General features: G+C 36.1%; 1 non-coding gene across 1 annotated transcript; it reads right to left on the bottom strand.

The window, feature by feature from the left end:
- Nucleotides 1-37,713: 37,713 nt before the first annotated feature.
- On the bottom strand, nucleotides 37,714-37,787 carry TRNAR-ACG (transfer RNA arginine (anticodon ACG)). Its single transcript has one exon. It is a non-coding gene; the product is annotated as a tRNA-Arg (tRNA).
- Nucleotides 37,788-72,089: the final 34,302 nt, after the last annotated feature.

Here is a 72,089-nt window from a genome sequence, read left to right as displayed (position 1 = left end):
TAAATAATTTGAATGCCTGTTAAGACAAGAAAGGATGGTTATGTAACATAATGGTTTAAATGTTTTAATATTTCACGAATGTTTTTTATTAACTCTGATATTATAAACTGTGTTTATGAATAAATCCAACGTCCAAAGTAGGGCACCGGTAACGGGGCCTTACAGAAAAAGTCGTAAAATAGAAACTATTGTCTAGTCTACGCACAACAACGATCACATCTACACAAGAAAGAATGTGGTAAAAAGGCCTTTAAAAACTAGTTGTAATAAAGTTTTTTGATGTCCAATCTTCACACATTATTTAATTAAAAATCAAATCAAATTTGTAACTGTTGTAATAAAATCACATCATTTAATTAAAATTCACATATACACCAAAAAGAATGTGAAAAAAAGGCCTTTAAAAACTAGTTGTAATAAAGTTTTGATGTCCAATCTTCACATATTATTTAATTATAAATATTAATTCAAATTTGTAATTGTTGTAATAAAATCACATCATTCAATTAAAATTTATATCTACACCAAAAAGAATGTGATAAAAAAGGCCTTTAAAAACTAGTTGTAATAAAGTTTTTTGATGTCCAATCTTCACACATTATTTATTAAAAATCAATTCAAATTTGTAACTATTGTAATAAAATCACATCATTTAATTAAAATTCACATCGGCACTAAAAAGAATGTGATAAAAAAAGGCCTTTAAAAACTAGTATAAAGTTTTTTTGATGTCCAATCTTCACACATTATTTAACTACTAAAAATCAATTCAAATTTGTAACTGTTGTAATAAAATCACATCATTTAATTAAAATTTACATCTACACCAAAAAGAATATGATAAAAAAGGCCTTTAAAAATTAGTTGTAATAAAGTTTTTTAATGTCCAATCTTCACACATTATTTAATTCAAATTTGTAACTGTTGTAATAAAATTACATCATTTAATTAAAATTCACATCTACACAACAAAAAATGTGATAAAAAAGCCTTTAAAAACTAGTTGTAATAAAGTTTTTTAATGTCCAATCTTCACATATTATTTAATTAAAAATCAATTCAAATTTGTAACTGTTATAATAAAATCACATCATATAATTAAAATTCACATCTACACCAAAAAGAATGTGATAAAAAAGGCCTTTAAAAACTAGTTGTAATGAAGTTTTATTGATGTCCAATCTTCACACATTATTTAATTAAAAATCAAATTAGATTTGTAACTGTTGTAATAATAAAATCACATCATTTAATTAAAATCACATCTACACCACAAAAATGTGATAAAAAAAGCCTTTAAAAACTAGTTGTAATAAAGTTTTTGATGTCCAATCTTCACATATTATTTAATTATAAAAATCAAATCAAATCAAATTTGTAACTGTTGTAATAAAATCACATCATTTAATTAAAATTCACATCTACGTCAAAAAGAATGTGATAAAAAGGCCTTTAAAAACTAGTTGTGATAAAGGTTTTTGATGTCCAATCTTCATACATTATTTAATTAAAAATCAATTCAAATTTGTAACTGTTGTAATAAAATCACATCATTTAATTAAAATTCACATCTACACAAGAAAGAATACGGTAAAAAAATCTTTAAAAACTAGTTGTAATAAAGTTTTCTAATGTCCAATCTTCACACGTCATTTAATTAAAAATCAAACCAAATCAAATTTGTAACTGAACCCGTGGGTAGAGGTGCACAATTTGGTTGCTTTGAGTTGAGACCGGCTTGGTTTGGTCAACAAAATTTAAAATCGGGCCATGATTGGTTTCGGTTCCGGTTCAAATCGATTTTTTCACAAATTTATGATCGGTTTCGGTTCGGCTTTTTTGACCGATTTTCGCCCGGTTTCGGTTCGGTTAACTGGCTTGGAAATGGTTTTGAGAAGAAAATTACACACCGGTTCCAAACCTACAGTTTCAATCAGTTTCAAACCGGTTTTTTCATAATTGATTTTAAACCGGTTCGGTTTTTGGGTCAGTTCGGTTAACCGTTTATGTGCCAAACTCTAACCATGGGTATGGATCAATTATATTTCACAATTCAATAACGGTAACCCTAGATCCATACTGCCCACTAGCACAAATCTTCAGGATACAATCAAAAACTTATGTAAAAAAGAAGTAATTAAAAAGGCTGATTCAGATTGAATTGAATTAAATTACTTTTGCCAAATTATTCGATCAAAATTTGAGGGAAGACAACAGCGAGATCAACTGAAACTAAATATTCCAATCATTGAAAAAATAGCAATTAGAAAATGAAAACAATCACCTTTTTTCGGTTGCTCCAAGCCTTTGATTCCTCATGTTTGTGCTTAAAGTTTTAGACAAATGAAGAAAGAATTGTATGTGCCGTTTAAGTTGTGGAAATGGTGCTTTATACTGAAATATATTAGGGCATTCTTGTTTTTTTTTTTTAATTTGGCCTTAATTTAAATATTAATGATGTCTATATGATATGATTCTTCTTTTATGTTTTAGGCCCAACAGTAGCAGCCTAACTTCATTGAAGATGTTGAGTTTTAACTCTTATCAATAATCAATCCGAGTTCTTAGGCAAATGTAAAGTTGTAAACCTCCATCAATAATCAAATATTGATATAAAAACACTTATCTGTAAATTTATAGTTGGTTATGTAAAACTAACGAAATGAAACTTAAATATTATTTGACAAAAAAAATCATGAATGGTTTCCATAAACATATATTACCCAAATCTAGATGATTGGCGTTCCATGACCAAGAGCGAAAAAGTTGCATCACAAGGGAGGAAAGGAGCCTAGGTCAACCGGATCCGCGTATACGTTGTGCTATCCATTTGTCGAAAATTAATAGTTTTGGCGATAAAGTTAACTACCGTAAAGATCAAGCGCTTTAGTCAAAGATGGACATCTGAGAGATACCAGTTAACTATTCACAGGATTTGAAACCAAAAGTATGTGGATTGTTAATCAAGAAAAATTATATAAACCTGAAATTGTAGTCAATCTAATTTCAAATATTTAATACTTGTTTTCCTTTTCTGACACAGAACAATTTATTCTCAGAACATAAAAACCTTTCAAATATTTAAAATGATTTCAATTTCCAATGAATTTAAAATTACTGTAATCAATCTAATTTCGAATTTCAAATTGTAAATGGTGGAACTTGGTTTAACTTTTTGCTTTCTTTATTTGTGAATTCTTCAAAGAACTCGAATCTTTGAGCTTCTTTCAACAACCCTCTTTCAGCTTCTGATGTAAATAACCGAACCCAATCCACAGTAAGTACAGTTCAATTTTCACTTGAAGCGATATCCAAAAACAAACCGCCTTCAAATGGAAAATTGAACTAGAACCTGATCCTCACCATCTGAGGTATATGAATTGTGATGAATAACATTATGCAAATATGCAGATTGGTTTCTGATTAAACAGAACCAAGTTAATCGCAACCACCAGAATTGTTGCTCGGATGTTGATTCAGTTTATAGATGTAAACAAATATGCATATACCAATTCTGATACAAATGATCAGCTGATCAATGGTTTCCCTTCGATCACTTCCTTTTCTTGTTTTCCAGATGTTCTCTGATTGCTTCTTTAACCACCCAGATACCAAATGTTGGTAATCCAAGAGCAAATCAATATTGAATATAAACAAGATCAATACACGAGAAACAAATTTTAATAACAGAATTCTGATAATTACAATTGATCGAGCACATTGTTCCCTATTTACAAATTTGACCTTAAACATATTTACAGTGATTACACTAATAAGACCATATAAGTTTAGTTTAAGTCCAAAATTTTGTGTATCATGAATCACCGCTGTCCGCTGCATATTTGTTCACATTATCCTGGAAATTAAAGTAAAGGGCCTCCTCTTCCTTCCTTCAGCGTGAATCGTTCTTGCTATTAAACGTCTTGCGGATCTCCTCCAGTGTCTTCCCTACCCTTTATCATGTATTATATATCCAGTAAACTCAAACTCTGGGTGTTAAGATAGTTTGCAGCCTGAAATCACAAATCCAACAAAATAAATTAGCAAATTCACCTAATGAAACTTATATCTAAAATTAACTGAGATACAGCAGCAATCGAACCAAAATTGAACTGAATGTGTGCTCTGATCCACTTTCACAAATTCAGTATCAATCGAACCACTATACGGGGGAAGGCTATCTCGATGCTCCCAATATTCTTTAAAGACTTTTTTGGCCGAGGACTTCCATCATCATTGTTCTTCATACATAAAACTTGAGTGGTAAAAGTAAAACTGTGGAGGTCTAACACTCTGTAAAATAGCAATTTCATACCCATCTGAAGAAACACCAGTCGAACCCCGACAGATTACGAGTAACCTGAGGGTTAGATAGACGTTTCCCACGAGGGGTTAATTCCGACAAGATGGTTCTTCCGATAACCTGCAAAACAGACACCGTGAGCTCGTCACTAAGAAAGGGGGGGTTCCTCCTTGTGACCACCCTCCGGCGTGAGAATCAGTCTATATTACTCTTTGAATATAAAAGTATATTATTAATACTAGAGCAGTTATCAGGTAAATTATACAAGATATTAGATGATGAAATGATATTACCATTTGATGTCTTTTATAGCCGAAGGTGGGTTTCCAAGGAGGTTTAGCCGGCCTACTACTCTGCCAACTGTGGCCTATGCACGTGCTCTGCTGGTAATTGGTGGATAGGCAGCGGCTGCCAGTGACCAGGCGTGCTGTTCACTTTTCCTTTTCCACCAACTACAGGCTAGGCACGTGATATGGCAGGAGTTGGTGAGCAGGCGGCGGCTATTGGTCACAGTGCTGTGGCGTGTTGTCTGCCATGCTGCTGTCAGTGAGCTGTCGTATCGTTGGTCAGATCTTTTGTCCATACCTCGTCAGGTATCACACAAAAGATCCTCCATTATTATACGGACTGGCTCATTTAGGCGGGAGTTTTCCCCCTCCCGCCTTTATGCGGGAATGTTCCCGGCTTTGCTCATTCCTTCTTCAGGTGACTACTGAATTATTACGAGTTGGAGCCTTTATGCGTGTAGCCATGCTGCGTGGGTGGCCAGTCCCTAATGGCGGGTATCCGCACCTGCGGGAACAAGGGATACTTGGAAACCATAGGGAGGCATTTCCTGCGAGACCAGCTTGCGTACCGCATGTGAGGTCGTCACAACTCTGAGCGTGGTGGGTCCTGCGGGTTTGGTAGGTCGCGGCGCAGACGTCCCTATGGTGAAGTCTGCGGGTTCAACTGCGCAGACGTCCGTTTAAGGAGTCTTGCGTGTTCAACTGCGCAGACGTCTCCTTTTAAGGAAGTCTTGCGGGTCCTAACCACCTTTGCTGGGACCTACCTCTTCAAGTCCCCCCAGTCCAATGTTCTTCTCATGAATGTTTAATAAAGTGAGGTGAACTTTTGGACTTAAACTAGGGTTTTTGAAAAGGGTTTAGTTTTATGGGTTTTCCGCGGGAAGTCTTACCCACGGGTTTCCCAATGTCACGCAGAATTTCCCAATGTTCTGCTTGATCTCTGGGATGATGCGGATAGGTCTGTAACCTCCCCGCAGGTCAGGAGCGTTTAGAACCTTTTGTGTAGATTCTCCATGCGGTCTTGGTGGTTTTGAACATAGTGATCAATCATGTTATAACCACCAATTCCATCCTGAAGTTTCAAACAATCTAGTTCTTGACGTTCCCGCTATGCGGGGATGTTAATCCCGTTTCTGCAAGCATGGCCCAGAAGATCCTTCTTGGTTTCAATTCCCATGGAGTGCTCGGTATGCGAAGGGTTTTGCCTTGACGCTGTACCCGCACTTCGTCTTATTAGTTACTTTACTCCCAAGGTATCCCTGGCGTTAAATCCCTGCAGGGCTAGGTGCGTGAAGGGTTTTGCCTTAACACTGTACCCGCACCTGACTTATGGTTGCCGAGGTGTTCCTGGCGTTTAATCCCCTGCGGGCGCTAGGTATGTGAAGGGTTTTGCCTTAACACTGTACCCGCGCCCCGACTTACAATTGGGTGCCGAGGTATGACTTTTTACGGGTGTTAGGTATGTGGAGGGTTTTGCCTTAACACTGTACCTGTGCCCGTTTTGTAGTTGGGTGGAATGCCAAGATTTTCTCGGCTTCACTTCCCTGTGGGTGCTAGGTATGTGAAGGGTTTTGCCTTAACACTGTACCCGCACCCGACTTCATAGTTGGGTTTTTCCGGTTTCCGTGCCCTGCGGGTGCTAGGTATGTGAAGGGTTTTGCCTTAACACTGTACCCGCACCCGGCTTCATAATTGGGTTTTTCCGGTTTCCGTTCCCTGCGGGTGCTAGGTATGTGAAGGGTTTTGCCTTAACACTGTACCCGCACCCGGCTTCATAATTGGGTTTTTCCGGTTTCCGTTCCCTGCGGGTGCTAGGTATGTGAAGGGTTTTGCCTTAACACTGTACCCGCACCCGGCTTCATAATTGGGTTTTTCTGGTTTCCGTTCCCTGCGGGTGCTAGGTATGTGAAGGGTTTTGCCTTAACACTGTACCCGCACCCGGCTTCATAATTGGGTTTTTCCGGTTTCCGTTCCATGCGGGTGCTAGGTATGTGAAGGGTTTTGCCTTAACACTGTACCCGCACCCGACTTCATAGTTGGGTATTCTTGGCTTCTGTTCCCCGCGGGTGCTAGGTATGTGAAGGGTTTTGCCTTAACACTGTACCCGCAGCCGACTTACGGTCAACTGGATAGCCGGGGTAAGGGGTTTTTCCCGCTTACTTTTCGAATCTTTGAAATTTGAAATTTGAAAAGTTGGTGAAAGGATAAGAACAGTCATCGTGCGACGGTTTCTTCTGACTGTGTCAGGACGTGCTGGAAGTTATGGCGACGTGACATTATATGGTCATTCCAGACGTTTTTTTCGGCGCGTGGGCGCGATTTTTCGAGGTTGAGGTTCAAGCGCGACTCGAGGCCCGCTCCAAGGCTGCCCAAGCTGTTAACGAACAGCTTCGGGTGGCTAAGGAGACTGCGAGGAACGCAACCGAGAGGGCCACCAAGGCTGAAGCCGTTGCTGAGCCTTTACGCATGGAGAACGAGGAGCTCAAGGCCAAATTAGAGGCTCTCCAACGTGCTCATGATGCCTTGGCGATGGAAGATGCCAAGAAGCTCCAGGAGATCTTGGACCAGAGGGGCGTGCTTGACCATACCGAGCGGAAGCTTAAGGGTGTCGAAGAGGCTGCCGCAAAGGAAGTGCTACTTGCCAACCTTAACAAAAGCGAAGCCGAACGCGCCTGCACCCAAGCTCAAGCCGCCCTTAAAGAAGCTCTGGTTGCCAAGGAATGGCTTCTTCGAGAAGCGTTGTCTCAGGTATGTTTAGCTTTACGTCTTCACGCTTTCCTTTGTACATAGAAAAGGTGTTTGACACTTGTATTTTTCTTTTTTGTAGGTTGTGCATCGGGTCTTCTCAGAGACTACTTACGATGATGCCATGAGCGCAGCCCTCAACGCTTCTCATGAGGATGGGGAAAAGGCCGGCTTCCTGCTTGGTCTAGGGTTCGTTGAGAGAGGCTTCCCGCCTTCCAACTTCCCTTTGTTCGATGTGGACACCGAAGCTGCGTATGACCAAGCGGTGAACCAATATGCCGCCTTCCCGCATCCGGTGGTGGAGAAGGTGAAGGAAGTCGCTGCTGCTGATGATGGACTTGCTATCCTCAAGGCTTTCCTTGAACCGCCACGCTCTACTGGTGGGGCGGGTCCAAGTGGAAGTGGTCCTGAAGCTTGATTCCGAAGATCCCTTCCCGCTGCTAGGATAGACTAGATTTTGTTTTGTAGGCGGGTAGTTACCCGGCCATTCTTGTAATATATCTTTTGAAATACAAATCTTTTTGTGGATAAGACTGTTATTTCCTTTGGGTTCATTGCTTTATGAACCTTATATGACTTGCATACTTAGTTTAAATTAGCGATTTCCCAAGTGTTTATAATAAGTTAACCTTGAATGTGGTTGACAGTAGGTTGAAGTTTTGCTTCCCCCTTTGTGAGTGTGCGGATAGGATCGGCACTTGCACTTGGTAGGATGGCTAAACTTTACCTATGTCTGACCTGCGCGTAGGTTTTTCCTTGTCCTTTCAGAATGACTTTTAACCGTTCGATGCGCGGTTGTTAATGAGTTAGTGTTCAGCTTCCGCTACCAGGATTCATGCGGGTTTACCGGCACTTTCACATAGTGGGATGGCTGAACTCTTCCCCTTTAACTGTCCTGCATGAAGGTCTTGTCATTTTCTGGTTTTATGCGGGTTTTGCCGCCTTCCCCACGCAACGATTCTTCACTTGATGCGGTGAATACCGGCATTAGTGTTCGAATCGACCGTTCAACGCGTGGTTGTTAATAGGTTAGTGTTCAGCTTCCTCTACCAGGATTCATGCGGATATACCGGCACTTTCACATAGTGGGATGGCTGAACCTTTCCCCTTTAACTGACCTGCGTGAAGGTTTGATGCTTTTGGGTTTGTGCGGGTTTTGCCGCCTTCCCTGCGCAACGATCCTTCACTTGATGCGGCGGATACCGGCATCTCCATGTGCAAAGCTCATAAAATATAAATGTAAAATCATCAGCTTCAATTTGAAGGAGAATCGTTTCCATTAGAAGTGGCTCTAGGCCTTTTCTTTACAAATTTGGAATTGATCTACATACAAACTGTGTAATTGAGCTCCCATTAGGCGTGGCTTGGATGGGAGCACCATCGAGCCGACATGTATCTTGTTCGGGATCTCGTTGTTTACGCAGTATGTAGTCTCCGTTGAAGCTGCGATTTTTATTCGTGCGTTTCCCCAGTTGGGGTTCACGCATCAGCTTGCTCGACGCTCACTTCGCCACAAGGTGCGCGAGTGTCCCATCCTTGACAAATGCTTCGACCAAGTCCTTTACGTCTAAGCATTCTTCAGTGTTGTGGCCTTTGGTTTTGTGAAAATCACAATACTTTCTCCGATCGGCGTTGTGGCGATGCCGGATAAACGGAGCCTTTGGCCACGGGAGCTCCTCCGTGGCGAATATCTCGGTCACACTCTTTGTGAGTGGCGTCCACCTGGAGTTCTTCTCCGGTTTCACGTTATCTCTTCCGCCCAACCGATGTTGGAAACCGGACGGGGTGTCAAAGTTTACCCTTGACTGCCAAATGCCCAGCTTCCGCTTTTTGTTTAATCGGGCGTTAAGGACGTTGTTTTCCCTCGTCTTCTGGGTGTAGAGGTTCGTGCTCTGTGGAAGATCTCTACCCAGTTGCCTCTCGGTTTCCGCAAAGCGCTTAGCTACGGTCATGATGGCATCCCATGTGGATGGCATGCCATCTTTGCCCGTCAGGGTGCGGATGAGTTTCGGGTCGTTTGCGCCCTGGATGTAAGCGGCGCGAACGAGATCTTCGCTAACGTTGCCCAGGCTTAGCTTCTTCGAGTTGAAGCGAGTGATGAAGTCAGGCAAAGATTCTTCCTCCTCTCGGACGCACTTGAGAATTGTCCACTGCTCCTCAGTGTATTTTCTTTGCTGACTAAAGTGTTGGCTGAACTTCTGTTGGAAGTCTGCCCAATCGTAGATGTGGTGGACCGGCAGACGGTCGAACCACGCTCTAGCTGCCCCGACCAGCGTCATTTGGAACATATAACACCACGTGGGTTCCGTCCAGTTACTGACGGTCGCCCCCGCGATGAATCTGTTCAAGTGATCGTCAGGGTCAGAGATACCATCGTACGTGCCTATGTTGGACATTTGTTTGGCACTTCTTGGGGCGATTGCTTCCGCAATGTCCCTTGCGAATTTGGACGTTCCCGCCCTTGCCGCAGTTGGCGTGAATGTTTTGGAGAAGTCTCGTGGGCTGTTGCCCACGTTTATTGGACTGAATGCTTCTCCAAAACGCCTTCTCGGTTGGGAATCCGTTTATTTACGCTTCCCTTTCGCCCTATGACGAGGGTTCGCGTCTTCCTCGGATTCCTCCGAATCATCGTCGTATTCGAATTCTTCCACTTGTTGGAGTGAACGTAAACGTTCATCCAACTCAGCTTGGAACTCTTTTTGACGTGCGTCGGCCCACGCTTTAACCTCATCGAGTGTTTGGCAGGGGAGCCTCGTCTTTTGATTTTCTAACTGGGTATCGGTGAATCCCAGTGTCTGATTATTTACTTCACTTGCCCCGGCTTGGATAGCTGGGGTAGTGTTCGTAAAGTTTGTGTACTCGGTATTCCCCCTTATAGCTGGGGTCATAATTACCGGAGTCTCTTGGTTACTCGGTTTTGGGACCGGAGTATCCTTAACCATCTTTCCAGAAGTTTTGAAAAAACTGGAGAAAAATAAAGTTCTAGCTTTATGCACGGATGGCGCCAATGAAGAAACACCAATCGAACCCCGACAGATTACGAGTAACCTGAGGGTTAGATAGACGTTTCCCACGAGGGGTTAATTCCGGCAAGATGGTTCTTCCGATAACCTGCAAAACAGACACCGTGAGCTTGTCACTAAGAAAGGGGGGGGTTCCTCCTTGTGACCACCCTCCGGCGTGAGAATCAGTCTATATTACTCTTTGAATATAAAAGTATATTATTAATACTAGAGCAGTTATCAGGTAAATTATACAAGATATTAGATGATGAAATGATATTACCATTTGATGTCTTTTATAGCCGAAGGTGGGTTTCCAAGGAGGTTTAGCCGGCCTACTACTCTGCCAACTGTGGCCTATGCACGTGCTCTGCTGGTAATTGGTGGATAGGCAGCGGCTGACAGTGACCAGGCGTGCTGTTCACTTTTCCTTTTCCACCAACTACAGGCTAGGCACGTGATATGGCAGGAGTTGGTGAGCAGGCGGCGGCTATTGGTCACAGTGCTGTGGCGTGTTGTCTGCCATGCTGCTGTCAGTGAGCTGTCGTATCGTTGGTCAGATCTTTTGTCCATACCTCGTCAGGTATCACACAAAAGATCCTCCATTATTATACGGACTGGCTCATTTAGGCGGGAGTTTTCCCCCTCCCGCCTTTATGCGGGAATGTTCCCGGCTTTGCTCATTCCTTCTTCAGGTGACTACTGAATTATTACGAGTTGGAGCCTTTATGCGTGTAGCCATGCTGCGCGGGTGGCCAGTCCCTAATGGCGGGTATCCGCACCTGCGGGAACAGGGGATACTTGGAAACCATAGGGAGGCATTTCCTGCGGGGCCAGCTTGCGTACCGCATGTGAGGTCGTCACAACTCTGAGCGTGGTGGGTCCTGCGGGTTTGGTAGGTCGCGGCGCAGACGTCCCTATGGTGAAGTCCGCGGGTTCAACTGCGCAGACGTCCGTTTAAGGAGTCTTGCGTGTTCAACTGCGCAGACGTCTCCTTTTAAGGAAGTCTTGCGGGTCCTAACCACCTTTGCTGGGACTTACCTCTTCACCATCAAACAAAATAATAATTGAAAAAATATATTTCTGTTCTGAAAAGTTTGTTGATGTCCATTCTTAACACATGTATAACTGTACCACACCAAGGATACAGCTCATGTAATTTGCACATATAATCACTGTGAAATCAAAATCATCGCTAACACAATCAAAATCAGTGCTGAAAAGGGCGATTCTGATTGAATTGAATTTCAGTTGCAAAATTATTAGATTATGTTACAGAAATAATATTTTGGGGGACATTCAAAAGCAGAAAATAACAGGTAGCGATCATATCCCAGAAACGAAGTGAAAATGAAATAATAATAATAATAATAATAATAATAATAATCACCTTTTCTTGTTAGGTTGAAGCCTTTGATTCGTCGTGATTTTTGATGCTTAGATGAAAAGAGAAGAGAAGCGCATCCGATCAGAGGGTGGTTTTATCTATACTATATAATCAAATGATACAACACATAATGCATTAAATTATAAGATATTATGGCACTTTTGTCTTTAGTCATATCAATGAACAGTTAGCTTCATGTTTGCTTCAACTATGTTAAAAATAAATTACATGTTTAGTACTTCAACTTCAATTAGTTTTTGTTAATTTATATAATACTTACACTTTTACCCCTTATTCTAAACAAACTATCCCACGAATTTTAAGCTGCCATAACTTTTTCACACGTTAATATTTTTAAAAAAAAACTGCACAATAAAAACAAGCATTTTATTATCTTTAATTTGAGTATCATATTACTATAATTTATTAATTTTAGAAAAATTAGCATGTTACGTGATTATCAATTAGTGCCTGCAAAAGATCGGACATGTTCGGCTCATGGGTCATAACAAATTAAGTTCAGAACATGTCGATACAAAAAAATGGTTTATTTGGTTTGGTTCCCGATGGGTTCATGTTGAAAAAGGCGAGGTCAAAGAAAGCTTTGGGTTAAAACGATATTAGGTTGGAATGAGTTTCGCGTTAAAACGGGTTGGGTTAAAAAGTGGTCTACTTGAAAATACTGTACATTTCATCTTTGCTTTTTGATTTTTGTCCCCGGTTACATGCGTTCAGACATTAGTTACGCAGATGACTTTGTTTATGCGTACCAGATTACTCGCATGTAGGTGTTGCGTGACGCACTTACCAACACCGGTTACGCGTCTAATGTCACATTAAGCACACACCATCATCGGGATATGCACGTATTATTGCGAGGAACGTACTGACGCTGATAACGTTCGTGCGTATCCCGCTACATCGCGCATGTACCTAACTAGTACAAAATATATTTGGGTATTCATTATTTTTATTTTTATTTTTATTTTTTATTAGAATTGGGCTTAATTGCTTAATGTATATTTTTTGGGCCAGTAATTCCTTTCAAGAGGTATTTTTACCTGTTACAAAAACCAAGTCATAAATAAACTCAAGAAGTAAAAACGCAACCCACAAATGTTTAAACACCGCTTAGTTAATACATTTGTGAATTGGCATGTCGATTCACAAAGCACCAGTTCGGTATATATATATATATACTCCATGCAATCAATCACATTCTGTATATTCCCGTGTTATTTCTCGTCTAAAACCAACAACTATTGTATATTTTTTATTCAATTGCAAGAGCCCCTACAAATCCTTCTCGAATTGGATTACATCTATCAGTACATTGTTTATTTACTAATGTCTGTTTGTGAATGGTGTAAAAAAAACTTGTAATTTTACAGTAAATACTTACAATATAGCTTTCTCTCTATAAATGTAAGATATGCACCTGAATGAGTGAATGGAGATGAAACTGTAGCATTGATATGGCAATACCAGAAAGGTTGAACAATAGCTTATAATGTGTAAAAGTGGAGTAGTAGTAGAATGTTGGCATAATCTAGGTCCTGATCCTAAGAGACACAAAGCGAGATCGGATGGATCAGGATAAAAATAGCACGGCACTAATAAATATTAAGAACATTAAGTTGAGCAGATTCAGACGAGGGATAGAAGAAATTGAACAAGATGCATCAAGAAAGGTTATGAGCCCACCACACTTCCGTGCGCTCTAATCCGGACTATCAAAGATCTTCGCTAGGATTTACAAGAATTTTAGGAGTAAATAAAGTTCGATATCACTCTCTCTTGGATATCACGCCGTAATCTTGATCCATCAGAAGGGCCTATCTCGCTTTCTCTATTTGGATCTGGACAATCAACCCATGATCTAGATCTAGACTATCAAGAACTATACTAGGATTTTACATATAGAAAAGTGTTGGAAGTGATTCACAAAGAAAAGTGTTGGAAGTGATTCACAAAGTATATAACGAAAGTATTTCACAAATTTGGTTCTAATGATCAAGAGATAATTGAAAGAACTTGGTGTCATATGCGATCACCGTGATACAATATAAATACAGTACCAAGATGGCAGTTATGTAATGTAAAAGACAGCTACAAATGAACCGACACTGTTTACATATTAGACTAATATGAGTACAGTTAAACAGTCTTAAGTACTAAATGCAAGAAATACATAAATGGTAGAAGTGTTAACAAACTAAATAATTACATAACATAATTATAATGAGAATTTTATCCTCGTCTTATAAATACATCGTATTTCGGTCTCTCCTGATCTCATCTCATCATCCTCAGGCCCGTTTCTGTTTCCTTGCAAAGGATATCTCCCTCACCCTTCTTTTTTCTTCTTCCCCGTCATGCACCAGCACAATAGCGAGGAGAAGTCCACTTTTATATGCCTGCCGATGGCCCAAAAAAGAGATCATTATGCAGGAGAACCTTTCCCAGCATGGACTGAGCAGCTTGATTTTCAGCTCGAGCACATAAGCAAAGAAGGTCCTTCAAATGACCGTGTGCCCAATAACCATCCACGGAGCTTCTCTCAAAATTTACAGCCTTCAACGAGGCAGTGTTTTGAGTTAGACGGCTAAATCTTTGAGATGTGGCTGCAAAGCAGGCGAGATCAGTCACCCCATTGGCTGATGTCGCCAAAAGAGTAATAATAAAGCTCCATATTTCATCACTAAGATGATAAAACACTGCCACATTAACAGGGTACTCATTAACAAACACAGTAGGCCATATTTTATTGGAGTAAAAAAAGTAAAGTGTTGAAAAATGGTCCAATTTGGATTACAATCTAAATATAAAAAAAATACCACAATGCATTTTTAGCATAAAAATCTGGGTTTTTTTTTCATGATTATCTTTTTTAAAACTGTTTTCATGACAAATGCGAAGCAAAACTAAAAAAAATGACAGTAAATGTGTAGCAAATTTTGTGTAACAACCGATCGAAAAAGCGTAGGAACATTGTCCATATACATTTTTCACAAATTCATTCATTAGAATTACATGAATAGAATAAACCACCAGAGTGACGTTATAATATGTGTTATATTCTCACCATTTTCTTTAAAGACTTTATTGGCCATTGATTTCCATCTTCATTCGTGCATGTATTTTGAGGAGTAAAATCGTGGAGGTCGAATTCGCTGTAAACAAAAAACTTCATTCCAATCAAACACAAATAGGTAATTAAGCTCAAATCTGGACATAAAATCATAATTGACACGACATATATATTCCGATTTTGGATCGAATCAACTTTCAGTTGCCAAATTATTCTATCAACATAACAGAAAGATTTTTTGTTTATGGACAATCGACATTGCAGATGAGTTAATTCCAATTGCTGAAAGATATGTCGTGTCGATCATATACCAGAAACGAAAATAAATGAAATAATCATGTACCTTCTTTTGACAGCTCGAACAATTTGATTCCTCATGTTGATAATTAGACGAAGAAATAGCTTGTAGCAGCCGTTGTATAAAATAACTTACTTGTAGCGACCATGATTTTATACAGGAAAATATTAGGGCATTCAGGTGTTTTTGTATGAATTGGGCTTAATTGGTTGTTTTATATATTTTGGGCCATTGATTTCTCTCAAGAGATATTTTTACCTGATACATTGAACCAAGTCAAAAATAAATTCAATGCACCCATAATTAGTTGTACAAAAAATTCGTTATTTACTTTTAACCATTTTTAATATGGAATATAAGCAGATGAAATCGTACATCAATAAAAAATAATGTATGTAAAGTCAATCCACTTTCTTGAGGAGGTTTCCACTCCAAGCGACGTACTAAGCTTAGTCGCATATCAACGGTTCCTTATTGATATTCCTAAGACGAATGTCAACATGCATACTTTGGATTACCCAACAAATATGGGGTGTTCGCTACGTTTAAATTCGCTAGTTCGCAACTCTATTATGAGGATGATGATGCATTCCAAGTTTGAGGTGCGGCTTTCTTCACTATGAAGACTATGATGGAAACCTCGTTCAACAATTTGGAGCGGTCTACTTAAATTGGATGCGGTGCCGTTTCGACCAACTCCTTCTTGATCGGTTCGTTAGATCTCTAAATATACATAACTTTTAAAATTGGCATAATTATTAAGAGTTCAACTTATATTCTATATAAAGTCATGTTTATTACAAACTATCATGCATGACACAAGCTCTTGCATTCATATCTGTATTTTAGGTACAGTTTAGACGATTTATGATCTAGGGATGTGGACCTTTACCATATAAAATTTATATGAGGGTTTGTAATGTTTTAAAATCAAGACACACAATCCAATATTTGACTGCACATATGCAACATGTGTCTCTTAAATTCAACATGATTGGAGGAAATGTTTTCTTTCCAATCTGGAATAGAGCGTTTAGGAAGGAAAGAGAGGTGGTAAAAAAATTTGTTGTGTTCTCAAGTTTCTTTTAAGGAAAATGAAGGGAAAAAAACAATAGGGTGTGCCTGAGTATTATTAAAGAAAAGAAAAGGAGAAAAAGTGAGACAAAACTAAAAGGAAAATAAGGAAATTTATTTCATTTCAAATTGAAAGAATTATAAGAAAGGAAAAGTGGAGATAAAAGAGAAGTGAACAAAAAGAAAATATAAGAATGAAAAAACTTTATTTTCCTCTCATTTCCTTCCTTAATAAATGAACTTAGAACACTGCGTAAGATTCATTAAACCCTATTCAAAACCGAGTCTTCTTTTTCTACGGTTCTTGATTCCTCGCTTCAATAGCTCCTCAAATCGATTCACATATTTTGCAAAGATTCACCTCAAATCAATTCACGCTCAATAACATAATTTCCACAAGTCAATTTATAGTTCATAATTTCCGATTGGGTGTCCTTTGCCAAGTCCGGAACAATTCAGAATAATACTGTTATTGGGTTAAAGCATTAATTAGTAATTGTTGTTAATCTTTTCTTTTTCTTTTTTTGTATATTTATTTATTGATTTATTTTTTCTGTTATAGTTGCTTACTATTGATATATTTTATTATTTTTTTTAAACTTAGTATTATTTTTGACTTTCCTAACATCAAAGAGTCATGCATCTTTTGCCTTAAGTAAAGCTTCAAGAATCTGAACATTCATTTGTTGATCTTGATGAAAGTAAGCAACAAGGTGAGTAAATAATTATAATATGCATTTCCTTCTTTAATCGTTAGTACAATATACCTAGCTATGATGCACGGGGACGGCTTGGAGAGTTGCATACCGGTCCCGAGGACGGCGTGGGGACGGAAACGCGTTAGAAACATTTCCTAAACGACCCCGTTAAATGGGGACGGTCAACCAACGATTCCACACCTTTGGGGACGGTAAAAAACCGTTTCATGGACGTCTCGTATTATTTTTAGGGTTGTATGGGTGAAGAAAACAAGGTCGGAAAAGTTTTCCAGTGGCTTCAGTGTCATTCGGAAACAACTTATTGCTCTAATACAAGAAGGGTAAATGAAGAAGGAGAAACAAATAAATAATATTTAAAAAGAAAGCACAATTCTCAACCTTGAAAAAAGAAGAGCATAGATGTTTATTTAGTTTTTTTATTTCTCTCCTTATTCCATTTAGTATAAAATGAGTTTATATATTTTTATTAAACTTTGATAGATTACTCTATTTAATTCACCATAAATATAAGTTCTTGTAAATCAAAATTTCTTAATAAAGTTGATAAATATAAATGTCGTTCGGGAAAAAAAGTTAAGAAATATAAATATTGGTTTATGAATCAGTACAAATAATAACTTTATAAACTTTCTTTATTATATTTTTATACTTCTATATATATATCGATTTTGGACTTGTTTAATATATTTTTATTTTTTAAAATTTTTTTTGCCGTACATGTATCTTAGTTTTTCAAGTTTTGGCGTTCCCAGTACCCGTACCCTAGTCCTGTACCCGCTCCCATGCTACATAGCAATATACTATAATGATCACATCTTTTAATAAATGCTATAAAATTATAATTTCCAAAAATCAAAAGCCAACACACGGTTCGGTTCCCGGTTTGACCTAAAAACCGTGAAAACTGAACCGTGAACACCCTTAGTTCAACGGAACCGGGTCCGATTCTAGGTCGAGTTCAAAACTGAGTTTTATGCCCACCTCTACTCACTATTAATGTATTTTAGGGTATTTTAGGTGGGTTGACGCCATCCTTTTAAGTTTAAGAGAAGATAATTTTTCGTTGCCGTTTGTTTTGAACAATCAACAGCAAGAGTTGATATGTATTTGAAAGGCATAGTATTTACACATGAGCAACTGTATATTAGATAACGACGGTAAAATTACAAAAAAAAAATTAGCAAAAGTTGTCTATATGAAAATATTTGGAAGCTTATAATGGATTTTGTATTAATGTTTCTTATTTTTTTAATTAAGTTTATTATATAACTTCATTATTTGTAATTTATGTAGCTTAATAGTAGATGTTACTTGATCATTTGTTGCGTTATTTTAATGTATAATTTCATATTATAATTTTTATACACCTACTAATCAGTCTACTATCAAACAATACGTTAAATTGTTTAATCATATTATTATCATATGTTCATATGAATACATAATTCACAATCTCTTCAAATATACAAACATATATGTTTAGTTAACGTCTTATACAACTTAGCTCGTGTTATACACGAAACATTAAAAAATTATTCATTTAAAAAAAATGGTGGAATAGATTTAACCCAAGAAATAAGCACGATGGCCATTCTTCAATTTCTCTTACTTTTGTGGATGTCTAACTAACTATTTGTTTTCTATTTTAAATTACGGAGAAAAACAAAACAATGAATTATTCAAGTCCATCAAATATGACAAATTCATAACTCAACTAACATCTCTAATCAACATCAGTATCTGAACTCGCTAATTAGATTATGTTATCAATTGACAAGATCTGATGTTTATTCTGATCAGATCTGGATCGATAAGCGCGTGTACATGTTCTTGGATATTGATAAAGATGACTACGTTGAACTACCAATCAACCAAATAATGCTAATCAAATGTGGGATTCAATAATTTTGATAGAATTTTAAGAAAGATGGTTATTATTGATTTTGATAGAAATTACAAGAACGATTACAATTGAAACACACACACACACACACACAAACCTACCCTAGGTATTTTGCTTACAGAGTTGTCAAGAAACTCTACACGAGTCCGCCCACCCACCCTGGCCGCTTGCTTCTGATCAAGAAACATCGGTGGACAGTGACCAAACCGTGGGCGATGAAGATTATATCCCAATTTCAGTACGGGGATCAACCCCTTCCCCGATGGCTCTTGATCCCATTGAAAGTAACTCTTCCGCTAAATCTGGAGCTATTCATCCTCATAACGAACCGAAAATGACGGATGAAGAACAGGAGGGAAGGATATCTTGGTTATCACCGTTTTCTTTAAAGACTTTGTTGGCCAAATATTTCCATCATCATTGTTCTTAACACATGTATATTGAGGGGTAAAATCGTGGCGGTCGAACTCTCTGTAAAATAGCAATTTCAGTTCCATCAAACATAAATGTGTAATTAAGCTACAAGTCAGACAAGAAATATATGAAAAAGAAAATAACAGTATCATTGTTCTAAGAAATGCTGAAGTAAACAGAAGAAAAATAAAATAAAGAAAATTATGCCCCAAAACGACTCTCGCAGATTCTTTTAAAATCACAAGACTAGCTTATTTGAAAAGGCGATTCTGATCGGATCGAATTTCATTTCTCAAATTATTAAATCAACATTTGAGGGAATATAAATGCATCAGTTACACAAAAAAAATATCTTTTTTGGGGACAATTCAAACATTGCAGAAACGAAATGATAATCACCTTCTTTGGATAGATTGAAGCATTTTGCTTCTTTGTGTTGATGTTAGACGGAAGAAAGGAATGAAGAGCTAGCGCAGCCGTACGTAGATTATCTTGGGTTGCAGAAGTTATATTATGGTGTTTTATATAACAAGATATATTAGGGCATTCATGTTTTTTGGTTGGGTTGGGCTTAATTGTTTATTATACATTTTTTGGGCCATTGATTCCTCTCTAGAAATACTTTACCTAATACAACATATGTTAATTTTGATATAGAATAAGCAAATCGAAATGTGTAGATTTATTATTTATATCAGATATTGAGGCAAAACACTGTATTTAAATGAATTGTAAATTAGGTACAAGGGACAAGGAACTTCAACATGTTAGCATAAAATCATGAATGGTTTCCGAAAATATTACCCAAGTTGAGACGAAAGAAAATATCACGATGAAGGGCATATAAGTTGCATTGTGGGAGAGGAAAGGCATATTAGTTAACAATGTGAAACGATTCAAGTGTTTGTTACAAAGATTTACAACTATAATTGGTGAATAATTAATGCAATTAGCGTGTGCCAATAAATAAGTTTACAGTTAAATTATCACAAAAGTCTTAGTTACGAAAAACCAATCACAAAGTAAAATTCACTTCCATAAGTGTAATTTAGATCATAACTGAAATCGTGTAGTTTCATTACTTGTGAAGGACTTGAATTTTTCACTTTTGGTTTTGGGACAAGGTATGGATTCGATATCATTTACTCCATTTAGTCAACATATTAAATCTTTAAATGCTAATAGATGTTGGGTTTCATCTGTTCTAATTATTTCTTTACAAAAATGATAGCTTTAGATAAATACCTTGTGTGAGTAAATTGTAGGCTGTATTGATTGTTTTGTTTGGATTTACAAAATTATAGGTCATATATACTAACTGTATTTACATAATGTGTCATTTTACTAATACCAATTACAAATGTGATTGCAATATTCCCTCGCAAGCTAAGGTCGGGAAATGACCTATAGCTTGGAATGTAAAGATAAGAATTTGTGTCTTGGCAAGGGTTCTATAAAGATGTCTAAAACTTGATTTGCCTTTAAGAACCTCATTTATAGTTTTCCTCTTGCAACGTGTTCACGAACAAAGTGATAATCAACTTTGTAGGTCCTTAGAACGAATCAAACAACAAAGTTCTTGGATCAATCTCACTACTAGCTAGCGGAAATCACTATTAGAGAACCGAGATCTTGTTTTGTTTGGTTGGTTATTTACCCAAAGTAGAAAGGAAGGAGAGAATAGAGAGGAATCGGTGAATGGATAAGGCAATGGTTTTGCAAAAGGTTGGTGCTAGCATGTACATCCTTGGCTTTGTTTACATGGCTTTGGGCCCAAACAAAAATAAACAAAACCGAAAGCTACTAAAGTACATCGTAAATGTAACAAACATATACAAAAGACTAATATACAAAATAAGGCTCTACAAACTTTAGTGTGCATTCTTCATGCGTGAAAGGGTGGGTTTGTAGTAAGATAGGTTGCACCAAGATTGTCGCACCATAGGGTGGGGGGCATCTTTTGTATATGCCCAAAGTTCTTTTAGAAGAGTTTCGAGCTAGGTTAATTCTGCCACAACTAGAACTTTCTCTTAAGTTACTGTATATGATCGGGAAACTATTTTATACTTTCGTGTAATCTAGGAGACGATGTTAGAATCCATGTATATGGAAAATCCCAAGTGGATTGGCAGTCATTTGGCCAGGCCACCCAATTGGCATAAGAGAAGGCAAGTAAATACGAAGTTCCTTACCAATGTGTATTAGTGAAGGCCTGAAGTTGAGAACCCGAGTTGCGATGGATATGCAAGTCGTGATCCAACCATCCACTCCAACCCAAATTTACCCTATTTATACTTATACATGCTTAGGTTTAGCTCAAATATCTTGAGCATAAACCAACAGTTCGTATAGAGTGTATTGTATTTTAAATTACGTGTTCCATAGAAAATAATCATTTAATTTTAGATATGGAAACAAACAAAAATCTAGTCTATAAATGGCAATTGATATGGAAACATAAAAAATCTCGTCTAGAAGTGCTAATTACATTACCTAATTCTTAACACGATTAGCATAGTTTTATTCTCATTTAATTTACAGATATACAATACCTTTTTTCCCTTGTCAAATATGGTTCTAAAATTTGTATTATATATTTACATAAACAAAAAAAACTTATATGGATTTTTAGAGCATTAAAACTGATATCTTGGGTGGCAATTGGATACAAGAAGCCAGAATCATGGTAAAATTGTGAGACGGAACCATAGCTCGCTATAGATCTGCTTATTCATTTCTGTCTGCACTTGTTGGTGGTGGAGACATAAATACTCTTGCTTCAGTTTGTAAAAATTAACCAAAAGAATCCCTACTTGACAATTAACCTTACAAGCTGAGGCGAATCTAAGAAATTTCGCTAGGATGGGCACAAAATAATCGGGTAAAAGATGGGTATGGTCAAAGGCAATATATGGGATTTCCAAATCATTATGAAGGTTCAAAGCAAGAAAGAACTTTCAGGACCCTTTCCCGACTTTCCATAAAAAGAATTATATATTTGATAACGCTGAAATTATAAAAGTTTTACTTTTACAAAATTGTTAAAAATTCAAAGATGAAAACTAAATATGTTTTCACACAAACAAAAGTACAAAACAAAACAATCAATGCAAATGATAAATGCTTTTTGTTAGATAAGATTTCAAAAATGATAACAAATTAAAAAAAAAACAATAATATATACATAAAAATGACGAATAAAATAGTTAAATACAAAATAACTTAAACAATATAAAATATGTAATTCGTATACAATTTTTAAACTCAAATTTATATATAATAATAATAGTTAATTAATTAAAATTTTAGTGGATAAACGCTACCTACTACTTTATTAAAATGAATAATTTTTGAAAAATTAATGGTCACCAAATGTAAAAAAATACTAGTGTCTTGGAAATAGTAAAAAGAAATAGAATTTAATTAATATGAAATAGTATTCAATCACTTTTTAACCACAAGAAACCCACCTTCTTATTCTTAATCTTCTACACTTCTATCTTCTATTTTTTTTCCTATGTATAGCTATCACTTACACTTTTATTCATGCTTAATGAGAGAATAGTTAATAGTTAAAGTTTCAAGAGTGTTTTACTGTAGCATAAAAATCTGACGATTGAAGGGTGGTCACTTGAGCTTTATCAAGAATATCGGGCTATTAAACATATTAAAAACATAGGTTGAACACGGGTTCGACGGTGGGCCAAAGGTCCACCGTCATTTGGCCTTGAATCCGCCCATGCATTGGAGACTAGGTATGTAATAAAACACAACTGGGTATGTTAAAGAAGTTACAATTCACGAAGCAAGTGCTTGTAAGCAGGGGTGGATTCAAGGTCAAATGACGGTAACCTATGTTCTTAGTGTGGTTAATAGCCCTATATTCTTGATAAAGATCAAGTGCCCACCCTTCAATCGTCGGATTTTATGCTACGGCAAAGCTCTATTGAACCTTTAACTCTTAACTATTCTCTCATTAAGCATGAATAAAAATGTAAGTGAGAGCTATATAGAGGGGGAAGGGGGGATAGAGACAGAGGGAAGTGTAGAAGATGGAGAATAAGGGGTTGGGTTTCATGTGTTTAAAAAAGTGATTGAGTACTATTTCATATTAATTAAATTCTTTTTTCTTTACTATTTCCAAGACATTAGTTTTTTTTTTACATTTTGTGGCCATTAATTTTTCAAAAATTATTCATTTTAATAAAGAAGTAGATATCGTTTATACATTAAAATTTTAATTAATTAACTATTACTATTATTATTATTATTATTATTATTATAATTATAAGTTTGAGTTTAAAATTGTATACGAATTACATATTTTATATTGTTTAAGTTATGTTGTATTTAACTATTTTATTTGTCATTTTATATATACTATTGTTTTTTTTAATTGTTATCATTTTTAAAATCTTATCTAACAAAAAACATTTATCATTTGCATTGATTGTTTTGTTTTGTTTGTGTGAAACCATTTAGTTTTCATCTATGAATTTTTAACAATTTAGTAAAAGTAAAACTTTTATTTCAGCTTTTACAAATATATATAATTTTTTTATGGAAAGTTAGGAAAAGGCTTGAAAGTTCTTTTATGCTTCGAACCTTCATAATGATTTGGAAACCCCTATGTCTTTGACCATACCCATTTTTTTACCCGATTAGTTTGTGCCCATCCTAGCAAAAATTCATGAATCCGCCTCAGCTCCAATGGTTAAGAAATAGTGAATCAGTTGGATAACTTGTAAAAGTAATTAAAATATCATAGTCGTTGCGTTACTAGATTAAGAAGCTCTTGAGGATGAGCTAGAATAACTAAATTGTCTAGAGGGAGTCCGATTATTTAGAGTAATTTGATTTAGAAAGTGTTTCTTGTCTTCTTTACAAATTGAGTTGAGTTTGAAAGAAGGTCGCCCTTTACTTTAATTCAACGTTTTGAAACCCGGCCCGGCCGGTCGAACCGGTCCGACCGGGACCGGACTAATTGTGACATCTGCCCTGATCCGACCCGACCCAGGTACCCGTTTCTCTGACCCGATCTCTTTCTTTTATGATTTAATATTTATTTATACTTATATTTTACTTTTAATAATAATAATATAAATTTCCTTCCCGCCTCTTTCTCTCTCTTTCTTTCCGCCGTCCCCTCCCTCTTCCTTCTCTCATTCCGCCTTCTTTTCCCTCTTGTCGCCGTCCCGCCCTTAAGCCTTGTTTCCAACTCTTTGCTTGTCCTTTGGTTCTTCCCGCCTAAGGATGTCTGCAGCTCCACGCGCCAGACTCCTTACATGGAAGCCTGCGTGAAGACATCTTGTTCCTGCGATGCGTGAAGAGAACTCTTCTCGCAGCGCGCTAAGAATGCATGTTCTTCCCGCGATGCGCTAAGAATGTATGTTCTTCCCGCGATGCGCTTAGAATTCTAGTTCACACAGCACGCTAAGGATGTGATTCTTCCCGCAGTGCGCTAAGGATTGTTGTGCCAGCCTTCGCGCTCGCGCACTCAGCCTTCCCGCGCTTAACCCTTGTATCTTCTGTTTTAATCTAGCCGTTTGCTTTTGTGTTGTCTTATCTTTTGAGCCGTTGACCTAACCTATCTAATGTCTGAATAGTTACTTTCGGCGCAGCATGCGTACCAACCCCATTGGTTGATAGAAAAAGTGACTGACATTATCTTTTGAGATCTGCTTTTGCCATGCTTGACCAGTACCTTTATCTGACCCGCCCATGCCTGTTACTGTTTTCCTGACAGCTTTATCTTGCCCCCTGCAGCTGCCATATCTTTTGATATCTTTTGCTTTTGGAATCTTTTGCTTTTTGAGATCTTTTCCCCTTTTTCTAGGGTTTGTGTCTCCTAGGGTTTTCCTATATATAATAATAATATTTTCATAACACATCACACACAAAACACTTACTCTCTTCCTCCCTTTTTGCTCTCTGCCGTTGTCCTCCTGCCGTCTCCTCTCTTGCCTCCGTCTTCCTCCTTGTTCTTCCTGCTTTTCCGGTAATATATCATATATAATAATTTACTTATTAATTATGCTAACTTATAATCAAGATCATTAAAACAATAATCTTAATTATAGGTTAACTTTGCTTGTTTAAGAGTTGATTCTTGCATATCTTTCACCGCATCGTTTATCAAGTGAGTTATCTCGTATCTAATCCCTTTTTATTTTAAATGCTTTGGGATGTTCATGTGTTCATACAAAACTTGAGACTTAAACTGTTTATGAACTTTAGTCGCGCAGTATCCCATGTGTTGAGGACGTAGACTTGGCTGTTTATTTGTATGTGTGGATCATTAACCGTATGGACGGTCTATTCCGCAGTTTTCATGGTACCATTAGATGAACACGGGAGAACATTCGTTTATGATTTTCTCTTTTGTTACACTTGCACAGTTAGTCTTGTTTGTGAGCTCAATTGTGAGCACTGGCAGTCTTGTCTCTTAGAGTTGGTCCCGATCAGATTACACCCTTGTTGAAAACCAGACATACACATGTTGCGCGCAGATTTATTGTTATCTATGTATTGTATTAAACTTGATTTCTCACCAACACGCAAGTGTTTGACGTTTATTTTAACACATGTTCAGGTTTGCAGTAGCTGTTTTGGAGCTTGTGGACACGTAGGACGTTTTTACTTTTGGACCTAGAATTAAAATGTATCAAGACAAGTTAATGTTGTTTGAATGTTATAATTTATAATATATTGATTTATGTTTGATTTATGTTCTTTATTTTCCCCGCTGCGCGTGCGCGATAAAATGTGTATTAATAAATATTGACACCAATAGTGTCACGAGTAATGAAACAATATGTGGCGCCCCGATGTATAATCCGCCTTTGGTCGGGGTGTTACAGATTGGTATCAGAGCTCGTTGACTTTAGGATAGGTGGTTAGACGTAACGGCCTAGAATACCTAAGAGTCCCTTCTCGCGCATGAGAGAAATCTCATGTTTGCGCGCTTATTGTTAATTACTCGTTATTTATGAATATGCTCGCACTTGCGCAGTATATGATTTTATGTTCTATTTCGCGATATTTCGATTTTGGTTGAATTTCGATTTTTATTGATTTTACTTACATATTCGTTTGTGGGATTTGAAAATCCGAAAAGTCATGGTGATACATGAATAGTTGATTTTCAATTTCCATTTACGATTATGTTCTGAGGTTGGAGACTTGAAAAGTCATGGTGATACATGAATTGTCAACCTCCAATACTCATTTTCTTGTATATTTTATATTGAAGATTGGAAAGTCATGGTGATACATGAATCGTCAATCTCCAATACTCGTTTACTCGTATATTTTAAATTGGGAATTCGGAAAGTCATGGTGATGCATGAATTGTCGATTTCTGATTCGAATTTGTTACCTTTATTAAGTCTGCATTTAGGGTCATTTAATCTACTTTAACTTTTGATAGTATCTAACTCTGCGAAACCAAGCTTTATAAAGTTATACTTTGCGATAAAACCAAGATATTAACTAAAATTAAAACTTTTATAGAATGCCTCCGCTATCTCGCCGATTTCAGAGAAGAGAAGCCTCGCGCATGCGTAGACAGCAACGTTCCCAGGAAATGGCCGCCGCAATAGCCCAAGCTTTGAGCCAAAACAATACCAACACCTCGAGTTATAACATTAAGTCCTTTAATGCGGGTAACCCTCCGAAGTTCACAGGTCTTGAAGGAGCCACCGTGATGCTCCAATGGCTTGAGAAGATTGAAAACACTTTCCTCCATACCCAATGCCCCTCAGAAAGACGAACCCTATATGCTTCCAGTGTCCTGGAATCCAGAGCGCTTACATGGTGGAATGGAGTAGCTCATGCGCGTGGCGCAGAGGCTGCTTCTAGCATGACATGGGAGGAATTCAAGGAAATTCTTACGCGAGAATTCTGCCCTCCCAACGAAGTTAAGCGCCTGGAGGAAGAATTTTGGAACTTGAAGCAGTACAGCGGTGAAGCGCGCGAGTACGCGACGCGCTTCCATGAACTAAGCCTGCTTGTCCCTCACCTTGTTACCCCTTCCCGCCGAGCCATCGAGAAATTCCTTGGGGGTCTCCCCATGGAAATTCAAGATTCTGTATGGGCCAGAAACCCAGTTACCCTCTCTGACGCCATTGAGTTGGCCGCTGTGCTCAGCGACAACCATGTCAGAGCAGGAACTCTGTTCCTGCGGGGAACTGAGAAGACCAAAACCACCAAAACTGTCCCTGAACCCGCAGAAACCAAACCAGAACCCTCAAACCGTAACAACCTCAAGCGCAGGCGCAAGGCCTATGCGCTTACCAACCCGCCCATTGTCCAGCAACCCGTTTACCAACCTCCAGTTTACACGCCTAACCCACTATCAGCCTACCCAACTCCCCCTATAGTCCACAACTATGCCTTAACCAATCCAGCACTCCCTGCCCCGCCAACTAAGAAACCTTACACAGGAAACCATCCCTTTTGCCCAACCTGTAGATTTCACCACCCAACCCAAACCCCGTGTCGACTTTGTAACCGATGTGGCCGTACTGGTCACACTGCTGAAAACTGTAGAGTCCTTCCCGCCAATCCAATTGCGCCAACACCACCAGTCTACCCGCAGAACCCACAATCAATCTACCAAAACCCACGACCCAGATCGTGCTTTAACTGCGGTGATCCCAGTCATTTCCGGAACGCGTGCCCGAGACTACAAGTGCAAATCACACAAGCGAATCCGGTGAACCAGATTTCAAACCAAGTGACGCGTGGACGAGCTTTTAACATAACCGCGCACCAAGCGCAAGCGAATAATGACGTAGTTAATGGTACATTTTTGCTTAACGGATTTTATGCTTCTGTACTTTTTGATACTGGCGCCGATCGAAGCTTTATCTCTCGCGCCTTCGAGCAGAAGCTTGCGCGACCGCGCAACGATTTAAAAGAAGATTTTTCAGTTGAATTGGCTAATGGTGAAATTATTTTAATTAACTCAGTGATTAAAGATTGTACGCTTAATCTTAACGAAAACGATTTTCTGATCGACCTCATCCCTATGCCTCTTGGAAGCTTTGATGTTATTATTGGTATGGACTGGCTCTCGCATAATCGCGCCGAAGTTATTTGCGCCAAGAAATTGATTCGCCTACCTCGAGAAAATGGTGATCTTTACATTTACGGCGAAAAACCCTCCAGTGGTCTTAAACTTATGTCCTGCGCCGAAGCCCAAAGACTCATGCGGAAGAAGTATATTGCATTTCTAGCCCATGTGGTTAAACCTGCTGAAGAAAAGAAGCTTCGCGATATCCCTGTTGTGCGTGATTTCCCTGAAGTTTTTCCTGATGATCTTCCTGGTATCCCTCCCGCTCGTGAAGTCGAGTTCCGTATTGATCTTGTCCCTGGTGCTTCCCCCGTGGCTAAATCTCCTTATCGTCTTGCACCCGCTGAGATGCAAGAATTGGCAAGCCAACTTCAAGAGTTGACTGCTAAAGGATTCATTCGCCCTAGCTCTTCGCCCTGGGGTGCTCCGGTGTTGTTCGTTAAAAAGAAAGATGGATCGTTTCGCATGTGTATTGATTACCGCGAGTTGAACAAACTCACCATTAAAAACCGGTATCCCTTACCGCGTATTGACGACCTCTTTGATCAACTCCAAGGTGCCTCTTGTTTCTCGAAGATCGATCTCCGCTCTGGCTATCACCAGTTGCGCATCCGCGATGAAGATGTTCCGAAAACTGCTTTTCGAACTCGTTATGGCCATTTTGAATTCTTGGTCATGTCCTTCGGTCTAACCAACGCACCCGCCGTTTTCATGGATCTTATGAATCGGGTGTGTAGGCCTTTCTTGGATAAATTCGTGATCGTGTTTATCGATGATGTTCTGGTGTATTCTAAGACCAAGACCGAGCATGAGCAACATCTCCGATTGGTATTGCAAAAGCTTAAAGCCGAGCAGCTCTATGCTAAGCTTTCCAAGTGTGAATTTTGGTCTGATGAAGTACAGTTTCTTGGTCATGTTGTAAACAAGATGGGTATTCATGTCGACCCATCCAAGATTGAAGCCATCAAGAACTGGATTACGCCATCCTCTCCTTCTGAGATCCGTTCCTTTCTGGGCTTAGCTGGTTACTACCGGCGATTTATTTCGAACTTCTCAAAGATCGCTTTGCCTTTAACAGCTCTGACGCACAAAGGTAAACCGTATATTTGGGGCTCGAAGCAAGAAGAAGCCTTTCTGACGCTCAAGCGTTTGTTGTGTGAAGCTCCTGTTCTTGCGCTACCTGAGGGTAATGATGATTTTGTCGTGTATTGCGATGCATCCAACCAAGGTCTCGGTTGTGTTCTTATGCAACGAGGCAAGGTTATCGCTTACGCATCAAGGCAACTCAAGGTTCATGAAAAGAATTATACAACTCACGACCTCGAGCTTGGTGCAGTTGTTTTTGCCTTGAAGATCTGGAGACACTACCTTTATGGTACTAAGTGTATCCTTTACACTGACCATAAAAGCCTTCAGCATATCTTTGATCAAAAGGAACTTAACATGAGGCAACGCCGATGGAACGAACTCATCAGCGATTACGATTGTGAGATCCGGTATCATCCTGGTAAGGCTAATGTGGTAGCCGATGCGCTCAGCCGAAAACCCTGCCAACTTAACTGTATCTTGCCGCGCACCCAGCTTCACTTCGCGCCGATTCAAAGCAACCTTGAATCGCGTATTCGTGACGCGCAGCGCGCATCCATCAGTAACGGTAACCTTCGCGCCGAGTTAGCGTGTGGCGCGGAAGCGCACTTTGTCCCTAATCTGAGTGGAATTCTCTGCTATCTTAATCGCATCTGGATCCCCTTTGATGAGAATCTTCGCGCTGATATCCTGAGTGAAGCGCACAAATCTCGGTATTCTATTCATCCTGGCGCTGATAAGATGTACAAGGATTTGCGCATAACTTATTGGTGGCCCGGTATGAAAAAGGATATTGCTGTGTTCGTAGCTAAATGCCTGACTTGTTCTAAAGTGAAAGCTGAACACCAACGCCCATCTGGTTTGCTCGAACAACCAGAAATTCCTACGTGGAAATGGGAATGTGTAGCAATGGACTTTATTACCAAGTTACCTTTGACAGCAAGCAAGCATGATAGCATTTGGGTAATAGTGGATCGATTGACTAAGTCTGCTCACTTCCTGCCCATTCGTGAAAACTACCGTGTTGAGCAACTCGCGCAGCTTTATGTCAAGGAAATTGTCTGCCGCCATGGTACTCCTTTGAGCATCATATCCGATCGCGATGGCCGTTTTATATCTCGCTTTTGGAAATCTCTCCAATCTGCGCTAGGAACTCGCTTGGACATGAGTACGGCATATCATCCTCAGACTGACGGTCAGTCTGAGCGAACTATTCAAACTCTTGAGGATATGCTCCGATCTTGTGTTCTTGATTTTGGGGGTAATTGGGATTCACACCTACCTTTGATCGAGTTCTCTTATAATAACAGCTATCATTCCAGTATCGGTATGGCCCCATTTGAAGCACTTTACGGTCGTAAGTGCCGCTCCCCGATTTGTTGGAGCGAAGTGGGTGAAGCTCAAATCACAGGACCCGAACTTGTTCAAGAGACAACCGATAAAATCGCCAAGATCCGTGATCATCTGCTGACTGCCAGAAGCCGACAGAAGAGTTACGCAGATCGTAGGCGAAAGCCTCTCGAATTTCAAGTTGGTGATCTTGTTCTCCTCAAAGTGTCGCCCTGGAAAGGTGTTGTCCGCTTTGGGAAGAAGGGTAAGCTTGCTCCTCGTTATGTTGGTCCATTCAAGATTCTCGCGCGTGTGGGAAAAGTTGCCTACAGACTTGACCTGCCGCCCGCGCTCAGTAATGTGCATCCAACGTTCCATGTATCCAATCTCAAGAAGTGTTTAGCTGACGAGAACCTTCACATTCCACTTGATGAAGTTCAAGTTGATGAATCCATGCATTTCATTGAGAAGCCTGTTGAGATTATGGATCGCGAGGTTAAGCAAACCAAGCGCAGTCGTATCCCTATCGTGAAAGTTCGCTGGGAGTCCAAGCGCGGAGCCGAGTTTACATGGGAAAGGGAAGATCAAATGAAGATCAAGTACCCGCACCTGTTCTCTGCGCAACCTACTTCGAGATAAATTTCGGGACGAAATTTCTTAAAGTAGGGGAGACTGTGACATCTGCCCTGATCCGACCCGACCCAGGTACCCGTTTCTCTGACCCGATCTCTTTCTTTTATGATTTAATATTTATTTATACTTATATTTTACTTTTAATAATAATAATATAAATTTCCTTCCCGCCTCTTTCTCTCTCTTTCTTTCCGCCGTCCCCTCCCTCTTCCTTCTCTCATTCCGCCTTCTTTTCCCTCTTGTCGCCGTCCCGCCCTTAAGCCTTGTTTCCAACTCTTTGCTTGTCCTTTGGTTCTTCCCGCCTAAGGATGTCTGCAGCTCCACGCGCCAGACTCCTTACATGGAAGCCTGCGTGAAGACATCTTGTTCCTGCGATGCGTGAAGAGAACTCTTCTCGCAGCGCGCTAAGAATGCATGTTCTTCCCGCGATGCGCTAAGAATGTATGTTCTTCCCGCGATGCGCTTAGAATTCTAGTTCACACAGCACGCTAAGGATGTGATTCTTCCCGCAGTGCGCTAAGGATTGTTGTGCCAGCCTTCGCGCTCGCGCACTCAGCCTTCCCGCGCTTAACCCTTGTATCTTCTGTTTTAATCTAGCCGTTTGCTTTTGTGTTGTCTTATCTTTTGAGCCGTTGACCTAACCTATCTAATGTCTGAATAGTTACTTTCGGCGCAGCATGCGTACCAACCCCATTGGTTGATAGAAAAAGTGACTGACATTATCTTTTGAGATCTGCTTTTGCCATGCTTGACCAGTACCTTTATCTGACCCGCCCATGCCTGTTACTGTTTTCCTGACAGCTTTATCTTGCCCCCTGCAGCTGCCATATCTTTTGATATCTTTTGCTTTTGGAATCTTTTGCTTTTTGAGATCTTTTCCCCTTTTTCTAGGGTTTGTGTCTCCTAGGGTTTTCCTATATATAATAATAATATTTTCATAACACATCACACACAAAACACTTACTCTCTTCCTCCCTTTTTGCTCTCTGCCGTTGTCCTCCTGCCGTCTCCTCTCTTGCCTCCGTCTTCCTCCTTGTTCTTCCTGCTTTTCCGGTAATATATCATATATAATAATTTACTTATTAATTATGCTAACTTATAATCAAGATCATTAAAACAATAATCTTAATTATAGGTTAACTTTGCTTGTTTAAGAGTTGATTCTTGCATATCTTTCACCGCATCGTTTATCAAGTGAGTTATCTCGTATCTAATCCCTTTTTATTTTAAATGCTTTGGGATGTTCATGTGTTCATACAAAACTTGAGACTTAAACTGTTTATGAACTTTAGTCGCGCAGTATCCCATGTGTTGAGGACGTAGACTTGGCTGTTTATTTGTATGTGTGGATCATTAACCGTATGGACGGTCTATTCCGCAGTTTTCATGGTACCATTAGATGAACACGGGAGAACATTCGTTTATGATTTTCTCTTTTGTTACACTTGCACAGTTAGTCTTGTTTGTGAGCTCAATTGTGAGCACTGGCAGTCTTGTCTCTTAGAGTTGGTCCCGATCAGATTACACCCTTGTTGAAAACCAGACATACACATGTTGCGCGCAGATTTATTGTTATCTATGTATTGTATTAAACTTGATTTCTCACCAACACGCAAGTGTTTGACGTTTATTTTAACACATGTTCAGGTTTGCAGTAGCTGTTTTGGAGCTTGTGGACACGTAGGACGTTTTTACTTTTGGACCTAGAATTAAAATGTATCAAGACAAGTTAATGTTGTTTGAATGTTATAATTTATAATATATTGATTTATGTTTGATTTATGTTCTTTATTTTCCCCGCTGCGCGTGCGCGATAAAATGTGTATTAATAAATATTGACACCAATAGTGTCACGAGTAATGAAACAATATGTGGCGCCCCGATGTATAATCCGCCTTTGGTCGGGGTGTTACACTAATACCGGTCCGGGTCGACGTGTACAGCCCGTTTTCTAATAGACCGGCCGGTTCTCGCGGGCGGCGGTTGGACCGGACCCGGTGACCCGGCGATAGGACCGGCAAGTTTGTTATTTTCTTTCTTTTTTTTAATAATCAGATCTCCATGTCATTTACCAAGCACTCAAACCGTTGTTGCTTACTTCGCCACTTCCTAGCCGCCCTCTAAATCGGCAATTTTTCGGCGATATATACAATATCATACTTACCAAAATAATTGTGGTAAAGATGATCTTTGATGAAGATCTGAAAAGGATTTGCGATGAAGATGAAGATCTTGTAAAGATTTAAAGAAAGATATATGTGTGATGTAGTGATTTTGATTATGTCACTAAATAAACATTGAATGTTATGTTTGTGTTGAGGAATCGGCCGGCAGTTACAAGCAGTAGCATCAAAAAGCTTAAACAATATCAGACCCTAAATAACCCATTTTTGTATAAGTTACACTTTTTACCTTGGAATTATGGTTTTATTAAAATTAGCCCTAAACTTGTACTAATGTTTAGTTGTTTTATTTGTTTGTCTTTTAAGTTTTATCTTTGATACAAAAACTTGATTAAACATGTCTACTTTTATAAGATTTTTACATATCAATGGTTTGAGACTAAGAGTGGATGTATGTTTTGAATTTTAAGATTATGAAGCTTCATGAAATTCGGTTATTTTTTATATATAAATTATATGTGTATATATATACTGTATTTATGACGTCATCCGGGTCAACACCGGTCCGCCCTCCCAGGTCGCTCCGACCATTGACCCGGTAAGACGTCCGGGTTGACGTCCGAGCCGGGTCTGAAAACATTGCTTTAATTTCTTATTTGTTGACGCCTACATCTGAAAAGAAAAACAATAGTAAGAGAATATTTTGAACTTCAAATCAAGAATCAAAATTTATACACAAAGAAAACTTTAAGAATCATTTACCTTGCAGGAAGTAAAAGACTCGCTCACCGTCTTTAAGTACATGCCAAACACATGCCTTTTGATGCTACTCTAGGTGATGAATGTTGGCAAATTCATATTGCAATTTAAGAACTTCCAAGGGACATATGTAGTGATTTGTGATGGTGTTTCAACAAGGAATCAGAACTCCAATCAGTTTGATTTGTGATTTCTAAATTTGAAACAAACACCAAGTTTCAGATCGATAGTTTTTTCTTTTTCTTCACTTGGATCAATTAACCATATTCTGATACCACTGTTGGCAAATCAGATTCAGAATTGAAAACAAACACTTGCACTTGAATTTCTTAATACAATTATACATACATCTGATTGATCGACATGATACATGATGAGTTTATATAATCCTAATTCAGTAATTCTAGAAGACGCATACAACGTTTGACTTTGACATACTTGACCCCTAAACTTTACATATATACACACTATCACTAAAACATACTTGCTGATAATATCTAAAAGGTCCTTATATTTAGTTTATACTGTCTACACACTTGCACTTGCCGGTTCGGAGAAAACACAAGCAATCATTTTTATCTGGTTGAATCAGGAACTTCATGCTATAATTCCGACAATGTCAACCAGTGCATCAACTCCTGGTGGTGGAAAGAATCGTTCCAGATCGCCGAAGAACTGCTGATGACTGATAAATATCAATACAAACTTTATCAGATAAATAACAAGAAGCAATAATATTATTACAGTAAATATTATTATCAATTGTAATTAAAATGTGTAATATTATTTGGAATAAATAAATTTTGAAGTTTGTAATATACTACGGGTAACATAATTCAATGTTATTATCTTATTACCCAAGCCGCACCAGATTTGTTCTGAATACATACCCAAACCACACCAGATTTGTTATGAAATTTAAATGATTGTAAACTCTTTTTAAAAGAAAAAAACAAAATGTATCACCAAAACTAATAAACACACCTAAAAGCAAGTTGATTCCAGTGCGTCAAACCGTTGCAGCGGCGGGGTGACGTGTTGAATGTTCCAGCATGCTTCGCTGCTCGCCATTTTCTTTAAAGACTTTATTAGCCAAGTATTTCCATCATCGTGGTTCTTCATAAATGAATGTTGAGGGGAAAAATTATGGAGGTACAACTCTCTGTAAAATAGCAAGTTCATTCCCATCAAACATAAATGTGTAATTAAGCTTAAAATCAGACAAGAATAGTAGGAAACAAGTATATATATTCGACCATTGTCTGTTTTCAGAAGTTGAATATAAAATTATCATTTTCTAGACACAATCAAAATTTTAGGAATAAAAAGATTTATTTTAATTAAAAGGGTGATTTTCTGATTGTATCGAATTTTATATGCCAAATTATTCGATCAACATTTGAGGATATTCCAATTGGTGAAAAATAACATATAGCAGAAACAAAATGAAAATGAAATATATACCTAGATTGAAGCATTTGGTTCGTTGGTGTTGGTGCTTAATTAGACGAATGAGGAGCGGCCGTAGAAAAAAGTTAATCATAGAAAGGGTGATTTTATACAGAGATAAATTAGGGCATTCATGTTTTTTGTTTTGAATTGGGCTTTTGTTTATTATACAATTTTTGGGCCATTGATTCCCATAGATAATTTTTATACATAAGAATAAGAACTATGTCATAAATAAACTCAAGAAGCATAAATGCGCCTATGAAGAATCTATAACTGGTTGTATAAAAAATCTGTCAAATATGTTATTTTTTAACCGGAATCAAAAGGTCTTACTTTTTTCCAATTTCTTGATATTCCCCAACATGAATGTCAGCATTGGCGAAGTATAGTTGGGCCCGGGGTGGCCCCGCCACCTGTTTGTTTGCCCAATAGTGTAAATTTACCCGTTTTCGGCCGAAAAGTTGAGCCCGGCCCCCTCGTTTGTGAAATTTTGTATACATTTTGAGCTCGCCCCCATCTTCGCCACTTAATGTCAACATGTTGAATTACGGTTTCCGCTCTGTTTAAATTTGCTAAATAGCAACCTTGTTACGAGGATGATGATGTCATTCCAACTTTGAGGACATGGAAACTACTATGGAAACCCAGGTCAGCAATATGTGTTGGTGGTCTGCGCACATAGTGCACAACAAGAGGCAAGTTAGCTAATTTGGGGTGCCTTGTTTTTTGTTGGAGAGGTTAACTTTAATTAGAGGATAGTCGTCATTTCCACCAGCATCTTCTTGATCGGTTCATTAGATCCCAAATTTAAAAAGCTAAAATACAATCAAGATAACTTTAAGAGTTCAACTTATTTTCAACATAAACTCATGCTTTGTTAGAAACTATCGCGACGCAAGCTCTTGCGTTCATATCCGTATTTTAAATACCAGCTTGACGATATTATGATACATGGATATGGACCTTAACAGATAAAAGCATCAGGGTTTGTAACCTTCACCAGATAACGAATAATGGATTGTGGCGAGACAAGAATATGAGGGTTTGCAACCTTCATCCACAACTTTGAGAAAATACCATATTTGAACCCAAAAAAAAAAGTACGAGCCGTACACTTGTGAATTAAATGAGAATAAAACTGTTGTATACATGTAAAGAATTAGGTCTTGTAATTAGCATTTCTAGACTAGATTTTTGTTTCTTCTAATAGAAATTGTCACTTGCAGACTATATTTTTGTTTGTTTCGATATACCAATTTGTTATTTTATCTTTGAAGTGTTTGAGCTAGACCAAAAGCATGGTTACATAAGGTCAAGTTGGTTGGATGGTTGGGACGGAGCATGATCTCAACACACACCTAGGGCAGTTTGGTTCGCGTACATAAAGTTTTTAAACGGAATTGAATGGAATCTTCTGAAAACTGATAAGGTATTTGGTTTGATTAGTTCAAAACTTCATTTCTTTCTATAGGTTGCTGGATCATATGGGTGGGCATAGAATCTAGCAAGGTGTGCTTCCTCGAGTTCTACCATAGTTTTGTTTGCAAAATCATTGATACCTTTTGATTCTCCCATCGAAAGTCTTCTTGAAGTTAAATATGTCCCTCGACACATGTTTATATTCCTTAAACCAAAAATTGCTCTAAACTAAGTATGTTATTGTTTTATTTCTGAATGTAACTAAGACATGAGATAATCCCCCCCCCCCCTTCCCGCCAACCGATACCTTTACTTTCCCGACACCATGGATACAGACAAATTATTTTGTTCATTTGTTTGCATTAATCAGAAGTTATGCTTAAACACTTCGAACTTCTTCTGGTTTCATACATATAGTATTTAGCTTTGGGATTGACATACCGAATAAAGTTCCACTCTCCTACATCATTACTATTAACGGTATAATCAATATTAACCTAGGAAGATTTAAGATAAACATACTTACTTGGATGGAATGCTTTCCATAGCCCGCTATCCCGATCATGATTTTCCTACCCCCAGAGGGAAAGGCCCTTCCCTTTTGGGCCGGTCGTGGGCGAGGAGGGATTCGAACCCCCGACACCGTGGTTCGTAGCCACGTGCTCTAATCCTCTGAGCTACAGGCCCCACTGCGTCTCCGCTGGATCTGTTCCCGGAAGTACCCTCAAAAAAAGGAACCTTTGCTCTCCCCAGCCATTTCGGGTTAAGAAGATATCAAAGCGCCTTTATCTCTACTTTATCTCTATAAGAACGGCGCGTTCCAAGGTGTGAAGTGGGAGAGAAGGGATGTCATAATTGGGGTTTTGAATAAGACGACCTTTTTATTTTTCATTTTTTTTTTCATATTGAAAAAGTATGAAGAACGGGAGGTGTGAAGTTTTTTATCATCCTGGCGTCGAGCTATTTTTCCGCAGGACCTCCCCTACAGTATCGTCACCGCAGTAGAGTTTAACCACCAAGTTCGGGATGGGTTGGTGTGGTTCCTCTACGCCTAGGACACCAGAATATCGAACCATGAACGAAGAAAGGCATGAGATAAAACGATGTGCCCAAATACATTACAAAAACACCAATTGCCACTTTCATTGGCCTACTTACAGGTCACTTTCCTTTGTCTTCCAAAGTCCAAACCCAAACTTATAGGTTTGTGAATTTGCCAATGACCAATCTTCAAACTTGAACGGTTGTTAATACACAATGATGACAACATGTTTTCCTTATGATGCAACTTATTGCCCTTCATTATGAAATTTCTTTCATCTCATCAACTTGGGTAATATTTGAGGAAACCATTCATGATTTTATGCTAAAATGTTGAAGTTTCTTGTCCGTAATTGTACATATAGTTTATGATTCATTTACATATATAGTGTACGTTTTAATTTCCTCAATATCTGATTATTGATGTACGTTTCCATTTGCTTATATTCTATATCAAATAACATATTTGACAGATTTTTCATCCAATCAATTGTGGATATATTTATTTATATGTTTCTTCATAGTGACATTGTTCTTGTATGGGGTAAACATATCTTTACAAAGGAATCAATGGCCCAATAACTATCATCTAATAAACAATTGAGCCCAATTCAAACCAAAAACAAGAACGCCTAGAATATTTATATAATAATAAAAATGGGAGACTTATGCAACAATCTATTGTACATTATGCATTCAAATTTGTATATGTAATATTCATTTTTATTTAACTTTCATTTTTTTTTACTTTTGGTCCCTACACTTTTCACAATGTACAAATATGTCACAAAATAATTTTTAGTATTAGTCGTCAATATTTTTCCACTTTCAACTTTGGTCCCCTATACTTTTCATGTTTTACAATTTTTTTTGTTTGACGTTATTTGAATTTAACGATTTAACGAGCTGCAACACATGTGTGTGGTTGAATGTTTTTATGTATGTTTTCTCGTTTAACGGCCTCATTGCAACGCATAGATGTTAAGTTGACTTAGTTAATTTTTCTATATTTTATGTTATGGTCTACTTTTTGTGTGTTAACACAATGCAACGAGTGCGTGTGGTTCAGTGTTTTTACGTCTACTTTTTGTTCAGTTTTCTTAATGGTTAAGGTTAGTTACTGGCTGCAGGAGAGAAGAGAAGGCGGTGGTGGTGGTAACTTCATGCTTTCGAGTGGAGTGGATATGTAAATGCACGGTTTTACACCTCCGCCGCAACGCGGAGGGTGTAAATACTAGTTTCTCTATAAAACCACTGCCTGTACCAGTTGCTTTACATTACGGCTGTCGTCTAATTTAAACACCCGCGTGAGCAATCAAATCCTTCAAGCTATCAAGAAAAGGTCACTATTTCGTTTTCATTTTTTTTCTGATTGATGATTGCTACTTGTAATTTCAATCTGATTCGCTCTTTTCAATTACTTCTTGTTATAATTTTGAGTGTATCCCCATGATTTGTGTACGTTAATGGGTTGTATGGATCTAGGGTTAATCCTTCAATCTATCAAAAGAAGATGATTATTTCATTTTTCATTTATTTTCAGGTTTATGATCGCTTCTTGTAACTTTAAGCGATTGGAATTTGTGATTAATAGCTCGTTTATCATCCCTCAAATGATGATCGAATAATTTGGAAACTAAAATCCAATTGAATCGGAATCGTTTTTGTCAAATAAATATATTGTTAACGATGATTTTTGTAGTTATGAGAGTTGATTTTTTTTTCGTGTGTTAAGATTGGACATCAACAAAGTTCATGACAACTGTTTCTGGTGTAGATGTGGTCGTGTTGTATAATAATTTTTTTTCTGCTTTTTTTGTAACATTCCTTAGAACAGTGGATGGTTTAATTTTTTTTGTCAGATTATTTCTTGTCTGATTTTAAGCTTAATTACACATTTATGTTTGATGGGAATGAACTTGCTATTTTACAGAGAGTTGTACCTCCATAATTTTCCCCCTCAACATTCATTTATGAAGAACCACGATGATGGTAATCCTTGGCTAATAAAGTCTTTAAAGAAAATGGTTAGCACTCTCCTGATTCATTATATATAGAGAGAGAGAGCAATGTTATTATAAAAAGAGATTAATATCTAGAAAGTAGGGATACCAAGTTTTGAGTTTTCGGTACTGGTATTTCCCGAATTTTGCCTGGTATCGTACCGGTACCGAACAAAACATGATTTTTGGAAAAATCAGTACCGGTCGGCACATAGGACCCGCTGATCATCCCTACTAGAAGGGATAAGAAAACATATTGGCCGTTGGATAAGAATAACACATAAGTACATTATGGTCTATTGGTTAAATGTTAATTAGAGTAATTATTTGGTGGTTAATGGCTCCTCTCTTTTCATGGATCTGCATATTGAATAACATTCAAAATATATATGCCATGGTTTTCTTTTATATCAATTCCATAATGAAAAAGAACGACAATTATGTGGAAAATAAATTCAGTGGGCATGAAATATCGAGGAGGATGAACAATTAGGATATTCATTCAACTCTTTTAATCATCTGGGTATTCACAATTTCATATAAAGTGTCTTTCTTTCTTTAATTCAAGATCTCAACTGTCGATCATAAGAGGACCCGATGCTTTTTTGTGTGAATCTAATACTGTTATTATTTTTTTATTAATCTGATTTGCAATTTTAAACTATGAAGTTGGATCTTTTTTATGAGTTTTATTAATAAACCATTAATTGTGCTTCTTTTGATAATCATGTGATCCGCAGATAGGGATCGCGTGGGATACGAATGAAGAAAGGTTACAAGAATATTCAGGATAGGATGAACAGATATGCAGCGTTGAGACATGACAGAGAAAAAGAAAAAAGTTTGACGAGGGTCTTAGTGTAATTCTTGTAAGTATGCTTAGGGACAAACTTGTAATTAGGATACGATCATACAATGTGATCGATCAATTATAATCAGAATTCTGTAATTAAAATTTGTTTGTTGTGTATCGATCTTGTTTGTTTTCAATATTTGTTTGCTCTTGGATTACCAACATTTGGTATCTGAGTGGTTAACCAAGAAATCAGTTCGGGAAGTCCTGTACGTAATTATCGGCTGATAAAGGGCATGTGATCGTGAAATTGATATCTAGAAAGCAAGGAAAAAAAGCTAGGATATGTTAGAGAAAACTGTGTTGAGCTTGAAGAGTTTTCGCATTTCATAGATGTTTTTGTTTATATAAATGTCTAGTATAAATAGAGATAGCTTTGTTAGATTCATTATGTGTGTGAGAATTAAGTGTGTGCTCTGATGGCTGTGTGTGTGATATATAGGCCACTCGAGGGGGAGCTCACCTCGGGTGGATCAAGCTTCAATTTTGTAAATATGTGTGTATGTATGATTGATAATCATTCGGTCATGATGATAACAATCATTCGATTATCAATAAACATATGATTTCTTGCTCGATTTCTGATTCGTCATTGTTTATATCACACATCCATCTCAATGTAATATCAAGAACAACTGTTGTGGATCGATTGGTCCTTACAAATGGTATCAGAGCGGGTAACTGCTCTTGATAAACAGATTTTCATTCCGCAATCATCCATCTGAGATATTAATCAGTGAATTTGATAAGGATTTTAAGGATTTGTGGTGATTTTAACATGAGCAGAAGGTTTGGAAATCAAAAGTTGCAAAACTCAACTGTTATTCAAAGTCAACATCTTGCTGAATCATCAAATTGAAAATCAATTGGTGTTTGTTGATGTTTGTGTGGTACAGATTTGATGAGTGATAAACAGTTGGTGTTTTTATCATTCAATACACATATAAATATCAACGCTCGACAGTAAGAACATATTTTACGGTTGTTATTTAACCACTTGCATCAGATGTAAATAACTGACCTGAATACGAAGCGAGTACAACACGATTTGTAACTAGAACCGAAATCCAAAAAGCAAACAGCCTTCAAATCGAATAGTTGAACAAGAACCCGATAGTCACCCAATGTGGTATACGGCATGAACAGTAAGAAAATATGCAGATTAGTTTCTGATTAAACAGAGATGGTTTATCGCCAACCACCAGAATTGTTGATCGGAATTTGATGTTCGATGACTGCAAAAACAATATCCACCTACTTCCTCGATCGATTTATCAAATATTTACAGATGTAAATGTATATAAATTCTGATTCACTTTTGATACAAATGATCAACGGTTTAAATTCGACTGTTTCCTTTTCTTGTTTTCTAGATCAGATGCCCTTTGTCGGTCGAAAATCACTTACAGGTCTCCCTAATTGATTTCTTGGTTAACAACTCAGATACCAAATGTTGGTAATCCTAGAGCAAATCAATATTGAATATAAACAAAGAATGATACGTACACAAGAAACGAAATTTCATTGAAGAATTCAGATTACAATGGATCAAACACAATGTTCCTATTTACAAATTTGACCCTAAACATATTTACAACGAACTAAAACTCTATAAGTTTAGCTTAAATCCAACAATTTGTTCATTATAGATAACATTACATAGATAACATTGCCGTTTTCATTGGCCTACCGACAGGTCGCTTTCTAGTGTCTTCCAGATTCCAAACCCAAACTTACGGTTTTGTGAATTTCCCGATGACCAATCTCCAAAACTTGATGAGCCCGGCTTCTTACGGCTGTGAATACACAAAGATGACAAGCCCCTCGCGAAATGTTTTCTTTCATGATGCAACTTCTTGCCCTTCATCAAGATACTGTACCTAAAATACAGTTATCGATTTCAAGAAAATGGGTATTGAATCTATCAACATCGTACCGGTACTCGATACAATATGCTCGTCCATAATGTTGACTTTGACCATCTTTGACCTTGAACTTGACTTTGACTATAACTTTGGTCATTGACGATGGTCATTAGCTTGAGCATGACCTTCTGTTGATGGAGTCCTTAACCCACTCACCCTGATGTATTCAAAATTATCAAACATTAATTGTTATAAATATATATAATGAAACAAGAGGGAAAGGTATCTCAATGCTCACCGTTTTCTTTAAAGACTATTTTGGCCGAAAACTTCCATCGTCATTGAGGGGTAAAATTGTGGAGGTCCAAATCTCTATAAAAAACAAAAGAAAAAAACAATTTCATTCATATCAACATAAATGTGTAATTAAGCACAATAGCTAACGAAAAAAGGTTAGAAAAATAATTTTAAAAAAAAAAGTATTAAACTTGTCAGTTCTAAGAAGTGTTGAACTAAACAGAAAGAGCTGTCAAAAAATTGTGGTTTCGATATATGTTGATGTCCAATCTTAAATATAATAATAAATAATAAAAATCAACAGCTAGCTCTGACATGTATAGGTATCAAAATCATCGTTTACACGAATACACAATCAAAAGCTAGAGAATAACAAATTCCAAATAGCTGAAAAATAACAAGTAGCGATCCTATACCAGAAAAGAAATGAAAATGAAATAATAATCACCTTCTTTTGATAGTTTGAGGCATTTGATTGATCCTCATGTTGATCCTTAACGAAGATGGGAAGAATTAGGGGCGCAGCCGTAGAATATAATACAACTCGTAGCAGCTGTTTGTTGTATACCAAATTATTTTAGGGCAATCAAGTTTTTAGTTTGAATTGGGCTTAATTGTTTATTATACATTATTTGGGCTATTGATCTCTAGATTTTACATAACATAAGACTAACCTCATAAATAATCTCACTGCTCACATAGTAAAATTTAACACTTAAAAAGTGATCACAAAAGTCTTGGTCGCCGAAAACCCAATCACATACTAAATTCATTTCCTTAAATATAAGTTGGACCACGGTTAATTTGTAGTCCCTTGTACTTGTGGAGAGGACTCAAGATTTTCGGTTTTGGTTTTTGTATAAGGTACGGATTTGAAATCATATACTCCATTTCCTAAAGCCATCTTACACAATAAAATACGATCCGTTAAGTTATGTTGGGTTTTATTACATGTGTTTTGTAGCTTGCAATAGAATATTGAGTTGATACTTAACATTACATGTGGGTGGATAATAAGATTTGGACTTGCTTTCTAGTTAGTTATCACTATCGGATATGATATTTGGTTACCCGAGCAATTTAAACACATAATCATGATGGCATGACGTGACACTTATCATGACATCGTTATGATAATAAGATTTGGACTTGCTTTCTAGTTAGTTATCCCAATCGGATATGATATTTGGCATGACGTGACACTTATGGTGACATCGTGATGATAGGTCAAGGCATCTCCGGTAATAAAGCGAATTAAAATAAACTATTTTTAGATTTTAATGACGACAGGCAGGGGCGATCAAGGGGGGTGGGGTGGTCGACGGCCCCAACCCAACATCCCGCTAGGCCCAAAATATAAAAAATATATATATGGATTTTTATGAAAAACGATATGTATATTTAATGTTTTGAACTCAATTACATAACAACTAGCTTGTTCTGGTGACAAAGAGTTATGACTCCCAATCGAAAGGTGGCTTCTAGTCTCATTTAAGATATGTTTAAGCCAATTTTTATACAAACGTTTTTTACACAACATAAATCATAATAAGTAAGCCCATTTAAAAATTAAATTGTTTAAATCCAACAAAATACTCCTTTTATTTAAGACCAGAAATATTTTTCGTCTTTGGCCCAATTTTTTTTTCAATTCTTGTAGCCGGCTCTGGCGACAAAACACTTTTTTTTGTCACAAAAGTGAATCAAAACCTTTGAGACATGTAGTTATTTACACAACCCAAATCATAACTAAGTAAGCCCATTTAAAAATTTATATTGTTTAAACCCAACAAAATACTGTTTTTACTTAAGGCCCAAAATATTTTTCGTCTTTGTCCCAAAAAATTGTTATGTTTCTAACAAAACAGTACATGATTTTTTTTCTATTGCGTAAACAACTATACTGGACCTTAATTTTTGCTACTTGTTTAGCTTTTCTAAAAGCATATATATATATATATTATACAGAAGTTTTTTTTGCTCAGAATAAATAAACTTTCAATATCTAAAATGACTTCAAATTCCACTGAATTTAAATTTACTGTAATCAATTTAATTTCAAAGTTTATGTTGTACATGGTAGATCTTGGTTTCACTTTTGCTTCCCCTTTTGGTAAATTCTACAGGGAACTCGAATCTTTGATCTTTTTTCGGGACCTCTTTCGGCTTGAGATGTAAATAACCAAACCCAATACGCAATAAGTGCAATACAATTTGTAACAGAATCGATATTTTCCCCAAAAAATATACAGCCAATAACTCGCATAGCCGAACTAGAACCTGATCGTCACCCACTGCGGTATACGACCTGTGATGAAGAACAGTAAGCAAATATGCAGATGGGTCTTCTGATTAAACAAACAGGAGACGATTGGAATATGATGTTCAATGTTGGCAAAAACAATAGTCACCTCCTTCCATAATTGCTGATTCAATTTACAGATGTAAATGAAAACAAATTCTAATTAAGTTACGATACAAATGATAAATTGATCAATGCTTTCATTTCGATCGCTTCCTTTACTTGTTTTCTAGATATCAGATTCTTGATCAGACGCCCTTTATCGGCCAATATTAACGTACAAGACTTTCCGAATCGATTTCTTTGTTAACCACACTGATAGCGAAAGTTGGTATTCTAAACAAATCAATATTGAATACTAACAAGATCGATGCACAACAAACTAATTTTTATTAGATAATTCTGATTACAACTGTTTGATCACATTGTTCCTTATTTACATCCATTGTCTTGGTCATTATTGATTATCCCTCATCCAGTGTTTTCTTTTTCCTCAGACGTTCGTTTCATTAAACGTCTTGCTTATCTCTTCAGGAGTCTTCCCGGCTTATAATCATACCTTTTACCCAGCGAACTCTTGATATTCAAATAATTCGCTGCCTGAAATCACAAATCCAAACAAAGAAATTAGCAATTCACCTAATCAAACATAGATATGAAATTAATTGAGAAACAGAAGCAATCAAACCGGAAGGCAACTGAAGAATTGGATGTGATCTGATCAGCATTGACCAAATCAGCAGCATTTTCTTTAAAAGACTTTATTGGCCAAGGATTTGCATCATCATTGTTCTTCATACATGTATATTGAGGGGTAAAATTGTGGAGGTCAAACTCTCTGTAAAATAGCAATTTCATTACCATCAAACATACAGATTAATTTGAATTATAAATTTGTCAAGTTAAAAAGGACGAAACCTTTGATTGCTCATGTTGATCAGACCAAGAAAGATATTATGAGCGCAGCCGTAGAATATGTTAAGTTGCAGAAGCTAGCGATGATTTATACGAAAATAAATTAGGGCATTCTTGTTTTTTTGTTACAGTGGGCCTTATTTTATATATTTTGGTTATGTATAAATGATATGATTCTTCTTTTATGATTTGGGCCCAACAGTAGATTGAAGAAGTGTTAAATATGGTAGTATATATATAGAAATATAGGTAAAATTAACTACAGGAAACTTAAATATTTTATGGCTAAAATCATCAATGCTTTCTGTAAATTCCACGGCCAAAAAGTTTCATCATGAGGGGGGAAAGGCGTCTTGGTCAACCGACCGATGAAACTCCATGTGTATGTCGTGCTCTCTTTTGTCGAAACTTATTAGTCTTGGTGTTTTTATCATTCAATACAAATATAAATATCAATGTTCGACGGGAAACATTTGTTATTTAATCGCCGGCATCAGATGTAAATAACTGAACCAAATACGAAGCAAGTACAATCCGTGGCGAAGCTTGGACGTGAACGCCGGGGGAGCGGACTCAAAATGTATAAAAAATTTCATAAACGAGGGGGGGGGGGGGTCGGGCTTAAATTTTTGGTCGAAAACAGGCAAATTTACACTACGCATAAAATATTTCGGACGAAAAATGACTAAATTTACACTAACGCGCGAGAAAACGGGGGGGGGGGGGGGGGGCGGGGCGGGGCCACCCCTGGCCCTCATTATACTTCGCCTCTGAGTACAATACAATTTGTAACTAGAATCAATATCCATAAAGTAAAGCCTTCAAATAGAATAGTTGAACTAGAAGCCGAAAACCCGAACCGGTTCCATACCCAGAACCGGGTTTTTCCAATACCCGTTGTATACCCGAAAAATACCTTAAAATACCCGAAAAATACCTCCTGAAAAGTGCAACCTTTTAAAAAATTCAATCTATACCCAAAAAATACCCGGAAAAAAGCTCGAAAAAACCCACAAATAGGGTTTTTTCAATATCCGAGATAGGGTATTCAAATACCCGGTTTAAGAATACCCGGTTCTATACCCTACCTGAACCCGACGCATAGGGTATGGTTTTTAGAGGCAATACCCGGACCCGAACCGGTTTTTACCAATACCTGATTTTCTAATACCCGATCATACCCGAACCCGATTCCATACCCGAACCCGAGTATTTGAAAAACCCGATTTGTGCACCTCTACACGCTGGTGTCAAGATTGAACAAGAAGAAGCAATTAATTAACCAAGAAATGAATAACATGAATTTTGTGACAGAAAAACTTGCCTTAATTTTTATTAGAATCCTCGGAAGCATACCCAGATAAATCACAAGATGAGTGTCGGGATCATGTTTTGTCTTATGTTGAAAGTGGTCCATCACTATCTCTTTAATCTTTAGTTCAAGTTAGAAAGTTCATATATTAACTTTCATGAACTTTTAAAGATTCATGAGATATTGATAAGGAAAAAGATCATTTCTAAGTTGGAACTCACCTGCTTGATGAATTAGTTCATTAAAAGATTACCTAGATTATAAACACTATTTGTAAATTAAGGGTAGGCTTTGGAAAATTAACAAGAAACTTAAGTATATTTTTATGGCGTAAATTATTAATGGTTTCCTTAAATATCACCCAAATTTAATGATAGAAATTCCATAACCAGGAACAAAAAAGTCGCTTTGCAAGGGAAGAAAGGTGTCTTGGTCAACCAGACGAAACTCCATGAGTTTGTAATGCTTTATATTTGTCAAAAACTAATAGTTTGGCGATAACTACTAAAAAGATCAAGCATTTTAGTCAAAACCGGAAATCTGAGATACCACTTAACCATTTCAAAAATTTTAAACCAAATTCTAAATCAAGAATTATATACACCCAAAACTGTGTCCTTAATTACATAAATACTAATAATACTCTAAAATAGTTTGACATTTTGACATAACTAATCCTAAACTTTAATATGTGAAGGATTAACAGCTAACAAATCCTATTCGGTTCCATCTAATTGATATCTTCAAAACTGAGCTCTTCGGTGGTGACTGGATACAAGAAGCACAAAACCATGGTAGTATTGTGAGAAACCGAGCATAATGTAGCTCTTGGTAACAACGAACCAGAAGGAAACCGACAGCCAAGAAAAACTGAGAAGCTTCGCTTGCTGATGGACGTATTAAGGGATCATGCATTTGCTTATCATCTTCTTTTAGTAACTTTCAACATCCAAAGAAACTAAATCATGCATGATGAAATCATCATCCACAACAAGGCTAGAACACAGTTATTGCTCGGTTGGAAGGAGGTTCCTGGTAGCTACTAATATGACCTGCGATGAAACCAGCAACAAACCAGCTGCTTATTTTCATGGTAAGTTTGGATGCAATGTTTTCTTTAAAGACTTTATTAGCCAAGGATTTGCATCATTAAGGTTCTTCATACATGTATATTGCGGGGTAAAATTGTGGAGGTAGAATAAGCTGTAAAATAGTAATGTCATTCGCATCAAACAGAAATAGGAATTAAGTTCAAAATCCTAAAAGAAAATGTAACATCTCGTTTTCTGGTTTCGGTTAATAAACGAAAGTATGAGTTATTATGAGTCAGGCTAGTGTTGGGTTAAATGGAATTGGGTTATGGACTTGGGTTTTGAAGGAAAGAGGAAAAGACCATGGGCTTAAGTCCATGATCTAAAATTATATAAGTCATTAATACCCATTTAATTTTATTTCACGCATACTCCATACACCTCCCAAAACACACACTTAAGCTCTCTCTGTCTAATATCTCTCTCTCTAGCCGAAATCACCAAGGAAACCGACCACCGATCCAAGGTAACGATAGTATGATATTGTATGATCTTAACCCGTTGGATATAATCACGAAATGACGAGCCGACACCGTTAAACCGTTTAAGTCACGAGATCCGGGTGGAATCGGGTATAAACCGAACCTATGATGAGCTCAGGGGTCACCCTCGCTCAGATCTGGATCGAACGAGACGAAAAACAGTGAAAAAACGAGTTAAAACTCGCTTTTTCGGCTAATCCGCGGTTTTCCGGCGGCGGCGCCGGAAAAGTTATACGAGGTAAAGAATGTCAGGGAATGTTCTGACATTCCCTGACATAACCCTAGTTCTCTAAGGGGTAATTAATGAATTAGAAGTAATTCGCTAAGGGGTAATTAACGAATCAGAAGTAATTCGCTAAGGGGTAATTAACGAATCAGAAGTAATTCGCTAAGGGGTAATTAACGAATTGGAAGTAATTCGCTAGTTGATTCGTCTAAGGGAATATAACGAACTAGCTTCAGTTCGTTAAGGGAAAAGGTAGCGAATTACCCTTGATTCGCTATAGTTAAAAGATAACGAATTGGAAGGTCCAATTCGTCACATAGACTGGTTCGCTATGGACTGATTCGTTAAGGGTCCAGTTCGTTACAAGAACCAGTTCGTCATGACAAGTCAATTCGTTAAGGATAAGTAACGAACTAGAAGTTTAACAGAATTGCAAAATGGTCCCTGGATTTAAAGAAGAATGATTTAATTACAAAGAAGCCCTTAAACTTTTAAGTAGCAAATTAATTAACAATTCAATATGTTAATGGAAAATATGATAAGACAGTTAATGGGGTCGAGCTGTCTTGCCATATGGCACTCCCTTCTTCCCACTACCTCCAACATCACCATCAGTGCACTCACCAGCCAGGGGCTCTGCCCCTTGGACCCTGCTAGGGGTTGTCGCCCCTATACCCCGCTGTTACAAATGTGGGAAGGTAGTGCATTATGCCAATGAGTTCAGTGTGAAGCCAGCATGTTACAAATGTGGCAAGACAGACCATATGGCAAGTGAGTGCACTGATGGTGATGTTGGAGGTAGTGGGAAGAAGGGAGTGCCATATGGCAAGACAGCTCGACCCCAGCCAGGGTCTCTGCCCCTTGGACCCTGCTAGGGGCCGTCGCCCCTAGACCCCGCTGCCAGGGGCGCTGCCCCCGGACCCCGTTCGTTGAGGGTTATAATTAGACTAAAAACGCGAGATGAGTAGTGATAGTTAATTGATGCATGTAATTATTATACAGTTAGTCGTGCCCAACTGAAGAAAGGAATAACTATTAACGGTGAACTTAACCGACTTCAGGTGAGTTTCTAGCCCCACTTCCTCGTTATGTTTTCGGGGCTGTGTGCATACTCGATGTGATAGTTAATACACTTAACTTAAGTGGTAAGTGTATGCCTTGGATGATTTATGATTGATGATTGCTTGACGGTGCGTGAACGATCTTCGGATATTGCATGTACCGTCAGGTGGTAGTTAATTATATGATTGTTATGTATGATGTATGAATGAGGTATGTATGAATATATGTGATGTATGAATAATGTATGTATGATATGTTGATGGTACGTGAACGCTCTTCGGAGATTGCACGTATTGTCAAGGAAAGTAAGTAAGAACAGGTATGGTACAGTTGCACGAAATAAAGGGACCAGACCCTAATAATATCTGTAAGGATAAGGACCAAACCCTAATAATATCTGTGATGGTAGGGACCAGACCTTAATAATATCTGTGATGTTGGGACGAGACCCTTTATAATATCTGTGATGTTGGGGACCAGACCCTTTATAATATCTGTGAGGTTATAGGGTGAAAGGCTCTTTAAATAGGATGGATAGTTATGTATGAAAAGTAAGTATGAATAATGTACACCCCTTCGGGCATGTGTGCAAGTATGTGAACAAATTGTATGTTGTATGATTAACTAGAACTCACTCAGCGTAGCTGACTTTAATACGCACGCAGGTGACTAGAATGAGGCAACTTGCTTGAGAGGAAACACATGGCATGGATTTGAAGACACTGGCATCTCAATGAAGTGTTATGTTATGATAATTAAAAGACAATGTTTTATGTTTAAATAATTTGAATGCCTGTTAAGACAAGAAAGGATGGTTATGTAACATAATGGTTTAAATGTTTTAATATTTCGCGAATGTTTTTTATTAACTCTGATATTATGAACTGTGTTTATGAATAAATCCAACGTCCAAAGTAGGGCACCGGTAACGGGGCCTTACAGAAAAAGTCGTAAACTAGAAACTATTGTCTAGTCTACGCACAACAACGATCACATCTACACAAGAAAGAATGTGGTAAAAAGGCCTTTAAAACTAGTTGTAATAAAGTTTTTTGATGTCCAATCTTCACACATTATTTAATTAAAAATCAAATCAAATTTGTAACTGTTGTAATAAAATCACATCATTTAATTAAAATTCACATACACACCAAAAAGAATGTGAAAAAAAGGCCTTTAAAAACTAGTTGTAATAAAGTTTTTTGATGTCCAATCTTCACATATTATTTAATTATAAATATTAATTCAAATTTGTAATTGTTGTAATAAAATCACATCATTCAATTAAAATTTATATCTACACCAAAAAGAATGTGATAAAAAAGGCCTTTAAAAACTAGTTGTAATAAAGTTTTTTGATGTCCAATCTTCACACATTATTTATTAAAAATCAATTCAAATTTGTAACTATTGTAATAAATCACATCATTTAATTAAAATTCACATCTGCACTAAAAAGAATGTGATAAAAAAAAGGCCTTTAAAAACTAGTATAAAGTTTTTTTGATGTCCAATCTTCACACATTATTTAACTACTAAAAATCAATTCAAATTTGTAACTGTTGTAATAAAATCACATCATTTAATTAAAATTTACATCTACATCAAAAAGAATATGATAAAAAAGGCCTTTAAAAATTAGTTGTAATAAAGTTTTTTAATGTCCAATCTTCACACATTATTTAATTCAAATTTGTAACTGTTGTAATAAAATTACATCATTTAATTAAAATTCACATCTACACAACAAAAAATGTGATAAAAAAAGCCTTTAAAAACTAGTTGTAATAAAGTTTTTTAATGTCCAATCTTCACATATTATTTAATTAAAAATCAATTCAAATTTGTAACTGTTATAATAAAATCACATCATATAATTAAAATTCACATCTACACCAAAAAGAATGTGATAAAAAAGGCCTTTAAAAACTAGTTGTAATAAAGTTTTATTGATGTCCAATCTTCACACATTATTTAATTAAAAATCAAATTAGATTTGTAACTGTTGTAATAATAAAATCACATCATTTAATTAAAATCACATCTACACCACAAAAATGTGATAAAAAAAGCCTTTAAAAACTAGTTGTAATAAAGTTTTTGATGTCCAATCTTCACATATTATTTAATTATAAAAATCAAATCAAATTTGTAACTGTTGTAATAAAATCACATCATTTAATTAAAATTCACATCTACGTCAAAAAGAATGTGATAAAAAGGCCTTTAAAAACTAGTTGTGATAAAGGTTTTTGATGTCCAATCTTCATTCATTATTTAATTAAAAATCAATTCAAATTTGTAACTGTTGTAATAAAATCACATCATTTAATTAAAATTCACATCTACACAAGAAAGAATACGGTAAAAAAATCTTTAAAAACTAGTTGTAATAAAGTTTTCTAATGTCCAATCTTCACACGTCATTTAATTAAAAATCAAACCAAATCAAATTTGTAACTGAACCCGTGGGTAGAGGTGCACAATTTGGTTGCTTTGAGTTGAGACCGGCTTGGTTTGGTCAACAAAATTTAAAATCGGGCCATGATTGGTTTCGGTTCCGGTTCAAATCGATTTTTTCACAAATTTACGATCGGTTTCGGTTCGGCTTTTTTGACCGATTTTCGCCCGGTTTCGGTTCGGTTAACTGGCTTGGAAATGGTTTTGAGAAGAAAATTACACACCGGTTCCAAACCTACAGTTTCAATCAGTTTCAAACCGGTTTTTTCATAATTGATTTTAAACCGGTTCGGTTTTTGGGTCAGTTCGGTTAACCGTTTATTTGCCAAACTCTAACCATGGGTATGGATCAATTATATTTCACAATTCAATAACGGTAACCCTAGATCCATACTGCCCACTAGCACAAATCTTCAGGATACAATCAAAAACTTATGTAAAAAAAGAAGTAATTAAAAAGGCTGATTCAGATTGAACTGAATTATATTACTTTTGCCAAATTATTCGATCAAAATTTGAGGGAAGACAACAGCGAGATCAACTGAAACTAAATATTCCAATCATTGAAAAAATAGCAATTAGAAAATGAAAACAATCACCTTTTTTCGGTTGCTCCAAGCCTTTGATTCCTCATGTTTGTGCTTAAAGTTTTAGACAAATGAAGAAAGAATTGTATGTGCCGTTTAAGTTGTGGAAATGGTGCTTTATACTGAAATATATTAGGGCATTCTTGTTTTTTTTTTAATTTGGCCTTAATTTAAATATTAATGATGTCTATATGATATGATTCTTCTTTTATGTTTTAGGCCCAACAGTAGCAGCCTAACTTCATTGAAGATGTTGAGTTTTAACTCTTATCAATAATCAATCCGAGTTCTTAGGCAAATGTAAAGTTGTAAACCTCCATCAATAATCAAATATTGATATAAAAACACTTATCTGTAAATTTATAGTTGGTTATGTAAAACTAACGAAATGAAACTTAAATATTATATGACAAAAAAAATCATGAATGGTTTCCATAAACATATATTACCCAAATCTAGATGATTGGCGTTCCATGACCAAGAGCGAAAAAGTTGCATCACAAGGGAGGAAAGGAGCCTAGGTCAACCGGATCCGCGTATACGTTGTGCTATCCATTTGTCGAAAATTAATAGTTTTGGCGATAAAGTTAACTACCGTAAAGATCAAGCGCTTTAGTCAAAGATGGACATCTGAGAGATACCAGTTAACTATTCACAGGATTTGAAACCAAAAGTATGTGGATTGTTTTTTTTTTTGACAAGAAAATTTCTATTAACACAGCCCAAAAAAAGGCAAAACCACCCACAAACACCAATTACATAAACGTAAACCGACACCACGAATCCCAAGACAGGGAATACTTATCAAACCTATTAGAAAACCAGAAAAAACTTAGGGATTTAATCTCACTAATTAAATCACCCACCCTAACAATTTTACTGTCAAAAACACAATCATTCCTAGCTTTCCATATTCGCCAACAGCTGACAATCACAATACCTTGAAAAGCAGATTTAGCATATTCTTTAAGCCCAACATAATTATGCACCTCCATCAGATCCTCCATGGAGAAGGCAAAAAAATTATTAATACCACACCATGACGCAATAGCTTGCCAAATAATCGAAGCCACATAACAAGACGTGAACATATGCTCAACTGACTCGTCACCAGACTCGCATAAAACACAATTCGAGCGCCCCACCGAAATCTTCCTATACGATAACGCGTCAACAGTCGGAATTTTACCCAAAACAGCTCTCCAAGCGAAAATATTACATCTAACCGGAACCCATCTACACCACCGAAACGACCCCGAGCCACAGAAACCACTTTGGGCCCGAATAAGATTTTTAACTGTTCCGACAGAAAAACCACTAGACCCACCACCTACCCACCTCCAATAATCCTCTCCATCCGGAAACACCATCGGTGTAATAGAAGCTTCCATACTGCCAATTTCATCCAACACTATCGAATTCCTCTCACCATCTATCCAACTCCAATCAAACACCAAACCATTCGGCCCTTTAAAAACCCGATCCGAAACCAAACAATTTTTGAACCTTTCAAATTTAAAAGCATTACAATATACGTCCTTTAAGGGCACTGACGTCATCCAAGGATCCAACCAAAATTGAATCGTATCCCCCGAACGAACTTCTCCCTTAAAAAAATTCCGAAAAGGAACATTTCCGACTGAAAGCTTATTCACCTGTTTAGCTATATTAGCCCACACCCCATTACCCAACCTACCAATTGGTAACCCACCCCACCCAACCGACGACCTATGAATAGCGCAAATAACCCTCTTCCAAAGACCATTTTCACTCTTATACCTCCACAGCCACTTACTTATCAAAGCAACACTGGAAACACCAGTACTACAAATACCAAGACCCCCTTCCTTTATCGGCACCGCAACTCTCTCCCACGCAACCCAAAAGTATGTGGATTGTTAATCAAGAAAAATTATATAAACCTGAAATTGTAGTCAATCTAATTTCAAATATTTAATACTTGTTTTCCTTTTCTGACACAGAACAATTTTTTCTCAGAACATAAAAACCTTTCAAATATTTAAAATGATTTCAATTTCCAATGAATTTAAAATTACTGTAATCAATCTAATTTCGAATTTCAAATTGTAAATGGTGGAACTTGGTTTAACTTTTTGCTTTCTTTATTTGTGAATTCTTCAAAGAACTCGAATCTTTGAGCTTCTTTCAACAACCCTCTTTCAGCTTCTGATGTAAATAACCGAACCCAATCCACAGTAAGTACAGTTCAATTTTCACTTGAAGCGATATCCAAAAACAAATCGCCTTCAAATGGAAAATTGAACTAGAACCTGATCCTCACCATCTGAGGTATATGAATTGCGATGAATAACATTATGCAAATATGCAGATTGGTTTCTGATTAAACAGAACCAAGTTAATCGCAACCACCAGAATTGTTGCTCGGATGTTGATTCAGTTTATAGATGTAAACAAATATGCATATACCAATTCTGATACAAATGATCAGCTGATCAATGGTTTCCCTTCGATCACTTCCTTTTCTTGTTTTCCAGATGTTCTCTGATTGCTTCTTTAACCACCCAGATACCAAATGTTGGTAATCCAAGAGCAAATCAATATTGAATATAAACAAGATCAATACACGAGAAACAAATTTTAATAACAGAATTTTGATAATTACAATTGATCGAGCACATTGTTCCCTATTTACAAATTTGACCTTAAACATATTTACAGTGATTACACTAATAAGACCATATAAGTTTAGTTTAAGTCCAAAATTTTGTGTATCATGAATCACCGCTGTCCGCTGCATATTTGTTCACATTATCCTGGAAATTAAAGTAAAGGGCCTCCTCTTCCTTCCTTCAGCGTGAATCGTTCTTGCTATTAAACGTCTTGCGGATCTCCTCCAGTGTCTTCCCTACCCTTTATCATGTATTATATATCCAGTAAACTCAAACTCTGGGTGTTAAGATAGTTTGCAGCCTGAAATCACAAATCCAACAAAATAAATTAGCAAATTCACCTAATGAAACTTATATCTAAAATTAACTGAGATACAGCAGCAATCGAACCAAAATTGAACTGAATGTGTGCTCTGATCCACTTTCACAAATTCAGTATCAATCGAACCACTATACGGGGGAAGGCTATCTCGATGCTCCCAATATTCTTTAAAGACTTTTTTGGCCGAGGACTTCCATCATCATTGTTCTTCATACATAAAACTTGAGTGGTAAAAGTAAAACTGTGGAGGTCTAACACTCTGTAAAATAGCAATTTCATACCCATCAAACAAAATAATAATTGAAAAAATATATTTCTGTTCTGAAAAGTTTGTTGATGTCCATTCTTAACACATGTATAACTGTACAACCACACCAAGGATACAGCTCATGTAATTTGCACATATAATCACTGTGAAATCAAAATCATCGCTAACACAATCAAAATCAGTGCTGAAAAGGGCGATTCTGATTGAATTGAATTTCAGTTGCAAAATTATTAGATTATGTTACAGAAATAATATTTTGGGGGACATTCAAAAGCAGAAAATAACAGGTAGCGATCATATCCCAGAAACGAAGTGAAAATGAAATAATAATAATAATAATAATAATAATAATAATAATAATAATAATCACCTTTTCTTGTTAGGTTGAAGCCTTTGATTCGTCGTGATTTTTGATGCTTAGATGAAAAGAGAAGAGAAGTGCATCCGATCAGAGGGTGGTTTTATCTATACTATATAATCAAATGATACAACACATAATGCATTAAATTATAAGATATTATGGCACTTTTGTCTTTAGTCATATCAATGAACGGTTAGCTTCATGTTAGCTTCAACTATGTTAAAAATAAATTACATGTTTAGTACTTCAACTTCAATTAGTTTTTGTTAATTTATATAATACTTACACTTTTACCCCTTATTCTAAACAAACTACCCCACGAATTTTAAGCTGCCATAACTTTTTCACACGTTAATATTTTTCTAAAAAAAACTGCACAATAAAAACAAGCATTTTATTATCTTTAATTTGAGTATCATATTACTATAATTTATTAATTTTAGAAAAATTAGCATGTTACGTGATTATCAATTAGTGCCGGCAAAAGATCGGACATGTTCGGCTCATGGGTCATAACAAATTAAGTTCAGAACATGTCGATACAAAAAAATGGTTTATTTGGTTTGGTTCCCGATGGGTTCATGTTGAAAGAGGCGAGGTCAAAGAAAGCTTTGGGTTAAAACGATATTAGGTTAGAATGAGTTTCGCGTTAAAACGGGTTGGGTTAAAAAGTGGTCTACTTGAAAATATTGTACATTTCATCTTTGCTTTTTGATTTTTGTCCCCGGTTACACGCGTTCAGACATTAGTTACGCAGATGACTTTGTTTATGCGTACCAGATTACTCGCATGTAGGTGTTGCGTGACGCACTTACCAACACCGGTTACGCGTCTGATGTCACATTAAGCACACACCATCATCGGGATATGCACGTATTATTGCGAGGAACGTACTGACGCTGATAACGTTCGTGCGTATCCCGCTACATCGCGCATGTACCTAACTAGTACAAAATATATTTGGGTATTCATTATTTTTATTTTTATTTTTATTTTTTATTAGAATTGGGCTTAATTGCTTAATGTATATTTTTTGGGCCAGTAATTCCTTTCAAGAGGTATTTTTACCTGTTACAAAAACCAAGTCATAAATAAACTCAAGAAGTAAAAACGCAACCCACAAATGTTTAAACACCGCTTAGTTAATACATTTGTGAATTGGCATGTCGATTCACAAAGCACCAGTTCGGTATATATATATATATACTCCATGCAATCAATCACATTCTGTATATTCCCGTGTTATTTCTCGTCTAAAACCAACAACTATTGTATATTTTTTATTCAATTGCAAGAGCCCCTACAAATCCTTCTCGAATTGGATTACATCTATCAGTACATTGTTTATTTACTAATGTCGGTTTGTGAATGGTGTAAAAAAAACTTGTAATTTTACAGTAAATACTTACAATATAGCTTTCTCTCTATAAATGTAAGATATGCACCTGAATGAGTGAATGGAGATGAAACTGTAGCATTGATATTGCAATACCAGAAAGGTTGAACAATAGCTTATAATGTGTAAAAGTGGAGTAGTAGTAGAATGTTGGCATAATCTAGGTCCTGATCCTAAGAGACACAAAGCGAGATCGGATGGATCAGGATAAAAATAGCACGGCACTAATAAATATTAAGAACATTAAGTTGAGCAGATTCAGACGAGGGATAGAAGAAATTGAACAAGATGCATCAAGAAAGGTTATGAGCCCACCACACTTCCGTGCGCTCTAATCCGGACTATCAAAGATCTTCGCTAGGATTTACAAGAATTTTAGGAGTAAATAAAGATCGATATCACTCTCTCTTGGATATCACGCCGTAATCTTGATCCATCAGAAGGGCCTATCTCGCTTTCTCTATTTGGATCTGGACAGTCAACCCATGATCTAGATCTAGACTATCAAGAACTATACTAGGATTTTACATATAGAAAAGTGTTGGAAGTGATTCACAAAGAAAAGTGTTGGAAGTGATTCACAAAGTATATAACGAAAGTATTTCACAAATTTGGTTCTAATGATCAAGAGATAATTGAAAGAACTTGGTGTCATATACGATCACCGTGATACAATATAAATACAGTACCAAGATGGCAGTTATGTAATGTAAAAGACAGCTACAAATGAACCGACACTGTTTACATATTAGACTAATATGAGTACAGTTAAACAGTCTTAAGTACTAAATGCAAGAAATACATAAATGGTAGAAGTGTTAACAAACTAAATAATTACATAACATAATTATAATGAGAATTTTATCCTCGTCTTATAAATACATCGTATTTCGGTCTCTCCTGATCTCATCTCATCATCCTCAGGCCCGTTTCTGTTTCCTTGCAAAGGATATCTCCCTCACCCTTCTTTTTTCTTCTTCCCCGTCATGCACCAGCACAATAGCGAGGAGAAGTCCACTTTTATATGCCTGCCGATGGCCCAAAAAAGAGATCATTATGCAGGAGAACCTTTCCCAGCATGGACTGAGCAGCTTGATTTTCAGCTCGAGCACATAAGCAAAGAAGGTCCTTCAAATGTCCGTGTGCCCGATAACCATCCACGGAGCTTCTCTCAAAATTTACAGCCTTCAACGAGGCAGTGTTTTGAGTTAGACGGCTAAATCTTTGAGATGTGGCTGCAAAGCAGGCGAGATCAGTCACCCCATTGGCTGATGTCGCCAAAAGAGTAATAATAAAGCTCCATATTTCATCACTAAGATGATAAAACACTGCCACATTAACAGGGTACTCATTAACAAACACAGTAGGCCATATTTTATTGGAGTAAAAAAAGTAAAGTGTTGAAAAATGGTCCAATTTGGATTACAATCTAAATATAAAAAAAATACCACAATGCATTTTTAGCATAAAAATCTGGGTTTTTTTTTCATGATTATCTTTTTTAAAACTGTTTTCATGACAAATGCGAAGCAAAACTAAAAAAAAATGACAGTAAATGTGTAGCAAATTTTGTGTAACAACCGATCGAAAAAGCGTAGGAACTTTGTCCATATACATTTTTCACAAATTCATTCATTAGAATTACATGAATAGAATAAACCACCAGAGTGACGTTATAATATGTGTTATATTCTCACCATTTTCTTTAAAGACTTTATTGGCCATTGATTTCCATCTTCATTCGTGCATGTATTTTGAGGAGTAAAATCGTGGAGGTCGAATTCGCTGTAAACAAAAAACTTCATTCCAATCAAACACAAATAGGTAATTAAGCTCAAATCTGGACATAAAATCATAATTGACACGACATATATATTCCGATTTTGGATCGAATCAACTTTCAGTTGCCAAATTATTCTATCAACATAACAGAAAGATTTTTTGTTTATGGACAATCGACATTGCAGATGAGTTAATTCCAATTGCTGAAAGATATGTCGTGTCGATCATATACCAGAAACGAAAATAAATGAAATAATCATGTACCTTCTTTTGACAGCTCGAACAATTTGATTCCTCATGTTGGTAATTAGACGAAGAAATAGCTTGTAGCAGCCGTTGTATAAAATAACTTACTTGTAGCGACCATGATTTTATACAGGAAAATATTAGGGCATTCAGGTGTTTTTGTATGAATTGGGCTTAATTGGTTGTTTTATATATTTTGGGCCATTGATTTCTCTCAAGAGATATTTTTACCTGATACATTGAACCAAGTCAAAAATAAATTCAATGCACCCATAATTAGTTGTACAAAAAATTCGTTATTTACTTTTAACCATTTTTAATATGGAATATAAGCAGATGAAATCGTACATCAATAAAAAATAATGTATGTAAAGTCAATCCACTTTCTTGAGGAGGTTTCCACTCCAAGCGACGTACTAAGCTTAGTCGCATATCAACGGTTCCTTATTGATATTCCTAAGACGAATGTCAACATGCATACTTTGGATTACCCAACAAATATGGGGTGTTCGCTACGTTTAAATTCGCTAGTTCGCAACTCTATTATGAGGATGATGATGTCATTCCAAGTTTGAGGTGCGGCTTTCTTCACTATGAAGACTATGATGGAAACCTCGTTCAACAATTTGGAGCGGTCTACTTAAATTGGATGCGGTGCCGTTTCGACCAACTCCTTCTTGATCGGTTCGTTAGATCTCTAAATATACATAACTTTTAAAATTGGCATAATTATTAAGAGTTCAACTTATATTCTATATAAAGTCATGTTTATTACAAACTATCATGCATGACACAAGCTCTTGCATTCATATCTGTATTTTAGGTACAGTTTAGACGATTTATGATCTAGGGATGTGGACCTTTACCATATAAAATTTATATGAGGGTTTGTAATGTTTTAAAATCAAGACACACAATCCAATATTTGACTGCACATATGCAACATGTGTCTCTTAAATTCAACATGATTGGAGGAAATGTTTTCTTTCCAATCTGGAACAGAGCGTTTAGGAAGGAAAGAGAGAGATGGTAAAAAAATTTGTTGTGTTCTCAAGTTTCTTTTAAGGAAAATGAAGGGAAAAAAACAATAGGGGTGTGCCAGAGTATTATTAAAGAAAAGAAAAGGAGAAAAAGTGAGACAAAACTAAAAGGAAAATAAGGGAATTTATTTCATTTCAAATTGAAAGAATTATAAGAAAGGAAAAGTGGAGATAAAAGAGAAGTGAACAAAAAGAAAATATAAGAATGAAAAAACTTTATTTTCCTCTCATTTCCTTCCTTAATAAATGAACTTAGAACACTGCGTAAGATTCATTAAACCCTATTCAAAACCGAGTCTTCTTTTTCTACGGTTCTTGATTCCTCGCTTCAATAGCTCCTCAAATCGATTCACGTATTTTGCAAAGATTCACCTCAAATCAATTCACGCTCAATAACATAATTTCCACAAGTCGATTTATAGTTCATAATTTCCGATTGGGTGTCCTTTGCCAAGTCCGGAACAATTCAGAATAATACTATTATTGGTTTAAAGCATTAATTAGTAATTGTTGTTAATCTTTTCTTTTTCTTTTTTTGTATATATATTTATTGATTTATTTTTTCTGTTATAGTTGCTTACTATTGATATATTTTATTATTTTTTTTAAACTTAGTATTATTTTTGACTTTCCTAACATCAAAGAGTCATGCATCTTTTGCCTTAAGTAAAGCTTCAAGAATCTGAACATTCATTTGTTGATCTTGATGAAAGTAAGCAACAAGGTGAGTAAATAATTATAATATGCATTTCCTTCTTTAATCGTTAGTACAATATACCTAGCTATGATGCACGGGGACGGCTTGGAGAGTTGCATACCGGTCCCGAGGACGGCGTGGGGACGGAAACGCGTTAGAAACATTTCCTAAACGACCCCGTTAAATGGGGACGGTCAACCAACGATTCCACACCTTTGGGGACGGTAAAAAACCGTTTCATGGACGTCTCGTATTATTTTTAGGGTTGTATGGGTGAAGAAAACAAGGTCGGAAAAGTTTTCCAGTGGCTTCAGTGTCATTCGAAAACAACTTATTGCTCTAATACAAGAAGGGTAAATGATGAAGGAGAAACAAATAAATAATATTTAAAAAGAAAGCACAATTCTCAACCTTGAAAAAAGAAGAGCATAGATGTTTATTTAGTTTTTTTATTTCTCTCCTTATTCCATTTAGTATAAAATGAGTTTATATATTTTTATTAAACTTTGATAGATTACTCTATTGAATTCACCATAAATATAAGTTCTTGTAAATCAAAATTTCTTAATAAAGTTGATAAATATAAATGTCGTTCGGGAAAAAAAGTTAAGAAATATAAATATTGGTTTATGAATCAGTACAAATAATAACTTTATAAACTTTCTTTATTATATTTTTATACTTCTATATATATCGATTTTGGACTTGTTTAATATATTTTTATTTTTTAAAATTTTTTTTGCCGTACATGCATCTTAGTTTTTCAAGTTTTGGCGTTCCCAGTACCCGTACCCTAGTCCTGTACCCGCTCCCATGCTACATAGCAATATACTATAATGATCACATCTTTTAATAAATGCTTTAAAATTATAATTTCCAAAAATCAAAAGCCGTTACACACGATTCGGTTCCCGGTTTGACCTAAAAACCGTGAAAACTGAACCGTGAACACCCTTAGTTCAACGGAACCGGGTCCGATTCTGGGTCGAGTTCAAAACTGAGTTTTATGCCCACCTCTACTCACTATTAATGTATTTTTAGGGTATTTTAGGTGGGTTGACGCCATCCTTTTAAGTTTAAGAGAAGATAATTTTTCGTTGCCGTTTGTTTTGAACAATCAACAGCAAGAGTTGATATGTATTTGAAAGGCGTAGTATTTACACATGAGCAACTGTATATTAGATAACGACGGTAAAATTACAAAAAAAAAATTAGCAAAAGTTGTCTATATGAAAATATTTGGAAGCTTATAATGGATTTTGTATTAATGTTTCTTATTTTTTTAATTAAGTTTATTATATAACTTCATTATTTGTAATTTATGTAGCTTAATAGTAGATGTTACTTGATCATTTGTTGCGTTATTTTAATGTATAATTTCATATTATAATTTTTATACACCTACTAATCAGTCTACTATCAAACAATACGTTAAATTGTTTAATCATATTATTATCATATGTTCATATGAATACATAATTCACAATCTCTTCAAATATACAAACATATATGTTTAGTTAACGTCTTATACAACTTAGCTCGTGTTATACACGAAACATTAAAAAATTATTCATTTAAAAAAAATGGTGGAATAGATTTAACCCAAGAAATAAGCACGATGGCCATTCTTCAATTTCTCTTACTTTTGTGGATGTCTAACTAACTATTTGTTTTCTATTTTAAATTACGGAGAAAAACAAAACAATGAATTATTCAAGTCCATCAAATATGACAAATTCATAACTCAACTAACATCTCTAATCAACATCAGTATCTGAACTCGCTAATTAGATTATGTTATCAATTGACAAGATCTGATGTTTATTCTGATCAGATCTGGATCGATAAGCGCGTGTACATGTTCTTGGATATTGATAAAGATGACTACGTTGAACTACCAATCAACCAAATAATGCTAATCAAATGTGGGATTCAATAATTTTGATAGAATTTTAAGAAAGATGGTTATTATTGATTTTGATAGAAATTACAAGAACGATTACAATTGAAACACACACACACACACACACAAACCTACCCTAGGTATTTTGCTTACAGAGTTGTCAAGAAACTCTACACGAGTCCGCCCACCCACCCTGGCCTCTTGCTTCTGATCAAGAAACATCGGTGGACAGTGACCAAACCGTGGGCTATGAAGATTATATCCCAATTTCAGTACGGGGATCAACCCCTTCCCCGATGGCTCTTGATCCCATTGAAAGTAACTCTTCCGCTAAATCTGGAGCTATTCATCCTCATAACGAACCGAAAATGACGGATGAAGAACAGGAGGGAAGGATATCTTGGTTATCACCATTTTCTTTAAAGACTTTGTTGGCCAAATATTTCCATCATCATTGTTCTTAACACATGTATATTGAGGGGTAAAATCGTGGCGGTCGAACTCTCTGTAAAATAGCAATTTCAGTTCCATCAAACATAAATGTGTAATTAAGCTACAAGTCAGACAAGAAATATATGAAAAAGAAAATAACAGTATCATTGTTCTAAGAAATGCTGAAGTAAACAGAAGAAAAATAAAATAAAGAAAATTATGCCCCAAAACGACTCTCGCAGATTCTTTTAAAATCACAAGACTAGCTTATTTGAAAAGGCGATTCTGATCGGATCGAATTTCATTTCTCAAATTATTAAATCAACATTTGAGGGAATATAAATGCATCAGTTACACAAAAAAAATATCTTTTTTGGGGACAATTCAAACATTGCAGAAACGAAATGATAATCACCTTCTTTGGATAGATTGAAGCATTTTGCTTCTTTGTGTTGATGTTAGACGGAAGAAAGGAATGAAGAGCTAGCGCAGCCGTACGTAGATTATCTTGGGTTGCAGAAGTTATATTATGGTGTTTTATATAACAAGATATATTAGGGCATTCATGTTTTTTGGTTGGGTTGGGCTTAATTGTTTATTATACATTTTTTGGGCCATTGATTCCTCTCTAGAAATACTTTACCTAATACAACATATGTTAATTTTGATATAGAATAAGCAAATCGAAATGTGTAGATTTATTATTTATATCAGATAATCAGATATTGAGGCAAAACACTGTATTTAAATGAATTGTAAATTAGGTACAAGGGACAAGGAACTTCAACATTTTAGCATAAAATCATGAATGGTTTCCGAAAATATTACCCAAGTTGAGACGAAAGAAAATATCACGATGAAGGGCATATAAGTTGCATTGTGGGAGAGGAAAGGCATATTAGTTAACAATGTGAAACGATTCAAGTGTTTGTTACAAAGATTTACAACTATAATTGGTGAATAATTAATGCAATTAGCGTGTGCCAATAAATAAGTTTACAGTTAAATTATCACAAAAGTCTTAGTTACGAAAAACCAATCACAAAGTAAAATTCACTTCCATAAGTGTAATTTAGATCATAACTGAAATCGTGTAGTTTCATTACTTGTGAAGGACTTGAATTTTTCACTTTTGGTTTTGGGACAAGGTATGGATTCGATATCATTTACTCCATTTAGTCAACATATTAAATCTTTAAATGCTAATAGATGTTGGGTTTCATCTGTTCTAATTATTTCTTTACAAAAATGATAGCTTTAGATAAATACCTTGTGTGAGTAAATTGCAGGCTGTATTGATTGTTTTGTTTGGATTTACAAAATTATAGGTCATATATACTAACTGTATTTACATAATGTGTCATTTTACTAATACCAATTACAAATGTGATTGCAATATTCCCTCGCAAGCTAAGGTCGGGAAATGACCTATAGCTTGGAATATAAAGATAAGAATTTGTGTCTTGGCAAGGGTTCTATAAAGATGTCTAAAACTTGATTTGCCTTTAAGAACCTCATTTATAGTTTTCCTCTTGCAGCGTGTTCACGAACAAAGTGATAATCAACTTTGTAGGTCCTTAGAACGAATCAAACAACAAAGTTCTTGGATCAATCTCACTACTAGCTAGCGGAAATCACTATTAGAGAACCGAGATCTTGTTTTGTTTGGTTGGTTATTTACCCAAAGTAGAAAGGAAGGAGAGAATAGAGAGGAATCGGTGAATGGATAAGGCAATGGTTTTGCAAAAGGTTGGTGCTAGCATGTACATGCTTGGCTTTGTTTACATGGCTTTGGGCCCAAACAAAAATAAACAAAACCGAAAGCTACTAAAGTACATCGTAAATGTAACAAACATATACAAAAGACTAATATACAAAATAAGGCTCTACAAACTTTAGTGTGCATTCTTCATGCGTGAAAGGGTGGGTTTGTAGTAAGATAGGTTGCACCAAGATTGTCGCACCATAGGGTGGGGGGCATCTTTTGTATATGCCCAAAGTTCTTTTAGAAGAGTTTCGAGCTAGGTTAATTCTGCCACAACTAGAACTTTCTCTTAAGTTACTGTATATGATCGGGAAACTATTTTATACTTTCGTGTAATCTAGGAGACGATGTTAGAATCCATGTATATGGAAAATCCCAAGTGGATTGGCAGTCATTTGGCCAGGCCACCCAATTGGCATAAGAGAAGGCAAGTAAATACGAAGTTCCTTACCAATGTGTATTAGTGAAGGCCTGAAGTTGAGAACCCGAGTTGCGATGGATATGCAAGTCGTGATTCAACCATCCACTCCAACCCAAATTTACCCTATTTATACTTATACATGCTTAGGTTTAGCTCAAATATCTTGAGCATAAACCAACAGTTCGTATAGAGTGTATTGTATTTTAAATTACGTGTTCCATAGAAAATAATCATTTAATTTTAGATATGGAAACAAACAAAAATCTAGTCTATAAATGGCAATTGATATGGAAACATAAAAAATCTCGTCTAGAAGTGCTAATTACATTACCTAATTCTTAACACGATTAGCATAGTTTTATTCTCATTTAATTTACAGATATACAATACCTTTTTTCCCTTGTCAAATATGGTTCTAAAATTTGTATTATATATTTACATAAACAAAAAAAACTTATATGGATTTTTAGAGCATTAAAACTGATATCTTGGGTGGCAATTGGATACAAGAAGCCAGAATCATGGTAAAATTGTGAGACGGAACCATAGCTCGCTATAGATCTGCTTATTCATTTCTGTCTGCACTTGTTGGTGGTGGAGACATAAATACTCTTGCTTCAGTTTGTAAAAATTAACCAAAAGAATCCCTACTTGACAATTAACCTTACAAGCTGAGGCGAATCTAAGAAATTTCGCTAGGATGGGCACAAAATAATCGGGTAAAAGATGGGTATGGTCAAAGGCAATATATAGGGATTTCCAAATCATTATGAAGGTTCAAAGCAAAAAAGAACTTTCAGGACCCTTTCCCGACTTTCCATAAAAAAAATTATATATTTGATAACGCTGAAATTATAAAAGTTTTACTTTTACAAAATTGTTAAAAATTCAAAGATGAAAACTAAATATGTTTTCACACAAACAAAACAAAACAAAACAATCAATGCAAATGATAAATGCTTTTTGTTAGATAAGATTTCAAAAATGATAACAAATTAAAAAAAAACAATAATATATATATAAAAATGACGAATAAAATAGTTAAATACAACATAACTTAAACAATATAAAATATGTAATTCGTATACAATTTTTAAACTCAAATTTATATATAATAATAATAGTTAATTAATTAAAATTTTAGTGGATAAACGCTACCTACTACTTTATTAAAATGAATAATTTTTGAAAAATTAATGGTCACAAAATGTAAAAAAATACTAGTGTCTTGGAAATAGTAAAAAGAAATAGAATTTAATTAATATGAAATAGTATTCAATCACTTTTTAACCACAAGAAACCCACCTTCTTATTCTTAATCTTCTACACTTCTATCTTCTATTTTTTTTCCTATGTATAGCTCTCACTTACACTTTTATTCATGCTTAATGAGAGAATAGTTAATAGTTAAAGTTTCAAGAGTGTTTTACTGTAGCATAAAAATCTGACGATTGGAGGGTGGTCACTTGAGCTTTATCAAGAATATCGGGCTATTAAACATATTAAAAACATAGGTTGAATACGGGTTCGACGGTGGGCCAAAGGTCCACCGTCATTTGGCCTTGAATCCGCCCATGCATTGGAGACTAGGTATGTAATAAAACACAACTGGGTATGTTAAAGAAGTTACAATTCACGAAGCAAGTGCTTGTAAGCAGGGGTGGATTCAAGGTCAAATGACGGTAACCTATGTTCTTAGTGTGGTTAATAGCCCTATATTCTTGATAAAGATCAAGTGCCCACCCTTCAATCGTCGGATTTTATGCTACGGCAAAGCTCTATTGAACCTTTAACTCTTAACTATTCTCTCATTAAGCATGAATAAAAATGTAAGTGAGAGCTATATAGAGGGGGGATAGAGACAGAGGGAAGTGTAGAAGATGGAGAATAAGGGGTTGGGTTTCATGTGTTTAAAAAAGTGATTGAGTACTATTTCATATTAATTAAATTCTTTTTTCTTTACTATTTCCAAGACATTAGTTTTTTTTTTTTACATTTTGTGGCCATTAATTTTCAAAAATTATTCATTTTAATAAAGAAGTAGATATCGTTTATACATTAAAATTTTAATTAATTAACTATTACTATTATTATTATTATTATAATTATAAGTTTGAGTTTAAAATTGTATACGAATTACATATTTTATATTGTTTAAGTTATGTTGTATTTAACTATTTTATTTGTCATTTTATATATACTATTGTTTTTTTTAATTATTATCATTTTTAAAATCTTATCTAACAAAAAACATTTATCATTTGCATTGATTGTTTTGTTTTGTTTGTGTGAAACCATTTAGTTTTCATCTATGAATTTTTAACAATTTAGTAAAAGTAAAACTTTTATTTCAGCGTTTACAAATATATATAATTTTTTTATGGAAAGTTAGGAAAAGGCTTGGAAGTTCTTTTATGCTTCGAACCTTCATAATGATTTGGAAACCCCTATGTCTTTGACCATACCCATTTTTTTACCCGATTAGTTTGTGCCCATCCTAGCAAAAATTCATGAATCCGCCTCAGCTCCAATGGTTAAGAAATAGTGAATCAGTTGGATAACTTGTAAAAGTAATTAAAATATCATAGTCGTTGCGTTACTAGATTAAGAAGCTCTTGAGGATGAGCTAGAATAACTAAATTGTCTAGAGGGAGTCCGATTATTTAGAGTAATTTGATTTAGAAAGTGTTTCTTGTCTTCTTTACAAATTGAGTTGAGTTTGAAAGAAGGTCGCCCTTTACTTTAATTCAACGTTTTGAAACCCGGCCCGGCCGGTCGAACCGGTCCGACCGGGACCGGGACTAATATCGGTCCGGGTCGACGTGTACAGCCCGTTTTCTAATAGACCGGCCGGTTCTCGCGGGCGGCGGTTGGACCGGACCCGGTGACCCGGCGATAGGACCGGCAAGTTTGTTATTTTCTTTCTTTTTTTTAATAATCAGATCTCCATGTCATTTACCAAGCACTCAAACCGTTGTTGCTTACTTCGCCACTTCCTAGCCGCCCTCTAAATTGGCAATTTTTCGGCGATATATACAATATCATACTTACCAAAATAATTGTGGTAAAGATGATCTTTGATGAAGATCTGAAAAGGATTTGCGATGAAGATGAAGATCTTGTAAAGATTTAAAGAAAGATATATGTGTGATGTAGTGATTTTGATTATGTCACTAAATAAACATTGAATGTTATGTTTGTGTTGAGGCCGGCAGTTACAAGCAGTAGCATCAAAAAGCTTAAACAATATCAGACCCTAAATAACCCATTTTTGTATAAGTTACACTTTTTACCTTGGAATTATGGTTTTATTAAAATTAGCCCTAAACTTGTACTAATGTTTAGTTGTTTTATTTGTTTGTCTTTTAAGTTTTATCTTTGATACAAAAACTTGATTAAACATGTCTACTTTTATAAGATTTTTACATATCAATGGTTTGAGACTAAGAGTGGATGTATGTTTTGAATTTTAAGATTATGAAGCTTCATGAAATTCGGTTATTTTTTATATATAAATTATATGTGTATATATATACTGTATTTATGACGTCATCCGGGTCAACACCGGTCCGCCCTCCCAGGTCGCTCCGACCATTGACCCGGTAAGACGTCCGGGTTGACGTCCGAGCCGGGTCTGAAAACATTGCTTTAATTTCTTATTTGTTGACGCCTACATCTGAAAAGAAAAACAATAGTAAGAGAATATTTTGAACTTCAAATCAAGAATCAAAATTTATACACAAAGAAAACTTTAAGAATCATTTACCTTGCAGGAAGTAAAAGACTCGCTCACCGTCTTTAAGTACATGCCAAACACATGCCTTTTGATGCTACTCTAGGTGATGAATGTTGGCAAATTCATATTGCAATTTAAGAACTTCCAAGGGACATATGTAGTGATTTGTGATGGTGTTTCAACAAGGAATCAGAACTCCAATCAGTTTGATTTGTGATTTCTAAATTTGAAACAAACACCAAGTTTCAGATCGATAGTTTTTTCTTTTTCTTCACTTGGATCAATTAACCATATTCTGATACCACTGTTGGCAAATCAGATTCAGAATTGAAAACAAACACTTGCACTTGAATTTCTTAATACAATTATACATACATCTGATCGATCGACATGATACATGATGAGTTTATATAATCCTAATTCAGTAATTCTAGAAGACGCATACAACGTTTGACTTTGACATACTTGACCCCTAAACTTTACATATATACACACTATCACTAAAACATACTTGCTGATAATATCTAAAAGGTCCTTATATTTAGTTTATACTGTCTACACACTTGCACTTGCCGGTTCGGAGAAAACACAAGCAATCATTTTTATCTGGTTGAATCAGGAACTTCATGCTATAATTCCGACAATGTCAACCAGTGCATCAACTCCTGGTGGTGGAAAGAATCGTTCCAGATCGCCGAAGAACTGCTGATGACTGATAAATATCAATACAAACTTTATCAGATAAATAACAAGAAGCAATAATATTATTACAGTAAATATTATTATCAATTGTAATTAAAATGTGTAATATTATTTGGAATAAATAAATTTTGAAGTTTGTAATATACTACGGGTAACATAATTCAATGTTATTATCTTATTACCCAAGCCGCACCAGATTTGTTCTGAATACATACCCAAACCACACCAGATTTGTTATGAAATTTAAATGATTGTAAACTCTTTTTAAAAGAAAAAAACAAAATGTATCACCAAAACTAATAAACACACCTAAAAGCAAGTTGATTCCAGTGCGTCAAACCGTTGCAGCGGCGGGGTGACGTGTTGAATGTTCCAGCATGCTTCGCTGCTCGCCATTTTCTTTAAAGACTTTATTAGCCAAGTATTTCCATCATCGTGGTTCTTCATAAATGAATGTTGAGGGGAAAAATTATGGAGGTACAACTCTCTGTAAAATAGCAAGTTCATTCCCATCAAACATAAATGTGTAATTAAGCTTAAAATCAGACAAGAATAGTAGGAAACAAGTATATATATTCGACCATTGTCTGTTTTCAGAAGTTGAATATAAAATTATCATTTTCTAGACACAATCAAAATTTTAGGAATAAAAAGATTTATTTTAATTAAAAGGGTGATTTTCTGATTGTATCGAATTTTATATGCCAAATTATTCGATCAACATTTGAGGATATTCCAATTGGTGAAAAATAACATATAGCAGAAACAAAA

This window comes from Bidens hawaiensis, unplaced genomic scaffold (assembly GCF_021521415.1).
Source record: "Bidens hawaiensis isolate Kalapana, Puna unplaced genomic scaffold, B.hawaiensis_p1.1 tig00000458_1, whole genome shotgun sequence".
In the NCBI taxonomy this organism is placed as follows: domain Eukaryota; kingdom Viridiplantae; phylum Streptophyta; class Magnoliopsida; order Asterales; family Asteraceae; genus Bidens; species Bidens hawaiensis.
Note: the sequence above shows the minus strand (reverse complement) of the source record. Positions and strands in the feature narration are given on the sequence as shown.